This window comes from Choristoneura fumiferana, chromosome 3, assembly GCF_025370935.1.
Source record: "Choristoneura fumiferana chromosome 3, NRCan_CFum_1, whole genome shotgun sequence".
Classification (NCBI taxonomy): Eukaryota; Metazoa; Arthropoda; class Insecta; order Lepidoptera; family Tortricidae; genus Choristoneura; species Choristoneura fumiferana.
This window is the reverse complement of record NC_133474.1, coordinates 9,977,073-10,049,161: the sequence shown is the minus strand read 5'-3', so window position 1 is coordinate 10,049,161 and position 72,089 is coordinate 9,977,073. Positions and strand designations below refer to the sequence as shown.

At 37.3% G+C, this 72,089-nt stretch overlaps 4 protein-coding genes across 4 annotated transcripts; 2 read left to right on the top strand and 2 right to left on the bottom strand.

Moving 5' to 3' along the window:
- Positions 1–13,407: 13,407 nt before the first annotated feature.
- ath (ATP-dependent RNA helicase DHX33) lies at positions 13,408–24,128 on the bottom strand. The gene is made up of 11 exons (XM_074085509.1): positions 23,911–24,128; positions 23,599–23,821; positions 23,337–23,521; positions 23,181–23,256; positions 22,912–23,099; positions 20,498–20,671; positions 18,703–18,827; positions 18,188–18,312; positions 17,398–17,562; positions 17,131–17,259; positions 13,408–16,723 (listed from the first exon to the last, which is right to left on the bottom strand). The coding sequence occupies exons 1-11, from the start codon at positions 24,087–24,089 to the stop codon at positions 16,448–16,450; spliced, it is 1,845 nt and encodes a 614-aa protein (XP_073941610.1). The 5' UTR covers positions 24,090–24,128; the 3' UTR covers positions 13,408–16,447.
- A 2,507-nt stretch (positions 24,129–26,635) lies between these two features.
- l(2)37Bb (FAD-dependent oxidoreductase domain containing lethal (2) 37Bb) lies at positions 26,636–31,524 on the top strand. Its single transcript, XM_074085534.1, has 6 exons — positions 26,636–27,338; positions 27,417–27,720; positions 27,797–28,133; positions 29,896–30,130; positions 30,458–30,572; positions 31,378–31,524. Exons 1-6 carry the CDS (start codon positions 27,069–27,071, stop codon positions 31,515–31,517), a joined length of 1,401 nt encoding a protein of 466 aa, XP_073941635.1. The 5' UTR covers positions 26,636–27,068; the 3' UTR covers positions 31,518–31,524.
- A 7-nt stretch (positions 31,525–31,531) lies between these two features.
- On the bottom strand, positions 31,532–37,338 carry LOC141426547 (calcium load-activated calcium channel). The gene is made up of 5 exons (XM_074085544.1): positions 37,164–37,338; positions 36,761–36,838; positions 35,800–35,974; positions 32,907–33,047; positions 31,532–31,758 (listed from the first exon to the last, which is right to left on the bottom strand). The coding sequence occupies exons 1-5, from the start codon at positions 37,222–37,224 to the stop codon at positions 31,665–31,667; spliced, it is 549 nt and encodes a 182-aa protein (XP_073941645.1). The 5' UTR covers positions 37,225–37,338; the 3' UTR covers positions 31,532–31,664.
- Positions 37,339–38,614: 1,276 nt separating this feature from the next.
- On the top strand, positions 38,615–65,307 carry PNUTS (Phosphatase 1 nuclear targeting subunit). Its single transcript, XM_074085519.1, has 5 exons — positions 38,615–39,098; positions 48,632–48,729; positions 49,523–49,797; positions 49,926–51,029; positions 63,778–65,307. Exons 1-5 carry the CDS (start codon positions 39,096–39,098, stop codon positions 65,271–65,273), a joined length of 2,976 nt encoding a protein of 991 aa, XP_073941620.1. The 5' UTR covers positions 38,615–39,095; the 3' UTR covers positions 65,274–65,307.
- Positions 65,308–72,089: the final 6,782 nt, after the last annotated feature.

The window sequence follows — 72,089 nt, the reverse complement described above, 5'->3', positions numbered from 1 at the left end:
AAGATTAAGATTAAGATTTTGTGTATCTAAAGTTCCACGCCTTCTGATAGATTGGTTACGAATGTTTAATGAGATGCATTATTTCGGTCACGTGGTACAGTGTAACATAGTTTTACAGCGACTACGTGTGTGGAGTTCATTCGAGCAGAACAACATTGAACTGAATTAATTTAAGTAGCTGGTCCACTGAATATTACATGATACAAGCTACAAGCAAGTTACAGTTACTATTTAGTATAATAGTGTATAGGTAGTACCAATCCCACTAATATTATAAACGCGAAAGTTTGTATGGATGGATGTTTGTTTGGATGTATGTTCGTTACTCTTACACGCAAAAACTACTGGATGGGTTTTTTTCCCTGTGATATTTTAACGAGCCTCAGATATATACACCACACTACAGACAGATATTACACTCTCCCTTGCACTGAAACTTTACAATAATATAGCTCATACATCAGAATAACACATAGGCTATATTTGGTCTCAGAACTATTGACCCGTGCAGCAGACAGATATTTTTGTGACACTGTGCTGTCGGTGGCGTACCCAAAGATACCGGAATGTGCCAGTAGGTGGTTGACATCCAGCAAGAATAGAGTGGCAGAAAGCACTGACGCCTGAGGAACACCGGCGCTACTGTCCATTAGGTCGGATGAATAACCATTAATAACAATCTTAATTGACCTACTCCGCAGGAAGTCAGCTATCCAAGTGCACAAGCCAGTAGGAATCCCGTAAGAAGGATGTTTGACTACATATCCATAAACTAAGCCATTTTGCTTGTGCATTTGAGTGTACCTACGCTTGCTTGCTCTGTTGTTTCCATGCTTGCTCGCATTCTTGCTTTGCTTGCATGCTTGATTGCATACCTATTTGCTTGCACTGTTTTTGCATACTTACATGCTTGCTTGCATGTTCGCTTGCATGCTTAAGTTAAAGCTTGCAGGTTTGCTTGCTCACTTGATTGCTTGCTTTCTTGAAAAGCTTATGGTTTACGCGAGCGAAGCAGCGGGTAAAAGCTTTCTTTATATATATAACACTAGCGTGACGGACTGACAGACAATGCACAGCCTAAAGCACTAAATCTATCGAATAAATCGGACAGCTAAGTTATTACTTATTAGTGACCCTGGCCACGAAGCTAGCGGTTGCGGGTTCGATCCCCGTGACGGGCAAATATTTTAGTAGGATAAAAAAAAGAATTTCTGTAGGTACTTGAGTCTTGGATGTTGGTATGTTTTGAAGTATAATTTAAACTTTAAATTTAACTATAAATATATGTATGTCTATCCGAAGTCTAGCACCTATAGTAGGTACAAGCTTTGCATAGTTTGGGGCTAGGTCAATTGATGTAATTTGTCGCAGTCGTGAGATATTATTATTATAATTAATCTAGAAACCTGAAATTCGGAACATAGGTATTATATTCTTAAGAAAAAGTAGGAAAGTATTAAGGAAGGATTTCCCAATTATTCCTAGGGAATGAAACATTCGGGACATTTTAAGTTTGTATGAGAAAAACTCATTTCTATATAGTACAGTCACCAGCATTAATATCTGCCACAGCAGAGCGTGCAAAAATATCTGACACGGCCTTCCGGCGCTAGAAATAGAGTCTTATCTGATATTTATGCACGCTTGTTGTGTCAGATATTGGTGCTGGTGACTGTACAATACAAATCTCATAATCATAACATGTATTGGAATTTGAACTTAGAACTGCTTGTAAAATATGTCATACTTATTTTTTTTTTTGGTGTCATACTTATTTAAGAGTAGCGGCCAAAGAGTATAAGTACCTATGTAGGTAGCAGCTTTCGTACAACGAGGTTGCATACTTTATTAAAAGATCGGGAAAATTTACATTTTGGAAATATTTCGTTGTCATGTAATTTTTTAGGTAATATCCTTTGTAATATCGATATATTTTTAATACCATAAATTTAATTTAAGATTGTAATCAACACATTTGATCCTATGTCTCGCGTTTTTCGTGTTGAAGTGAAAGTGACAGATCAAAGTGAAGTTCAAATATTTGGAATTTAGTGAGTAGACCCAACCCAATGCGATTTTGTTCACTGATTTCTCATAGCAAAACCTGCCTGTTTGAGGTGCTGAGGTGAAAATAATATTGCAATCACAGAACATTTATAAAGGTGACGGTCAAGAACTGAGTAATGTAATAATTATTGTGGAGAGGCAGCGGGCTCCCCCAGGCTGCGGTTAATGGGACTTTGAAATGGATGGCATCATCGATAACGTTCCCCGACTCTGCTTTTTGTGTTTTTCTCGCTAATTGCCAAACTTTCTTCAACACATTACTTGCTGTTGATGCATCATTAATCTTTCGTTAATTAATACCGTTCCCGTTCATTGCATCCAATAAATAACCATTGGAAAGTTCAACTGGCTTCTTCTAGTCAAAGTAACCATAATCACTGACTGTAATACCCTGAATTCGAGAGGCGCCCTTTTATTGACGATATCGATACTGTTGCCAACAACTATATAGGCGACTAGAAAAGTATAAAAGCTTTTAGAGAGCAAATGGGGTATGGATATTCGGCGAGGAAAGGGTCCACGTTCTCCGGGGACGAAGTCGACTCGTCGCGATCTACAAGGACCTCGTTACTATATCGCATCACCATTAAATGCTCGGTTACTTAGAGGAAGTCGTATAGATTTATTTGCAAATCGCTGTTTGGATCTATCGCAGCATTCGCAGCTGATTCTTACCCTTATTTTGACCAGACTAAGTTATCAAGAAACTTGGCTAAGAACGACAAATGACCAGGAAATTATCGTCAAAATCAAACCTAATTAAGTAGGCAATAAAGATATAAAAGACAAAGAGCGACTGTCCATATTCAGGGTAAGGTACCGTAGCCGGTACTAAAAACCGGCCAAGAGCGTGTCGGAAACGCCCGAATAGGGTTCCGTAGCCATTACGAAGAAATTAAGTAATATTTTTCTAAGGATTTCGTATTTCGTACGGAATATTCCAAGTTTAGGTATATTTTATACCTTAGGCTGCTATTTACTGTTAAACTAATAATAATTCTCAAGAAAACTTAACCGTTATAGTTTTCCTTGTAAGTTTGATAATATTTACTACCATCCTGAATTTTTTAAAATTTTTCCACCCACCGGTTTAGATTTTAGAGGGGGGGAGGGCTCGATTTTAATGAAATTGAATATTTTGAAAACAAATCACTGAATCGAAAAATCGTTTTAACAACCCCTAATGGTTTTAAAAGACTTATCCAACAATAGCCCACACTACAAGATTGGATGAGAAAAAAATTCACCCCCACTTTACGTCTATGGGTGGTACACTAAAAAATTTTTTTTTTTAATTTTTTATTGTACCATTTTGTCGGCATAGTTTACATATATATTCGTGCAAAATTACAGTTTTCTAGCATTGATAGTCCTTGAGCAAAGCCGCGGACGGACGGACAGACAGACAGACGGACAGACGGACAGACAGACAGACATGGCGAGACTATAAGGGTTCCGTTTTTGCCATTTTGGCTACGGAACCCTAAAAAGAAAGCTAGGGAAAGGGGGACACTCACCTATTACAAAAACAAATCGGTAGTGATCAGGGCACAAGTAAAAAAATCCGACATGGAAAAGTTCACCATCAAAAGAGCATATCTCCATAACACATAGGTACGTATTTTTGCTGCAAAGCGAAGTTTTTCGACACTAACTCAAAAACTGTGTAAGTTTCCGATTATGTTGAAAACAACTTTGATGGAAAGTATTTATTAAATCCTTACTTATTTCAGTTATTTAGCTCTACATAGCTAGAGTTCTTGTTATTAATGTTTATCCAATTTCTGTCGTTTTGACGTGACGTGTCGTGAGTTTTTTCCGACTTGACAATCTTATACCTAGTAAAAAAACACGTTACGACGACAGCACGTACCTACATACTATGTTTTAGCTCGGACCAACCGTTGTTTCCGATGACAGCGGTTTTAAATTGCTTTTAATTAAAATTCGGCCGCAATAAATCACCTTCTTCTGGACGAGCTGCGGGCCGCGATGTGTGAATACTACTTTATGTGCATTATGGTGTACCTACCTGCACGATTTACGACTTCATGTTCAACTATCGGAATTGAGCGAGAGAATTCACGTTGGCGTGATTTTGAGCTGGTGTTGATTTTACTGCATTCTATTAATCTGCCTCCCGGCGGTTAGTGAAAATTGTAATTACTAGGTATATATTGGTACGTATAGGCAAGTGCAAGTATGTATTTTTATATCTTTCTGCTTTGGAATACCTAGGGTGAAAAAAAACTTTTTGCAATCGAATTTTTAAGTGCTAGATTATTAATCAGTAAAGGATAAAACCAGTCAAGTGCGTGCCGGTCAACGCGCAGTGCGAGGTGCGGTAGGTTAATATAGATTAAAAAAAGTTAGACTATTACAATTTTCAGACTATTGTAACGCTTTTATAGCAGTCATAGTTTTCCTCTTAAATTTATTGAAGTACTCGTATGTTACGTTATGTCGTGAGTTTCTTTACGTAGCAAAAAGCTACCATTTTGTACCTGGGAGAGAGATGTCACTAGCCTAATATTTCGCAAACGAATCGAATTGAAAAGAAAAACTGGCTAAGAGCATGTCGTCGGAGACGTCCAAGATAGGGTTCCGTAGCCATTACGAAAAAATTAAGTAATATTTCCAAGGATTTCATATTGTGTACGGAATCTTCTAAGTTTAGGTATATGTTATACCTTAGGCTGCTATTTACTTTTAAACTACTAATAATTCTCAAGCAATCTTAACCGTTATAATTTTCCTTGTAAATTTGATATACTTACTACTATCCTGAATTTTTTCAAATTTTTCCACCCAACAGATTAGATTTTAGGAGAGGGCGGGGACGCTCGATTTTAATGAAAATTTGCACTTTAAAGTTGAATATTTCGCAAACAGATCGCTGAATCGAAAAATCGGCTTTGCAACCCCCCAATAGTTTTAAAAGACCTATCCAACGATACCATACTATATGGTTAGACGAGAAAAAAACCACCCTCACTTTACGTCTATGGGAGGTACCCTAATAAAAGGCCAAAGCTGAGGTTATATCTGTACATTACTCGTATCGGAGTTAGCGCGGGAGTTTGTGTGTGTGTGTGTGTGTAAGTGAGTAATGTATGAAGAGGTGATGTTGTGTGGAGTTTGAACAAATGAAAATTTTGAAGCTGTAGGCAAGTAATAAGACATAACTAGAAGTAAAAAGAGTTTACGAGTATCTCCATGCGTGACGACCGCGCCAGCTCGTCCCGGCCCTGTACTTAGCTGGGTCGTAGTAATATGGGTAGTATAGTCACCAGCATTAATATCTGCCACAGCGGAGCGTGCAAAAATATCAGACACGTCCTTCCGGCCCTAGAAATAGAGTCGTATCAGATATTTATGTACGCGTGTTGTGTCAGATATTGGTGCAGTGGTGACTGTATCTACCTACTTTGCCGACAATAATGGTAAAAAATAATAGATTTAAAAAACCGTCTAAACCTATTGTGTGGGACATCATAGGATAGGTCTTCCAAAAACATAAGTTAAGTAAGACGATTTTTCGATTTATTTTTCGATTGGTTTGCAAAATTAGAAGCAAATATAAACCATGGATGGCTTTTATGTAGGTACCTAGCTATAAATCCGGCCAAGCAAAGGTCCTATCCTAAAGCTGTAACCTTATGGTGGTTAAGGACATAATTGTCCCCATGTGGTATACGGTGATGTATGTGTACTATAATATACTCAGCGGCACAAACTTTGGCCCACTTTTCATACAAAATTGCCTGTTACCGCATACATTTGAGGGCCAGATTTTTTGCTGCTCATTAAGTAGGTATATTTTGTCGTAGAATTTAATGGGCCAATTATAAAAATAATTTTACGCAACTCAAAACAATTATTTCATTGATAATCATGGATATCAATAAAGCTCATCGACTTAATAAACCACTGGGCTTTCCACTGGGCACTTATAATTATAATAAAGCATAAATAAGCAGCTGACAGCGTGACGTCGATTTACCATAATAATATCAAACCGGTTCATTATGTATATCGCATAAATGATAATGAACGATTTGGAGGTATTTGCATAATTATCGAATTAACGTTGTCGCGGGCTTCCAGTTGAAAACGCTTCAGCGAGGCGGTGACGGGACGGAATAGACCCACATTCTGGGGAGCTACTACGAAATTTGAAAATTCGTATCGTAACGTCCCTCTCACTCTCGTATTAAATAATATATAGCTAAGCATAAGCGGGACGGCAAGATATGAAGTTCGAATTTTGCACTTCGTAATATAGGGCCAGAATCTCCCTCTGATACGAGTACGTTTATTTAAGAGTTAAATTGAGGAAAAGCTTACCCTAAAACCTGCTTTGAAGATTTTCGTTGTCAGTTTCCGTTGCCTATTTTCGTGAATAATTTAGCATTTCTAAATTGGCAGTATATCCTCTTATTACAATGCATACCATGCTTTGTTATAATATGATCCCCTTCTTGTAGACAGACCAACATTTCGTTATTTATGGCTTTGGGAATGTTGATACGCCCTTATAGATAGAGTCATTCACGATGACGCGTGCCGTGGTTCTTCCGTTATTTTACAATGCCATTACTCATTAATGTCTAATTTTGACAAAATCGCGCGTCTTCGTGGATCGCACTAGGTATGTACAGTCACCAGCATTAATATCTACCACAGCGGAGCGTGCAAAAATATCCGACACGTCCTTCCGGCCCTAGAAATAGAGTCGTATCAGATATTTATGCACGCTTGGTGTGTCAGATATTGGTGCTGGTGACTGTACCATCAGCCAAATATATGGTCTACCAACCTAAAGTTGATAATCGTTTGCATATCATAAAACAATAATGCCAATAGACATGTCTGTCAACTTGAAAGTTCGACTTTAGCGACATATTCATTTGATAGGAACTTGTTTAAAAATTGATAGACCACTTATTTGACTGATGGTACTATGGCCAGCAAAAGTACCTACTAGTTGTACCTACCTACTTGTAACGATTTTGCACTATTTTATTAGACAACAGTTATATCGCGTCGTAATTTTAAAAAGTATTTAATTCCCACCGAGTTTCCTAAATTTTTACATGACGTCGGTGATGACAAGCCACAGGTGTGGCAAAGTTTCCGTAGTCATACCTAACTCACGCTTCTCTCGTTCTCGAGCTGCCACGAAAATGCTTACTCCACGCCACTGATAGCCAGTTCCATAAGTTACTTTAGCCGACTTTAGGTTCGATTTCAGAATACGACTCTTAAGCGCGCATTCGATTGGACTTTATATGTATAATGCTGATAGTGATAAGATGATACATTATCTGTAAAAACAGCATTCCTTTTCATGCTTAGTTCAGCCATAACAAATAGTTATAAATGTGTTACAAATCAAAGGCTAGGTTATGCTCATGTCCACGCTTAGGCTTACACCCCCAGCCGAGACAACATATTATCACGAGTTTTGGCACACGTAACAATCCGCAGCCTCGTGCCTTCTGAAGGAGGTCAATGAAAAGAATTCGATAGTGCCTTGAACTTAAATTAGGGTAGCTTCGAATAACGGATGTCACCCTTACCTTGGTACCTTTGTACGGTCAAGGACTTTATTTAATTCATGAGCCACCATGGAACCATTTCACAGTAAACGTCATAGTGACATCGCATTAATTAACAAGGCAAGTCGTAATGACTTTTCCTTTGAAAAGGAACCATAGTAGCACATGAATTAAAGTCCTTGAGTGTACTCTTATTTATTGATGAACTGAAACAATTACACACGCGACCTTATGATAGCTAGGTACGTTTACTTATAGAAGAAATGGTGTTCATGCAGTACCTAGCTCCACTTCTACACTGTAAGAACACACAGAACTGGTGAAGGAACTGCATGAACACGCATTGCTTGCATACACGTACTTAGCTATGCTATCATAAGGTCGTTGGTGAGCAAAGTAATTGTTTCAGTTCATTGAACCTCCGCAAAGTAGTATCCGCCTCCCGTAGTAATAGCCTCCGCATAGTTGAGCTACGAGTCTACGTCTTTGGGTAATTACAACACTTGATTTCAATACCTACCTAAATACTTGGAACTGTAAAGAAATAAGTAAGAACACCTTATAAGTAGATACTTAGTTCATCATCATCATCATCAATCATCTCAGCCGTAGGACGTCCACTGTTGGACATAGGCCTCCCCCACAGACCTCCAGTTGCTTCGGTTGGCAGCGGCCTGCATCCCCCGTGAACCCGCGGCTTTACCCAGGTCATCCGTCCATCTTGTTGGTGGACGTCCTACGCTGCGCTTGCCGATCCGCGGCCTCCACTCGAGAACTTTTCGGCCCCAACGGCCATCCACTCTCCGCGCTATATGGCCCGCCCATTGGCACTTCAACGAGCTTATTCGCTTAGCTATGTCGGTGACCCTTGTTCTTCTACTTATCTCCTCATTTTGATTCGATCCCGTAGAGAAACCCCAAGCATAGCTCTCTCCATAGCTCGAAAACTATTCGATCTGGTAGTTACAATTGAAATTCCGGGATTTTACAAAATTCCCGTGGGAAATCCCAAAATTTGTATTGACACCAATTGACCTAGTCCCAAACTAAGCAAAGCTTGTACTATGGACACTAGGCAACGGATAATTATACTTATATAGATAAATACATACTTAAATGCATATTAACATCCAAGACCCGAGAACAAACATTCGTATTATTCATACAAATATCTGCCCCGGCCGGGATTCGAACCCGGAACCTTAAGCTTCGTAGTCAGGTTCTCTAACCACTTGGCCATCCGGTCGTCATATCGTAATCTTCATTCAGGTGTTGTGTTAAGAACCAACTATCCCGTGGGAATATTGGAATAAAAGTATGCCTATGTGTTATTTCAGACATCCAGCTCTCTACATACCAAATTTCATGACTCTAAGCCCAGCGGTTATTTCTTAGATTTTATCCCTATCCCGTGAGAATATCGGGATAAAAAGTAGCATATGTGTTATTCCAGATGTCCAGCTATCTACGTACCAATTATCATCTAAATCCGTCCAGCCATTTTAGCGTGAAGGAGTAACAAACATACATACACACACACACACACACACACAGTAGGATAAGTTGGATTAGTAGGATAGTCAGTTACCTGCTTATATGTATATCTAGTGAATCCTACCTAATGTTTTTTCATCGTATCAAGATACCTAAAGGTAAACCAAAAATATATGACTATTGTCAAGAGGGCGCTATTGTTCTTATTTATATGACAACTAGCTTTTGCCCGCGACTTCGTCCGCGTGTACTTTAGTTATCAGGGCATATGTTTTAATTAACCCCCGTTATAATTGTGACATTTGTATCTGTGTGCATAGCTGCCGTAAACGATAGGTAACAGTTTACTTCAGTACTTCGCTATAAACAACATTTTTTACCAGTTTTGAAGCTAGTTTATGAAAAGTTTATACCTATGCAAAGCACGAGAGTAAATTAATTATCTTAAGTGCTTCCGGCGAGAACCGAATCTTACTCTAGAACCCGAAGTATAAAATCGAAATTGCACTGTACATAATATTTTGCAAATTAGGTAAAAGATAAATAAGAACGGATAATCACACAAAAATAACGCTTATATTAATATAACTGATTTTATTATGCAACACCCGATGAGTAATTTAAGCTAGGTACCTACTGCATAATTATATTTTGCAAATTTATTTCACACATCATTTTAAAAATCAATTTAATTTGCACATTTTATGTGTAAATTTTGTATGAAAAATGGTGAGGGGGACCTATTGAAGTCGCCAACTCCATACGGATCATTTTAAATTGTGACCAGCCATATTTTTAGTCTAGAAATAAGGAAGTCTCATAGAATAATAAGTCGAAAGCTACTTCTTCTTTCTTTCTCTTTGCCTTCGCAGATCATTTTTAGAGTTCCGTAGACAAAATGGCAAAAACGGAACCCTTATAGTTTCGCCATGTCTGTCTGTCTGTCTGTACGTCCGCGGCTTTGCTCAGGGACTATCAATGCTAGAAAGCTGTAATTCTGCACGGATATATATATGTAAACTATGCCGACAAAATGGTACAATAAAAAAATTCAAAAACATTTTTTTAGAGTAGGTACCTACCTCCCATATTCGATCATTGATTTGTTTGCAAAATATTCAAACTTTAAGTTCAAATTTTCATTAAAATCGAACGTCCCCCCCTTAAAATATAAACCGGTGGAAGAACAAATTTGAAAAATTCAAGATGGTAGTAAGTAGGTACATCAAACTCGAAAGGAAAACTATAACGGTTAAGTTTTCTTGAGAATTAATAGTAGTTTAAGAATAAATAGCAGCCTAAGCCTAAGGTAGAAAATATACCTAAACTTGGAATATTCCGTACAAAATACGAAATCCTTAGAAAAATATTCCATACAATCTTTACCATTTTACCCCTTTAGGGGGGAATTTTATCCATTTCATCTACACAGATAATTTTAATTGTAATCAAGAACTTATACACCTATTTTCATACTTCTTAGTCCAGAAATGAAAAAAAATCCATAGCAACTTTACCCCCCATTTTACCCCTTTAGGGAGGAAATTTATCCATTTCACTTACACAGATAATTTTTAATTGTAATCGAGAACTTATACACCTATTTTCATACCTCTAAGGCCAGAAATAAGAAAATTTCCATACAAACTTTACCCGCCATTTTACCCTTTTAGGGGGAATTTTATCCATTTCACTTACACAGATAATTTTTATTTGTAATCGAGAACTTATTCACCTATTTTCATACTTCAAGTCCAGAAATGAGAAAAATCCATATAAACTTCCCACTCCCACTCCCTATTTCAACCCCTTAGGGGATGAATTTCTACAAATCCTTTCTTAGTGTTCACTTACATCATAAAAAGAACCCCTGTACCACATTTCAAGTTTCTAGGCCCAGCGGTTTGGGCTGTGCGTTGATCTATAAGTCAGTCAGTCAGTCAGCCAGTCAGTTTCTTCTTTTATATATCTAGATAGTTCAGTATAGTCGGAACAATGCTTTCTTTTTTCTTTGGCGACCTAAAACCTGGGGAGGAACGATCTTCTTTCGTAATTCGCGTAATCGATGACTCCGATATACTTACGTAGAAAGTTTATTAATAACTATAATAACTGCTTATTTTTACCAGACTACAATGACATCTTGACTTGTCTACAACGTTTACCTGTTAGCTCCGATGTTAATTTGAAAAGGTTTTGTAGCGAAATAGTTTCATTCCCCAAGCGTTTTTTTTTTTCAGTAGTTTATTATAAACATTATTTACAATGATCCGTTGTTGACTACGAATCATTTTGGGCATTTTTTGTTATTGTTCAAATAAACCGCCACAGTGACACTGACAATCATAAAAATTATTGCCAGTGTAAGAAATTAGTTCCAATGAAATTCCGCAACATGGCGAATAGTCATATATTTCTGGTCGGCCTTTAAATACGAACTTTTCCGACAAAATACATTATTCATTACTTCTGTACAAAAACAGTGATAATAAAAAATCACAAAAGGTTTACGAACACTGTTTCTTATGCATATCTACAAATCTGTAACTGGAGTGCCGAAAACGCCGATGGGCGTCTAATTTAGGTTTCCCTGGATGCCGCTGACGCCGATGGGCGTCTGATCTGCAGAAGCGTCGGCTCGGCATCGCAGCAAAGTACGTAATCTGCACGGCTACTACGAAACTCGAAACTCGGAGTTCGTATCGTACCGTCCCTCTCGCTCTCGAATTAAATAGTATAAGTGTTAGAGGGACCGCACGACACGAACTTCGAGTTTCGTAGTAGCCCTGCTGGTGCGCAGCAATTAATGGGTTAAAGAGCTTTACAGACTGCAATGCAGGATAATGAATAGATTTCTTTTTCCCTGAATGGCAACACTGGCATAGATAATAGATCGCTCGTTTTTGGCTCGAAATTCGAACTTGTGATTTTATTTGCTTGATATCAAAGAGGAAGGAGAGACAACAAAATGTAGGTACACACCTAATATCATATTTTCTCAAGTTTTTCGCGATTCCCAAGGTCAAAGAAGCGAATGAGGGCTATCGTTTTTTGTCTCACTAGATGGCGCACTGTTGCGTGAGGTTTTTAAGTATGGCTTTCAAAGTCTGTTATTACGGACGTGAAAACAAAGTTTAGATTAAAATCATATTTAATACAACTTAAAACCGTACCATAAAAATATCGAGCATGCCACAGTGTTGCATAGTCCCCGTTTTGTTCGGAAAAAAGGGAGGACAAAGGTTTCCGAAAGACAAAACTGTCTCAAAACACAGACATTCATTGCCCCGCAACGCATATTTGCCATAATTAATTTCAGATATTGCTAAATATTCACAAAATTATTCTAATTATAAATAAACCCGCGTAGCTCACCCAAAAACTATGAGATTTGACATTTCGGAGACCTCACGCTACACTAGCACCTCTAGTGGCGAATTCATACGCGATAGCCCCCATTGCTTTAAAATTCCGGAAATAATGCGTTGTTTGGGAGAAACGTGTCAAAATGGTGTTGTAGAGCGCTATCCTGCTGTCTCGTTTTTTTTTCCCGTTCTGGCGGTTCACTTTTATATTATAGAATATTATAGATATCGTAATCAGTGATATCGTAGAACATTGTTTTGTTCTATCATCAATAGTTTCCACAGCGCATGCGATGAAACATGTTTTATTGCAACTTTTTTACACTTTGAGGCACATTATTGAAGTTTTAGTACGGAACCCTTATTTTTTTCTGGTAATAAATATCATAGCCTATGGCACTTTGGAATAATGTAGCATTCTAATAGTGAAAGAGTTGTTATAATCGGTCCAGTAGTTTTTGAGTTAATTCGTAACATCCAAAAATCCAAATATTTCTTCTGTATAATATTAGTATAGATGTATTTGTCACCATAAAGACACTTTAGAGTTCAAAAGAGATGTTTTTTATTTTATTAATACAATCTTTTTTTGTTGACTGTACTTTTTGTTGGTTGTACTTGTATTGTAACTCAAACTACATTTGCATAGCAAATTTCAAGTCGATGCCATTAACCGTTGAAGAGTTCCGTCCTGTGGAGACGATCCTGGCCGGACTACCAGGATGTCACTACCAGATTATTGTATTGTCATCCAAACTAAACGTGTATACAAAATTTCAGCTCAATCGGTTGAAGATATCTACTTCAAAATTGAGTTCAAAGATTACCGCACAAATTATATACATACATTGCAACTTAAATAAAAGCTTTTAAAAATGGAAGCTTATTGGCGATGGCGATTTAAAATAACAAGACCGAAATATTTCAACACATTCTTTTTACTTTTAACTGTCAACATTTGCTTGTGGTTTAAGCTGTGTGCCGGCACTAGAAGACTTTCCTTTCATTTATAACTATACGTACACAAGTCTGCGTCACTCTTGTGAAAAGAGTGCAAAAACAGGTCAATTACTTTTCCGGCGTAATTATTTTTCCGGCGATTATAAGTTTGCTTTAAATGCAGCAAAGATAACAGAAAGTATTATACAATATCAACAATATTTTTACTAACATAGTCTAAATGACATTTAAAATTAATACTTAACTTAAAACTTATCTTTTAAGCATAATAAAACTTATTAAACATAAATACATCAGAAATAGGTATACTTAGGGCCGCCTGCACGCTCCAAGGTTGAAGTCATTTAACACTGAGTTAACAGTTGACTCTAGTCCGCGCAAATCCGCCTTAATGAGGGACAAACAATATAAATACACAATATTAACAACAATTTTATTATTCCGTCAAAATATAATATGTAGGGGAAGGTGGGCATGAAAGAGACATGTTTTGAAAGAACCACATATTTTTACCTAACCTTTTGAAATTACCGTCATTTCAATTTTATTTTCGTGTGACAACATTGAGAAACTGTGCCCACAAAGATTTGACAATTCGCCGAAGCGTAATAGCGGAGCGGACGCTATTGATAAAAATCGGTCAAGTGCGAGTGCGAGCGACTCGCGCATGAAGGGTTCCGCACCTCCGTACAATGTTTTAAAAACAAATAGTTTAGTAATATTTTTTTGTAAAAAATTCTAATACAAGCTTTTTTGCTGGCGGTACTTTTTGCCCCTGGTTACCAAAGTAGGTAGTTGTCAAGACGAATCAAATGAGACCAAAATCGATGTCGTTTTATTACAGAGTTCCTATGACCAACATCTAACTTCATCATCAGATCAGCTCTACGTCATAATAATATTGCATTGTCAACGGATTTATACATGCATGCAAAATTTCAGCTCAGTCGTTTGAAGATATCTACTTCAAATTTAAGTTGAAATGTTAATTCTACCCGAACAAACATAACTAGTTACATTACATTACAAGTTAATAAAAACATATCACCAAAATGTAAGCACTAGGTGCAAGTATTTTGAATAAAGAACAATTTCAAATTTTCATCCTCTTTGGCTGTTGCCCTGTCGGAGGCTGAATAGCGCTTTAGACTCTTGCCATGCGCTGCGGCAGAAAAAAAATGGCTGTCTGTCAGCGCGGTTTATTAGCGGGAAATTCAGCGAACTTCGTATGTTGTGTAATTAAATAATAAGAAGATCAATCAAAGTTGGCTTCATTGAGGTTTCATCATCATCCCAGCCTATATACGTCCCACTGCTGGGCACAGGCCTCCTCTCAGAACAAGAGGGCTTGGGCCATAGTCCCCACGCGTGCCCAGTGCGGATTGGGAACTTCGCACGCACCATTGAATTGCTTCGCAGGTTTGTGCAGGTTTCCTCACGATGTTTTCCTTCACCGCAAAGCTCGTGGTAGATTTCAAATATAATTTCGCACATGAATTTCGAAAAACACAGAGGTGCGAGCCGGGGTTTGAACCCACGACCCTCTGCTTGAGAGGTCAAACCACTAGGCCACCCCTACCGCAATTTATCTTAAATATTCATTACTTAATAAATTTTAAATTTGACGCAAATAGAGTTATATAAAAATACATTACCAATATCATCTTACAATTAAACTAGTTTGCTAATGTCGTTCGGAGCTTGAAACAGAAGATCGGTATTCTTTTCCTTTCTCACATGTATATTCAGGAAAATGAAGAAAACGCATTAGTCCTGAGCGATATTAATATTCTAATTGTACTGTACAATACAATATCGACTCATTTTCTTAGTATTATGTGCGTGGCGTAGGTGTATAGTTATTCTGTCATGATCATAGCACGTGTCAAGAATTAGCGCTACGCCGTTGAACGTTAGTAGCACGTCTCAGCAGCTGGCATCATTGCGTTACAGGTCACACCGAATAATAAATGCGATGGTTAGATTACGTACAAGTTAACCTAAGTACCGTCAGCCAAATATGTGGTCTACCACACTGAAGTTGATAATCGTTTGCATGTCATAAAACAATAATGCCAATAGACGCGTCTGTCAACTCGAAAGTTCGACTTTAGCGACCTATTCATTTGATATGAACTTGATTAAAAATTGATAGACCACTTATTTGACTGATGGTACAGTCACCAGCATTAATATCTGCCACAGCGTAGCGTGCAAAAATATCTGACACGTCCTTTCGGCCCTAGAAATAGAGTCTTATCAGATATTTATGCACGCTTGTTGTGTCAGATATTGGTGCTGGTGACTGTACCATCAGCCAAATATATGGTCTACCAACCTAAAGTTGATAATCGTTTGCATATCATAAAACAATAATGCCAATAGACATGTCTGTCAACTTGAAAGTTCGACTTTAGCGACATATTCATTTGATAGGAACTTGTTTAAAAATTGATAGACCACTTATTTGACTGATGGTACTATGGCCAGCAAAAGTACCTACTAGTTGTACCTACCTACTTGTAACGATTTTGCACTATTTTATTAGACAACAGTAAAGATGGAGAAAATTATTGCAGCCCATACTGTTGAATATTGAGTATGGTAAGAAGTCGCTTTACTCGATGTTGCGAAGTAGCTGGTATTATTCAGTGTGAGCTATTAACATTATTTTCGTAACATCTAATCTTGCCTGGCTATCACCTAGTAATGGGCTAGCCACTGTGGCCGAGGTATGGCAACATCGGGTAGGCTAGCTAATCTTATTCTGCCGTGGTTGATCTTGTAATGAACCGGTGTCACCGATTAGCGCGGCACCGACGAGCACAGTCAAGCGCGAGTTGGTGCAGCCACTACGGCTACAACAGAGACAGTGACTAGTTATGCACGCATCGCGCGTGGATCCACAGTTAGCTAACCTTGTCTAGCTGAGGTATGACAGCAGCGGACCGGCTAGCTAATCTTATTCTGTCATCTGGTAGATCTTTTAGCGAGCCGGTGTCACCGATTGGCGCGACACCTGCGAGCGTAGTCGGGCACGAGTTGGTGCAGCCACTGTGGCTGTATTGCGGAGACGGTGACTAGGTAGGCTCGGCGCGTGTGAAGCAGCTCCGAGTATAGCACGGCGGGCGGCGGCGGGCGAGTGGAGTGCAGGGCCCCGCCGGGGTGCAGGGACGCCGCGGCGCCCGCCGCCGTCACGTAGCGGCCCGCGCCCTGCCCCGCGCCCCGCACCCACGCGCAGTTCGTGAACAAACCGCTCACCAGGCACTTTAGCAGCTGGAATTGAATATAACCTTGAGGCAGACATACTCACTACTTAAACAGACACTCTAGACCAGAGATGTACAGACCGTGGGCCGCTGTAGATGTACCATCAGCTAAATAACTGGTCTATCAATTTTTAAACAAGTTCCTATCAAATGAATATGTCGCTAAAGTCGAACTTTCAAGTTGACAGACACGTCTATTGACTCTAATAAGTCTGTGCATCCCTGTTCTACACCCTTGACGACTGGATAGCCGTGTGGTTACTATGCGATTCAACTGCTGTAAGGATGGGATTTGCTCAAATTTCACTCGATAAACATGTAAAATTTTCCAATTGCCAACTGTGTAATTGTTCTATTTCCTGAAATAAATATACCATATTTTCATATCGTTATCTTGAAGTTCATTATTTTTACCTGGTCAGTATTGGTACCGCAGCTAGTCACTTGCATATTTAATCGCTGACAGATGGACATCAGTTGTTGCCTGACTTCACTGGCATATGTTAAATTCTTATGGTTTAAATAGTTTTCTTTGCACCATTGCTGAAATAAAATTTCAATAAAACAATTTCAGTCACTTTCAAATAATCATTTCACTAAAGTACTTTGTCTTCATCATTATTCGTCTTTCTGAATGATTCAAAATGTTAGCCCATTTCTCACATTAAAAAGGATACTTACTTTCTTCAAAACTGCCTTGCTAAATGCTTTAAAAACGTTGAGAAGCGTTATATGGTCTCCCAGAGGCGAAATAAACTTCTGTTTAATTCTCAACGCCTCTTCCCGCTTATGCATTGGTGTATGGAAAATATTTTCACTTGATAGCATTGCCACTAAACTTAAAGCCTGGAAGAAAAAAACCTTTTTCACTTCTCATGCTCTAAAATTAGGTCAACATAGCCTTACGAGGCGGGAGTAAAGTGAGTACTTTAGTCCCTAGGGACTAAAAGTAATTTTTTTTTTTTTTTTACTTCGAGTGACTTAGATAAACTCAAACAGCCAGTACTTGCTTATTTTTTGCCATAAAATAAGATTGTGTGTGGACCATTTTCATAACGAAAATGTTACGTTCTTAGTCTACGTGGTCTTAGATCTATGCTCTTTCCGCATAGAAGGTGGCGCCATTCTATTTATTCCAGCTTGTGTATGGACCATTTCGCCGATGCAGTTTTGTTATATCTGTGTCTGGTTGAAAAAAATACTTACCGCGAAAACTTTGAAATTGTGGTAGAGCGTAAATCATAAACGATTAATTACTATTTTTTTCTCGCAATCGAAGTGAAAAATTGAGTTTTCACCTCGAGACTAAAACTCAATATAAACCCTCGGATAAATTGACACCCTTGCTAGAGCTCGGGAGGCTAACCACCTCGGGTATATATTGGCTTATTTTAGTCCATCGATAAAAATATACTATATAACTACATGTTTACTTTAGTTAAAATTTCGTCAGCTTTAAGATGGCACAAACCTCGTCAAGACAGTTGAACTCAGGGGCACTCAAAAGCACTTTTGAATATTTAGGATCAATTGGGAATGAAGCCATTTTCTTTCCAAGTGCAGTCAACTTTATATTTGTTTCACTATCAATAGCACCTGAAATTCAAAATGTGTTGAAAAGTAAGATGTTATGGATTCAATAAGGATTAAGGATTGTAGAGCCAATTATATATATTTTAGGAAAAGGATTACTTATGTATTCACACAACCAAATTTGGGTCCCACTGAAAAACAGTGTTGTGGCTTGCCGCAACATTATGCTGAGTGGGCCCCAATTTATACTATTCGATGTTCTTTTTTTAATTATTATTTCTTCTTAACTTGTTTTTTCTGTGTATCGAATATGTGTAAATAAATGTCTCCCTTCTCTCTCTCTCTCTCTCTCTCTCTCTCTCTCTCTCTCTCTCTCTCTCTCTCTCTCTCTCTTAACTTAACAATTTTATTAGCAGAACTTCTGCTGAACGAAATCTAGGACCTAAGACGTACCTAGTTCCTTCAACAAAGTCAAAGAGGCGTTGATAGAGTCACTCGGAGGCGAATCAATCAGCGGGAAATTGCTAGGCTCCATCCCTGCTGCAATCAACAACAGTATTGTTGGAGCAAGTGGACATCTGCAATAAGAAATACTACTGTTTAATCATGTAAATTCTATGATACTCCACGACACTAACGGCCCCACCTCGACTACGTGCGACCGAACGGAGCGTTTCTCTGTACATTGCGTGCGCTACCAAGAAACCCTTGTACAGTCACCAGCACCAATATCTGACACAACAAAGCGTTCATAAATATCTGATACGACTCTATTTCTAGGGCCGATCGGACGTGTGAGATATTTTTGATCGCTCCGCTATGGAAGATATTAATGCAGGTGACGGTACAATGGGCGTCTCGGCCGCCCAAGTACAGAGAAGCCGCTCGCCGCGCCACCGTCAACGCGTAATCGTGGTAGGGCCGTAACGAATAAATAAGCCTCTTTTTTTTTTATTCGACTGGATGGCAAACGAGCATGTGGGTCTCCTGATGATAAGAGATCACCACCGCCCATAAACATCTGCAACACCAGGGGTATTGAAGACGCGTTGCCAACCTAGAGGTCTAAGATGGGATACCTCACGTGCCAGTAATTTCACCGGCTGTCTTACTCTCCACGCCGAAACACAACAGTGCAAGCACTGCTGCTTCACGGCAGGATAAGCGAGCAAGATGGTGGTAGCAATCCGGGCGGACCTTGCACAAGGTCCTACCACCTGCAAAATCATGATGATCGAAAGAACATTCACGAGCGACTTATCGAACAAATCGGTGTAAAGAATTGCGCATTAATTACTTTTCATCTCTCCCGTTCGGAAAGTTAATCATGGGTGGAGCTGGGTGGAAAACTGCGTTTTCATCTCTAGGGTGGAAAGTATTTTTTTTTTTTAATTTTTCGATTAGCCACTGAGTCGAAGATAATTGAGTTACGTCAATGACACTTTTTTCACGTTTTCGGCATGGCCATCTAGATGTACGTCTTGACCAAAAAACACTGGAGGTTGAACGCCGAACATCCGTTTGAAACAAGAAATTTGATTTTTATTACGTCACGGACATATTCCATCTCTTTCTTTAGTTAGGTTAATAAAGAGATGGAAGTCATTCGTGAAATGTGAAAGAAAGAGATGGAATATATAAATAAGAAATAAAGGTCAAACTTCTTCATTCGGCGTTCAAACTCCAGTTTTGTATAAGCTCCTTGGTCGTGACGTGACCAACTCGTTTTTTTTATAGTCGGCCGTGGCAAGTGGCTAGGTCGAAAAGGTACCGTTGGAGGTTGGATATACAGGTATTCATTTTATCATTTTATTATTATGCTCATTTTTTTGTAGTATTTTACTTTCCTTACAGTCGAAATGAAAAGTAGTGTCTACCTCGGATGAAATTACCCATTTCCCCTCGAACTATTGGCCCTCTTGCTTGGGTGAAATGGGTCACTTTCCACCCTTGGTTATCAAACTACTATTGCTCATCTGCTACTTTATCATATCTACGTCAATGAAACAAATGTGTATTCATTCAGCTCCTCCGCCCTCACACTGTAAAATCACACACAAATCACGTTTCGAACTCAACCAGAGCTCATCTTCAGAGCAACACAACCGCTCACCGTGCTACCAGATGTTTTATTTTATTAAACATCTATGGAGGTGGATGAACTGGATGAACACACATTTCTTATATAGCTATTTACAAGCTCACGGGTGAGCAAAGTAATTGTTTCAGTTTATCGGTTTGGTTTTACCTGACGATTTCAGGTGTGGCATGAGAGGGACGGGCGCGGAAGTCGCTGGCGGTGAACAGGCGGTAGGCGGCGCCGGCGGCGGTGCGGCCCGCGCGCCCGGCGCGCTGCCACGCCGCCGCCTGCGCGCACGCGCCCACGCGCAGACGCTCCGCGCCCGTCGCCGTACACCACGTTCTGGAACAACCAATCATTTTATGTCAACCTAGGGTTGCCAACCACAATAGTAAAACTCGTTCAAGTACTCGCACTTACGTACATGAAGGGTTCTATACCTCCGTACAATGTTTTAAAAACAGTTCAGTAATAAGTTTTTATAAAGAGTTCTAATTCAAGCTTTTTTTCCTGACTACTTTTTACCCCTGGTTACCAAAGTACTTGTCAAGACGAATCAAACGAGTCCAAACTCGATGCGATCGTGTCGTTTTATTACAGAGTTCCTATGGCCATCCTCTAGCTTCATTTTCATACAACAGCACTAAAATCGCAAACTTATAGGTAGGTAGGTAAACATTGAAACAACATAGGGTCACTCGCGTTGCCTCTCGCACCTGCCGGCTATCACCTTGGCCGCCTAGCAACGCCTAACACAACGCCTAGCAACCAAAAAACGCTGACAAAAACACGTTTCTGTATGACGACCTTTAATTTTTAACTTTTATTAGTAGAGTTGTTATAGCGGGCGCAGTAATACATATAATGTGAAAATTTTAAGTGTCTAGCTAGTAGGATACTTATATAAGGATAAAATCTCGAAATAATAACCGCTGGGCTTAGAGTCATGAAATTTGGTACGTATATAGCTGGACATCTGAAATAACACATATGCTACTTTTTATCCCGATATTTCCACGGGATAGGGATAAAATCTTGAAATAACAACCGCTGGGTTTAGTCATGAAATTTGGCATGGTTGTTATAATATAACGTCAATTTAAACCACGATGTTATTTTAGGGAATTTCCACTAGAATTTAATAAATTTCCGGAATTTCAATTCAACTGCTGTATCTAATGATTTACGCGTGCGAAGCCGCGGTAAACACTAGTAAGTAACTAAAAGTCAAATTGTTGTCTTTAGTCCCAATCTACGAACAAATAATAAGTCAGGAATTGTAACTGCGTTATAAAAATGGAAACTGTGTCCTAAGTGTGTCCTGCGCTGAGGTGCACATGCGCGTCATTTCATTTTGACTGACATTTATTTTGCAAGTTTAGTGAGCTCACGTCAAATTTTCGCATTTTTGATCGTGAACAGCTCTAAATTATCATGCCAACGTGTGTTATAAAGTGGTGCAGGAACAATGCAAAATTAAAATGTCCAGGGATCACTTTCCACTAGTAAGTAGTCGTAAAATTAGATTTATATTCAAAAATGTTCAAATACATTATCAGTTGGAGATGGTCAGTATTATGAAAAATCAAGTCTGTGGTGTATGGCTTTCATAATGTAAATGATTTCCTCACCCCTCTTCATATTTTTTTCTTTCCTGTATCGCCCAAACAATAGGTACAATCAGTCTTTATATTTTTCACGATTTTTTGTGTGAATAATATAAGATACAATAGTTTAATGTCAACTGCTCATCACCTTTTATGAAAGATAGCTTTTTCCGATGCAGAGACGTTCATTATTCAAGAGTCCTGGTGCCTCACCACCAGTTCCATTTCACCATATGCATAACGAGGAGCATAATTCTTAGCAACTGTGTTAAAATAATTGAAATTAAACCCGTGAAATACTTCTTATTGAGTAGTATCTAACTTCAGTGGTCAACTGTGGTCTTCACTTGTCTTTATCATTAGTTCCATTTCACCAAATGATGATGCACGACGATCAAATGCACGAGTTACTACTAAATATATCCAAATTACCATAGGTGTCTCTACAATATTTGAAGAGTTCCCTCGATTTTCTTAGGATCCAATCATCAGATCCTGATTTTGAGCCTATGGGACTTAATTTCTTATAGGTATTCATAGACAAACGAAAAAACTTTTTTTTTTCAAATCGGTTCATAAATGACCGAGTTCTGAGGTGACAGCCAAAAAAATACAACCAAATTGATAACCTCATCCTTTTCCTTTAAGTCGCTTAAAAAACAGGCTGTCATTATATATATGACATGTCATTGAAACGTTAGATGTAAGAAGTGATCCGTCTGAACGCCAGTTGTCCATGTAGTTTGTGAATCTGACATTGCATCACGCGAGCCAACCAATCCCTGCTTTGTTTCTGAATTTTAACCATTCAATAAACACATCTATGTGTAACCTTGAAATTGATTCGTATTTGAATCATAAGTCGTTTTGTTTTTAGGTATGGCCACTTTTTGTGTGGTTTCTGTTCTGAGTTACGCTTCCTGACTTATTATTTATTCGTAGGTCCCAATAGACAAGTTTGTCTTGGTTCATTACCTTTCTTTCACAACACCTGTGTCGATGACGCATTTTATTTGAGGTATAGTGACAGATGCCTCGGCTATATTGGTGGCAAGCACAACCTTCCGCATTCCAGGTGGGGTCGGTTTCCATACTTGTAGCTGCTTAGCTGCTGGGAGGCCCGCATACAGTGGACAAACAATTAAAGGTGGCCCTGGTGCTTCCTAAAAAAATAGAAAATTACGTGCACATTTCACACTTCTAAAGATTATTGATTTAATCTGTTTACACAGTTGAATACATACTTTAGCGATTTGTTTTATGTTGTACATCACAGCTTCTATTTCTTCTTGCCCCGTTAAGAACACCAGGAAATCATTGCTATAAAATAATTTCAATCTGTTAAACTTCTTTCTGTAAATATTGAATACTATTTTGTAATAATATAAATATTAGCTCACTTTGCAGGCATAGTTCTATGGAGTTCAAACAATGTACAGACTGCAGCATATTGGTAATCTTCCTGTTTTATTTTCGAGTGGTAGATGGTAACAGGATAAGCTCTACCTTCCAAATATATTACTGGACAGTTGTCAAAATAGTTTCTAAAGGTGTCCACATCCATTGTCGCTGACATCACAATTACCTAAGAAAACACAACTAACATTTAAAACTTGATAACAAGTATTATTTTCATGGAATTTTATAAATAAAAAAAACTACCTTTAAAGGATTCAGGTTCTTATCAATTCTTTCTTTTTGTGCCAATTTAACTATGCCAAAAAGAATGTCAGTGCTGACTGTGCGTTCATGGGCCTCATCTAATATCACTACTGAATATTTTTTGAGCAATGGGTCAACTATTGCCTCCCTGAGCAACATTCCGTCTGTTAAGTATTTTAACTTAGTTCTAGGACTGGTAACATCTTCAAACCTTACTGAGTATCTACAAAATAAAAAAATATAATAAGAAATTTGTAATTTAAATGATGTTAGTGAGTTGTGTGTGATACCACTACTTTTCATTTTAATTACCCAACTATATTTCCTATTTCAGTATTCATTTCAGCAGCAACCCTGATTGCTATTGTGATAGCTGCAACCCTTCTGGGCTGGGTGACTGCTATACAGCCCTTTCCTTCCAACCGCTGCTCGTGTATCAACTGAGGTATTTGCGTTGTTTTCCCGCAGCCAGTTTCCCCAATTAAAATCATGGTGCTGTTTTTCCTGATTTCTTGTAATAGCCTGGAAATAAAAATTAATTCGGTATACCTTTACTTGCCAGACTTTCATTTGCCCCAATTTCATGTGCTGCATATTCAACTGCCATAAAATGTTGTTTCGGGTGACATTTATTTGTCATTTTTTTTGATGTCCGAAACTTACTACGCGTAACAGGTTTCGCATGATTTATTTACGCCGAATCTTAAGTTTGCCGAAATTTAGTTCAGCATAATTCTTTATAAGCCGAATGATTGTTTACCCCAATATTATATAAGCATAATATTAACGTGGCCAAATTTTATTATGCATAATATTGTTTAGCATAAGTATATGTAATTTAGCCGAATTTTGATAGCCCGAAGTCCTGTCCAAATCTGTCCGAAAATAAATTAAGTACTATTTCGTGATTAGTGTAAGTACCTAATAGTAAATATAAAAACCGTAAATGGTAAAACAATTGACTTGAAAAATAGGTTATTAGGTTAGGTTAGAATTGTATTTGTAACGGAACGAACAGCACCAGTAAAAGAGGCATGGTCATAAAAAGGGGGGACGGAAGCAAAGCCCCCGCATTAACAAACAAACACATAATCTACCACCCCCCCCCCTTTTAACCTGGATAGGTTCGTAATTTTAGTTTAGTTACCTTTATGTCCCTCAGATTAAAAATAGAAGCCCCACTGAAGGGCTTCGAGAACTTTGTCACAGTCATATCCCCGCATTATAAAAATACTACCACCCACTAGTTACTAGTTTCCAGAGTAGATTGGATTTGGTTAGTAAGCTTAGGTAATAAAAAACAGAGCAACGTTGAGGAAAACCTTAGTTTCTGTTGTAATATTAAAGGATAATTATTTTATTATATAGGCAAAATTACATTATGCGAAAGTAACTTTCTGCGTAACTAATTTATGCGTAAGGTATTTTCTGCCTAAACAATATTAGGAATTTTGAAAATTATGCGTAAAGCCCATTCGGCTTACATTGATTATGTGAAAACAGTTTTGTAACAAATGCTATCATGCGTAAACAGATTATGCAAATTAGAATTATGACATAAAAAATATGCGTATACAAGGGGAACCTGTTGTTTCTTATAATTTCATTTGCCATACTCATTATTTACCATATTAATCAAATAACAGAATCTTTGTTTCCCGTAATAAGATTTCCTTTCCTAATTTCCTTTAGATTTAATTGCAATATTTTCATTTTTCATAATCATTGTAATCCATAATTAGGTATCACCAGCCATAATGAAATTAAATCAAATCAATGAAATGTCATTTGCCATCCATGTAAATGTTGATTATCAACACTATATAAGTATACTGATTAATCCCATGTCAAACAAGCCTTTGAATAAGGTAAATTTTGCCCACATTGGTTAGGTTAGAATTGCGACAAGGCGCGAAGCGCCTCAACTATGCGGAATAGGAGCTCCGCAACTGCGACTGCGGAGCTCCGTCGACATTAATTACAGTCATTCAGACACCTATCAGACTTAGGTTAGGTTTAATATAAGTCCATAATTAAGGTATAACATTATTTGATGCTCAGAGAAAGAAGATAATAGATTTTTTTTTTTTTTTTTTATTCGACTGGTTGGCAAACGAGCAAGTGGGTCTCCTGATGGTAAGAGATCACCACTGCCCATAGACACTCGCAACACCAGTAATAGAAAAAAACAATTTTAAACATGGATTTAGAAAGAAACAATATTTAGTACCTATGGCGTTTGAATATTCTATTAAATAGTATTATTGGACTTAAGAATATGGGAAACAATACATATGGCATTTGTATCATTATGGCATCTAATGTTTGGGAAAACATGAGTATATCAAATAACTTTTCTAGAAACAACTTACAGAAATTAATATTATACATATAAAATTCGCAACTATGAATTTCCATGGCAATACAATAAATAACCATATTATTTTTTATCATTGGTAAGTACAATGTTACAAACATTACTCTACAAAACTACACAAATATCAAGTGTGTTATTTACATATACTTATAAAACATACAAAATCACACGCACATTTTACTTCTTTCTTTGATTTTACGTTAGTATCTCTTAGTAGTCTGTGTGACAGACGAGACAGCAGGGCTACTACGAAACACGAAACTCGAAGTTCGTGTCGTGCGGTGCGGTCCCTCTGACACTTACACTATTTAATACGAGAGCGAGAGGGAGGAACCGCACGACACGAACTTCGAGTTTCGTAGTAGCCCTGCAGTGGCGTATTTCTAACGGAAAATGCGAGATTCTAACCTAAAATCAACCTAAAATGGCATAAAAATATTATTTAAGTTAGCTAATAGATTTATTATTTAGTAGTATTTAGCTCTTAGGTATATGATTGTATTTTCTATAAGTTTATATTCTTAAAAATGGCATCAACTCAAAACGTAGTCGGGTAAAAAAAAATACCCAAAGTTGACCCAAGTCCCAAAGGCTTTGCTGAAAGGTGTTGTTTTTGGCAGTTTCTGACCGTTCTGACCACACAGAGAACTAACTAACGTTATTTCCGACAATGTGTGCGTGAGGCGGGAGACCGCGAGACTATACAGACCAACTGGCCGACTTATCTCTGAATCACATCGTTCAGTCAGACTTGGATCAGACCAAACCATGCTGCACTTTATGCTAATGTCATAAAAACTTTTTCAATTTACGTCATCCATACCTTGTCCATAATACCATACAAATACCATACCATCATACTCTCGTCTGTGTCGCTTCCACAAAAAAAAGTAATGTCAGTGTGTGTCCGAAGGAAGCGTCAGTGTTGTGTTGTGTCACTGTCAGCTGGTTTTTGACTTTGACTGACTCCGTGACTCGCTCGCGAATCGCAATCGCGAAATTCGCCGAACTTGGTATGGGATGGGATCTTACTTTTCTAAACAGCTGATTTCTGGTATATGCGATCCCATTTTCTTCTGCAGATCGATTAACAATGTTAAATGGTTTTAAAATGTTTCGGCGCAGCTTTAGTCAGTATAGGTGCTTACGTTCACAGTCAAAAAACCCTTTCAAAAGAACATGGGGTATTTTAGCTGAGGAATTTCCGATTATGCTAGGATTGAACAAGAAACCACAACATTATCCAGAGCATGCAGATGTTGTTATCATCGGCGGCGGCTTTATTGGTTCATCGGTGGCATATTGGTTAAAAACCAAAGCAAGTCATGGTTTATCAGTTGTTGTGATAGAGAAAGACCTCACAGTAAGTAGCGACTTACGCTTCTCCCAAGTCTTGAGTACTGAAACCCAATAATGCAAACAATTTTTTTGTTGCTTACAGTATGCAGCTGTACAGAAAAATATAACACTTGGATCATTAACACAGCATTTTTCACTACCAGAAAATATATATCTGTCTCAACATAGTGCTGAATTTTTGAGAAACTCCAAGGAGTATTTAGGTCCCAATGTGGATTTGAAATACACTCCAAGTGGCCACTTGTTACTGGCTTGTGAAGAACATGCAGAAAAACTGGAGCAGAATGTCGGCATTCAAAGAGAATTTGGTATCAGAAATGAATTGTTGTCTCCAAAAGAAATTAAAAGCAAATTTCCTTGGATCAATACAGAAGACATTAAACTTGGTAAGCATTGTGTTTATTGTTAAAATGAAGTGTTATTTCATTTTCATATTGCTATAAAATTCTTGTTTTATTTTAGGTTGTGTAGGCTATGAGTCAGAAGGGTCTTTTGACTCTTGGGCACTTCTCAGGGGTCTTGTCCAAAAATCAATTGACATGGGAACAACATACATTCAAGCTGATGTAACAGGTTTTGAGTTGGAACAGCAGCGTGATGTTTTAATGGAAGGCGTAAAACCTGGATCCTTCCAGAGGATTAATAAAGTATTGTACAGAACTCCTGACAATGAGGAGTATGCTATTAAATTTGCTGCTTGTATCCTAGCAGCAGGACATGAGTCTAGTCAAGTTGCACAGCTTGCCAAGATAGGTAATGGAGAAGGTTTATTAACAATACCCTTACCTATTGAGAAGAGGTAAAGAATACTTACAATAATATAACATCAATTATGAAAATATACATACATAATAATCAATACAGTGTCATGGCATAAGGGGTGTGTTTAATATATATTGTAATATTTGGACCATTTTTTATCATAATTTTTTAAATTCAAATATACTTAATTAAGATGGTGGTTAAATTTCTTCTACCCTCGGGCTAACACCCACTATGCCACTGTATCAACAGTTAAAAGACAGAATTTCTGATGGAAAAAAACCAGCCAAGAGCATGTCGAACATGCCCAAAATAGGGTTCCGTGGCCATTATGAAAAAATTAACTTATATTTTCTTCCAACCAAGTTTAGGTATATTTTATACCTTAGGCTGCTATTACTCTTAAACTATTAATAATTCCCAAGCAAACTTAGCTGTTATAGTTTTCCTTGTAAGTTTGATATACTTACTACCATCCTGAAATTTGCACTTTAAAGTAGAATATTTTGCAAACATATCTCTGAATCGAAAAATTTAGCAAACCCCTAATGATTTTAAAAGACCTATTCAATGATACCCCACACTATAAGGGTTGGATGAGAAAAAAAAACACCCCCACTTTTAAGTAAGAAATTATATGTAAGAATTATAATTATAAATTAATAGAGTAGAATTATAGTTCATCATCCCAGCCTATATACGTCCCACTGCAGGGCACAGGCCTCCCCTCAGAATGAGAGGGCTTGGGCCATAGTTCCCACGCGGGCCCAGTGCGGATTGGGAACTTCACACACACCATTGAATTGCTTCTCAGATTTGTGCAGGTTTCCTCACGATGTTTTCCTTCACCGCAAAACTCGTGGTAAATTTCAAATGTAATTCCGCACATGAATTTCGAAAAACTCAGAGGTGCGAGCCGGGGTTTGAACCCACGACCCTCTGCTTGAGAGGCGATATGTCAAACCACTAGGCCACCACGGCCATTTTGACTCCGGAACCCTAAAAAGCTTGTGTGCAATACAGATTTACATTCCTTCTTTCACACCCTTAGAAGTCACAGAAAGTTTTTCCTTTGCATCATGGATATTATCAGGAGAGGCTGAAGAAATTCTAGCTTGGTGTTGACAACTGAAGTGGAGCTTTTCCGCTTTTGTGTTATGTTATATATTTGTTTTAATTAATGTATATAATTTTCATTTTTTTTTGGTAGTGCTGTTTTTCTTCTTACTGCATGTAATTTTAACTAAGTAATATAAATATAAATGAAATAAATATCACGGGACAATTCACACCAATTGACCTAGTCCCAAAGTAAGCTTAGCAAAGCTTGTGTTATGGGTACTAAGCAACGGATAAATATCATTATATAGATAGATACAAACTTAAATACATATTAAACACCCAAGACCCGAGAACAAATATTCGTATTTTTCATACAAATATCTGCCCCGACACGGGAATCGAACCCGGGACCTCAAGCTTCGTAGTCAGGTTCTCTAACCACTAGGCCATCTGGTCGTCTAAAATATATATAAAAAATATAATATATAACCTATCATATGGTTTTTTTCTCTAATTTAGCTGGAAGCGATCCCTTATTTGAGTTAATTTCGCGTTTATACATCTTTCTGTATAAATATACTTGGGAGCAAAGAAATCGAGCCACTCTTGCAATTTTTATGTTTTTTAGGTTGTAGGTGTACATACATAAACATAATAATATATTAAATGGTTATTTGGTCACTAAAAAAGATAGCTTTCAAGCAGAAAGCAACCCTTAATCCGTTTTCTTTTTATAGAGAATGCAATGTATACTCAATCGAAAACTCAGCTAAAAGTACAGGACTGAATACGCCTTTGATGATGGATACCAGTGGTGTTTGGCTAAAAAAAGGAGGACTTGGTAGCGATTTGTTGTGTGGTGCTATTCCAGTACTGTCTCCCAGTGCTACAGGATTGACTGCAGAAGATCATGTTGAACAAATCATAAAACCTTCGTTAGTTAATAGGATTCCACAGTTTCAAAAGGCAAAGGTAATAAAATAGGTAACATAACACATCATGATTAAATAAGGATAGGAGGTGTCCAGAAATTACGCGAGGTACTTTTGGTAGCGTTCGAGCTAAAGCTCACCTGATATGATCGGGAGTTGGCAAAAAACATTTTAAAATAGAACAAAGCTGGGTTATACTAACTTAAAACATTTTTCTGAGCTCGTAATAATCTCACGCATAAAAAAGGAAGTGGGGAAGCGAGTCAAGTCATATCACATAATGAGATCTCACTGTACTACTACAGTACTACTACTGTACTACAGAATTAGAATTAGATACCCATTACTATATTTTTATTCTAATTAGGTGACAAGTATTGCAAGTGAGACAAATGACTACTGCCATTATGATGACTCTGGTATTCTGGGACCTCATTCATATCACAACAATTTGTATATTGCTGCAGGATTTGGAAAGCAAGGTAAGTCAATCACCATACTTGGAACCAAGTAGGATTTTAAGATTTTGATATGATATGTCATTTTGATCATAGGCACCAGTAGGATTATTTTCAGGGGTGCATGGCATCTTGTGTCTGCACCTAGGGGGGTTATATTGTTATACTTTTTAACCCCCAACGCAAAAAGAGAGGTGTTATAAGTTTGACCGCTATGTGTGGCTGTGTGTGGCACCGTAGTTCTTAAACGGATTTGAATGCGGTTTTTTTTATTTGAAAGCAGGTTTTCTAGCAATGGTTCTTAGACATGTTTTATCAAAATCGGTTTAGCCGTTTTGAGATATTGAACTTAAGTGACAAAGTCGGGGTTTTTCCAACTTTTTGTTGGTTAGGTTATTGTTTTATTGAGTCTGCTTTTTTGCGTATTTTCTTTCATACCAATGGGTGAAAAAGACCCCCTTCACTCCCCTCATGGTGCCCATGATACTCTTGACTTATTATTAGGGTGAAGACCAAAAAGTTGCACACCGTTAAAGCTGCGTTAGGTATGATTAATTGTCGTGTCACAGTGGAAAACGTTAATGGAAATTAAAACTAAGTGCTAACGCAGCTTTAACGGTGTGCAACTTCTTGGTCTTCACCCATTATTGATCTACCCATATATTACTCCATGCTACATTAAGATTTAATTTTATAAATGTGCAACATAATAATGTTAAAGTACTTTAAGTTTAAGAGAATATTATAATATGCTTCAGAAAATGCCATGAATAACAGTGAATAGAGAACTAAGTACAAAAAAAATATAATTTCCACTTTTTTGTTTTAGGATGTCAGCATGCATCGGGTATTGGAAGAGCTATTGCAGAACTAATCATTGATGGCCAATATGTATCTGTTGACTTCACACGTCTGGGATTTGATAGATTTCTTACTGACAGTCCACTAATAGAATTCAATGTTTACTAAAAATAAATCCTGTTTTTTTTAAATACAATTTAATAACATAAAAATTGATTTCAATTGAATTAATTATCAAACACTTCATAACAAAGGTAAAGTAAATGTCTCACAGTGTCACTATAACAAAAACAAAAAGGTTCAGCTTTCTTCTATCTACTTGAGAGCAGGTGGTGCAGCAAATAGTGCTCCTCCCTGCTTCGATGCCACTCGAGATGGGGCAAATCCTAATAGTTTTTGGATATTTTGTCTGGAACAAATACAATTTATTAAACTACATACAGTATAATAATAATTAAATTAAATAAATAATATTTTATTTCAGACTCAAGTAGGTAGTAATAATTTCTTAGTAACAGTAGGTAATCTTAGTAAGCCAAGGTTAGTAACAATTAGAGATGAGCCGAACATGGGTTTCACCGAATTCGAATATTCGGCTTAATTGATTCCTATACGTAAACAATACAAGTCTGAACTTCTTGTCGCAAAGCGCGCGGATGGAAGCCTAACCCTCCCGCCCGCTACACCCGCTGTACCCGATGTTGTTCTTGGGACGATCAACTTTTTCTTGTTTGTTATTCTGTCCCTTTGTCCAAGAGACATCAGTGACAGAGTTTCTTTAAAAAAAACTGCTTTGATATATGCGACTAATATGCTTAGGAGATAAAAATAATGAGCTTGTAACTTTGGAGTCTTAAAAAGTTGATCGACCCTTGCATCATCTAGTAAGTAAATAGTAAAACTTCAACACGTGTTTGTTTTGGTTATTATTTATTTCAAGTCTCTTTTAATTAGTTTCTTTTAACATACGGCCTTACTATACCTCCTAAATATAAATCATTTAACACCAGCTCAGACATGGCTTAATTCTACTAATCCTACTAATATTATAAATGCGAAAGTGTGTGAGTGAGTGAGTATGTTTATTACTCCTTCACGCTAAAACGGCTGGACGGATTTGGATGACAATTGGTATGTAGATAAACATAGGCTACTTTTTATCCCGATATTCCCACGGGATAGGGATCAAAACTCGAAATAACAACCGCTGAGCTTAGAGTAATGAAATTTGGGATGGTTGTTTTTAATGCAACGTCAATGAAAACCACGATAACTTTCAGGAATTCCGACGGGAATTTTGTAAAATCCCAGAAATCAATTAAACCGCTGTATCTAATGATTTACACGAGCGAAGTGATCAATATTTATAAACTTAATAACTTGCATGATTGCTTTGCTTACATTATTGCTTGCACCTTTGGGAGTATGCTTGCTTGATCTTTTTTTTGCATGCTTGCTTGCATTCTGGCTTGCAAAATACAAGACTCACAACTCAAAAAATTATGCTTGTCTTGGCTTCATCCTAAAGTTATATTTGGTAGTAACAGTATACTTTACCTTATACTCATAGTACACAGTATGTACAGGAAGATGAATGAACAGTCTGAGAAATCATCACCAGGAAGATTTCGGTGGCTTAAACCTTGAATCCAGGAAATTGGGTAAAAAGGCAGTTTTGCAACTACCCTCCCATCAAATCTGGAACAAGCAACATTTTTGACACAGGGAACTAGCTATGGCTGTGCGTGTTATTATTATTATAGATTTTTTTCCACACTAGTGGTCCCCAAGGGTAAATATACTTAACATAGAAAAAGTACTGGGCACAAAAGGAAATCCTTAAAGGAAACTTTAACATGAACATGAAAAAAACAATCATGAAGTCCTGCATCCTCCCAAGCTTGACCTATGGGTGCCAAACATGGATATACACTGAAAACATAAAGAAAAAATCTTGTCCTGTTAGCATGCAATGGAAAAAAGCACCTTAAGACAGAAGAATACAGAAAACTAGAAATATAGACATTCACAAGAAAACAAAGATAACAGATGCTCTTCAATATAGCTTGAAACAGAAATGGAGATGGGCAGGGCATATAGCAAAGTATAAAGAGAAAAAATGGACTCTCCAAACAACAAAATGGCCTGGCCCAGTAGGAAAAAGAATGAAGCAATGAAAAAGATGGATTGATGACCTCATAAAAATAGCAGGAAAAGAATGGATGAATATTGCTATGGATAAGGAAAAATGGAAAAGAAGGAGGAGGCTGTGCATGTTATGGGAATAAAATTTATTTATTACTAGCTGTTGCCCGCGACTCCGTATGGCGTAGAAGTATGAAAAACAGTTTAGGTCCTATTCTCACACCTACCGAATATACACATAAAAATTCATAAAAATCAGTCAAGCCGTTTCGGAGAAGTTTTGTTACAAACACTGACACAAGAATTTTATACATTAGATTTAACTAGGACTCTTCATTATCAGCTCCTTCTTTATAAAGCAGATTTTATTAACCCTTTACTGCTGAGTTTTAAATACCAGTGTTAGGCCATTCTGGCCATACACAATTCCTGAACGATTAGCAGCGCCTCTACGGCTCGAATTGGAACTAGGACGGAATGTCAGATGTCATCAACTACTTACTACGATTGTATTTCCACATGGTTATAACGTTAATAAATAAACATATTCGAGTAATGGATATTCTTTATATCTACAAAATATTACATACATAACAACCAGACAGATGCAAAACCTATTCAATTCACTGCTACTGCACTACATATATTTGTCTAAGGTTGCCAGGTGTCCAGGTTTCCCCAGATTTGTTATAGTCTGAAGGTAACTGGGAGCTTTCAGGTGAGATTTTTAATAAAGTGTCTAGTTCAATAGCCTGGTGGTGATAAGTGAAATGTTTTACTAGCTGGAGAAATCTAATCAAAGTTGATGGTTTTGTAGGTTTTCATCCAGCCATAATAATTTTGGTGATGCCAACTCCAGGTCTGATGACAAAGACCATTGAATTATCTATATCCATCTATACTAATATTATAAAGACGAAAACTTTGGATTTTAGGATATTTGTTACGAATAAACTCAAAAACTACTGGACCGATTTTAAAAATTCTTTCACTATTAGAATGCTAAAGTATTCCAAAGTGCCATAGGCTATTTTTTTTCTGGCTCGCGTGGTATGCAAACTACTGGACCGATTTTAAAAATTCTTTCAATATTAGAATGCTAAAGTATTCCAAAGTGCCATAGGCTATTTTTTTTTTCTGGCTCGCGCGGTATGCAAACTACTGGACCGATTTAAAAAAATCTTTCACTATTAGAATGCTAAAGTATTCCAAAGTGCCATAGGCTATTTTTTTTCTGGCTCGCGCAGTTTGCGCATACCGCCACAGACGCGGAAAGGTAAGGAAATGAAATCAATAGAAAATACGGGATCTTGGAATACGGAATTCAACAGGAGAGGATTACTTACATGGGATTAAAGCGAAAGAAATAAAGATATTTTACACAGGTACACAAGATAAATTAAATTTAGTGGGATGAGGAATACATAAGTACAAAAAAACTTCGCGATACTATATATACTTTTTTACATTTTAAAAGTTGTCAAAAATGATGACTAAAATCAGACCATTATATCCATACCTTTGTATTAATCCTTATCCAAATAAATAATTTTATATTCAAGACGGTTTCATTCAATACCTGTAAATTACTTTTTGAATTATTTAAATCAGACATTCCATTCAAAAGATATTACGAAAGTAAAAATATCAATCTAACCAAAAAATGCATTAACGTTGACGTTGACGCGCCCCGGCTTCGTGCGTGTCGGGTGTAGTTTTTGGGAAATTGAGCTGAAAAATGTGTGTGAAGTGCCCTTGATTAGAGACCTTTTTAGAGTTCTGTGCCCAAAGGGTAATAAAAACGGGACCCAATTACTAAGACTCCACTGTCCGTCTGTCTGTCTGTCACTAGGCAGTATCTCATGAATTGTGATAGCTAGACAGTTGAAACTTTCACAGATGACGTATTTCTATTGCCGCTACAACAACAAATACTAAAAACAGAACAAAATAAATGTTTAAGGGGGGCTCCCATACAACAAACGTGATTTTTTTTGCTCAATATTAATAACGGCAACCGGTACCTATTTATTTGTATAAATGTACTTTAAAATAAATAATTAAATTAAAATAAAATAAATATTTAGGGGGGGCTCCCATACAGCAAACATGGTTTTTTTGCCGTTTTATACTAATGTCTAATGTTGTATAGGTACAGAACCTTCGTAGGAGAGTCCGACTCGCACTTTGCCGTTTTTTTTTTCACTTTGCCCGTGCAAAGCCAAGGCAGGTCGCTAGTTCTTCATAAAGAAACAAGAAAAACTTCTTACATGGTAGAAAACGAAAAGGCAAAAGTTATACTTACATACTATTGAACATGCTTAGCAATGCTGTAAAAGCAAAGCCTATGGCAAACATAGATTTCATCTTCACCAAAGACAAGTCCCTATTATTATTCTTCAATCGTTCCTCTTCACGCTCAATTTTCTTCTTATGTTGTTTGTCTAGTGAGTCACCATGAGCTTCTTTTCGTTTTTCCACTAAGAAAAAGTAATATTTATTAGTCCTTAAAATTATGATTCTATGCAATTGTCAAGTCATTCATTATAATTATTATTACAGAAAAAAAATGTTTCATATTGATATGAATAAATGATTGAATCAAGGGCATCACCAGCTTATGGCCCAAGGGGGGCAATTTGATATGCAGAAGGAGAAAAGTATGAATTGTAGGTATTTATTGGAATTGGTGAATTTATTCAAGTTTCGGTTTTGACATATGGGAATGATCGAATGATCAATCAAACAAGTCAAGTCAAAGACTTAGGACTTTGGTTTGGTTGCTTTACATTTGGCAACTTTTTTAGAATCTTTAGGTGGGGGCAGCTGCCCCTCCCTGCTGCCCCCTGGCGATACCCTTGGATTGAATAGTTATAAAAAAATATATAACAAAACTGGTGAATAGGTGCTTCCGAAGTCACTATTAAACTAACTGACTTGGTTTTACACAAGATCTCACAACTTTTTGTAAGTAGTTAAGGAATGTTAAACATTGCAATTGTTTTTGACGGGATATTTATAACTATTATATTATCATGAAACAAAAGAACCTATTAAGTTTGAACACTATTTTATATATTTGAAGTACAATCACCACCACCAATATCTGACACAACAAAGTGCGTAAGTATAAATATTTCATATAACTCTATTTCTGGGGCTGGTAGGATGTGTCAGATATTTTTGCTTGCTCTGCTGTGGCAGATATTTAAAAGCAGATGACTGTACTGTGCTATGTTACTTCTTTACTATACTGTCTTACTTACGTTTCTTACTCTGACGTTCTACTTCAACTTTCAACTTCTGGTATTTTTCTGTTCTATAAACAAGTATCCATGTGAGACCTTAAAGAAAAATAAATTAGGTAAATAATTAGTGTTTATAGAAATTTAAATTTCAAAGTCGAACTCTTTTGCTGACTGCACTTGTCATGAAATCCTACTACATATTCGTACCAAATTTCAAGTCAATCCCATCACTGGAAGTGAAGGAAATTCAACTTGCAAGATTTGTCGACAACTTAAACAAACATGTTGCAATTACTTACACTTTGTATACTTAATATAGAAGCTTAGAAAAACAGCAAAAATATAACTTAGTGCACCTATAACACGACGATTTTCAATGTTTGTCGATTGGTTAGGTTAGTACTTTTACCCAACTACTCACCTTCACCCAAAAACGCCGTACAAATTGAAATGAAAACTATTAACAAAGAATCGCTCCACATTTTTACGAAGAAACTAATATAAATAGATATTTCAATTTCTAAAACCAGTGAATAGTAAATTATTGATAGGTTGACTTGACATGCAATGCATGCACAGAAACTGACAGAAAAAAATAGATAGTGAGTGACAGAGAGAGATCACAGACATGTGACATATGAATGACAGTTAAGTTAGACTTACTTGACTTCGATCGACATATATGTGCATTATCTTATCTCCGTCGCTCACGCTGGAAATTAAATCGAGCATCTCTTTCACTCACGCATAATTTCTATGATTATACAGGAGACAGGACCAAGTATAAGAATTCCTAGGATTATACTGTGCTGTTTGACAGAGACCTTGAGTCCAAACTATGTAAGGTACACAGTGCACAGATTATGTGTATGCACGTATCCGTCGGTGTTGAATAGGCGGCATCAGTTACCTTAAGCTGTGCCTTAAGCAATAAGATAACATTTATTAGTTATTTTAGATACTATTGCTACCCTACTCTAGCACCAATCTTAAGAGGAGGTTGGTATTGCTATTTTATCGCTTAAATCTGGACACTTGTAAATTTTCCCCCGTAAGCTGTACATCGAACTTACATTTTTTTTTAAAGTCTTAAATAGTTAAATAATATGCAGCAAATACAAATAAAGATACAAGAAGTCGATATTTACGCAGTTATGTTATTTGCATATTAAAAAACCTATTTCCAATTCGGACTTTAGTTGTAGAATGAATATTTAGGAAACTTGAATGAATGATTATTATACAGCACAGATACTCCAACAAAATAAGAACAGCTAAGGGTCAAGTCACATAGGAGATGCGTTCTGCGTCCGCGGTCCGGGTGGAATAATTTAGGACTCGCGGATTGTGGTATTCGTGGTATCATGAAATGGCGGCAAATTAACACGATATTGGCACCAAATTTTATAGATAAAAATATATCAGTCACAAATATGTAATAATGGCCAAACACACGTTCATTGTACATTTTTATTATCATTATTATTGTTTAAATTGAAGTTTAATTTATTTGGATAATTACCATGGTGTTTCATCATAGTAGGTAAATAATGAAATCCGACTATTACTTTACATGGGTGTCTTTCACACAAAAATGCTTTAAAAACTCTAACATCACATCACAATGTCTCAACTGGCGATGGTCCCAAAATCCAACGCGTTGTCCAAGTTTAAGTTTCGTGCACTTTGATATAAGAATGTCGACTTACATATATAAATCATTCAAATCAAATAATTACATACAAGTCATCAATCAATCACATAAATTAAGTCATGTTTTTCATTCTGTGTGCAATTGGCTTTAGCTTAGCGGCTTCTTACTTTCTGTCAGTTCGTTCGTTCATCCGGTGGGGAGGGGGCTTCGTTAACGTCATTCGATCGATTCGTTCTCGTTCGTCAGCCGTGCACCCGGACGGACCGAACGTCGTCACTGGCTTACTCGACCTAAAAAATCTTTTTTGCCAACCTACTGATTCAGAATATTATTTTACGTGCATTTAATATATTTTGTTCAGAAAATAATAAGAATACTGTATACTTTCATAGTTACATAGTTAAGAGGAAGTATTTGTACATTGATATTGGATAGGATTACGTAATAGTATAAACTTTCACGCTTGTGAAATCTGTCCAGAGACATTTAGTTATTGCTATAGTGATTATTTAAAGTTAGGCTTATGGAACTATATGGACTTGCAAATTGTGGTTATATTCTGTGCATAAGAGTAAAACGATCCTACAATCTTACGAAATGGGCCGCCATGTTGCCTATGCTGAACAAGGCGTGGCACATTTGTGATGCTGTTTTGCTGTTTTAAGTAACTGAAGTACCTATATAATTAACTGAGTCATCATGGTAAGTTATATCTAATTTTACTTAATATACATAAATAATAGCAACAAAGAAATAACGTACTGCGCAACAATTCGTTAGCCGTCCGCCATCTTGATTGGGCTCATTGGGCTTGTACACGTCGAGGTAATTCTGTTATGTATGGACTTTGGACTTAAATTTCACGACTGCCCTGAGCCCCTTTTTGATTTGCAGTGTCTTATGCTTTTTAATATATGTATATCAAAAAGGGAGTTTCTTTGTCCGCATCGAAAGGTAGGTACCTACCTAACAGAAACCACGCCTTCCTTTATTACGTTACTCGTTATCTCTAATAGTTAATATCTCTTCTCTGAAGTTCTCTGATCTTCTCTGAACAATTTACTTTCACGTGAAATGTAACACCATCTTTTTGCAAGCTTGATGTCCCGTATTTTTTTTTTTACGTTTGGGATGCATCAAAAAAAACCTGTAGTTTTTATTTTATTTTTGTAAAGAATACGATATATATTTAGATACCTTTTTCATTGATTTTGAATTTGGATAAGTATTTAATTTTTTATATTTTTTTTACGAAATACGGTGGATGATGTCAAAGTGAGACAGCCAGGTTCCATTGCCTAGAAAAATTCAGGTCGTACATAACATAATCTGTGGCATTACAATTTGACAATAATTCAAGCACGGCTTAAGGTGCTAAATGAACCATGACAAATAGTGTTTATTTCTCCTTTTAGCTTCGATTATTCCTATGTTTATTTAATGGTGTGATAGTAAAGATATTTTTTTATTCAAATCTGATGTTTAAATTCTTTTGTATTTACTTGTAACGTAGTAATTTCATAATTTCATCCCAGCCTATATGCGTCCCACTGCTGGGCCTCCTCTCAGAACAAGAGGGCTTGGGCCATAGTTCCCACGCGGGCCTAGTGCGTATTGGGAACTTCGCACGCACCATTAAATCGCTTCGCAGGTTTGTGCAGGTTTCCTCACGATGTTTTCCTTCACCGCAAAGCTCGTGGTAAATTTCAAATGTAATTCCGCACATGAATTTCGAAAAACTCTGAGACTCGAGGTGCGAGCCGGGGTTCGAATTCGAACCCACGACCCTCTGCTTGAGAGGCGATAGGTCGAACCACTAGGCCACCACGGCTTCTAATTCTATTCGGCTTTTTAATTTAATAATTTAATTTGTAAAAATACATTGGAAATACTCGTATACATTTCGGACTTTACGATAAATGACAACTGTTTAAGGCCGGGTGCGCATCATGAGATTATAGTTCTATCTTTGTCACTCATTATAAGCAGGACAGCAACAGGTCAAACTGTCAATTTGCTTTAGAGTGTAGACCTGCTTTATAACTGCCTTTGTGACGGGACACTGCAGGGGTCAAATGAGGGCCATTACTTAAATTTTGTTTATTTAATTCAGTTTATCACATTTTTGTAATCTGATTTTTGAAAACGCTTTACAAAGCCTATTTCTCCAAACGGTTTTCGATTTATTATACACTAGCTTAAGCCCGCGACTTCGTCTGCGCGGATCTAGGTTATCGCGCGGTGGCGCCCTGTACCGGAATAAAAGGTATCCTATGTTGATCCTTGGGGTTCAAAATATCTATATACCAAATTTCATCAAAATCGGTTCAGTGGTTTCGACGTGAAAGCGTAACAGACAGACAGACAGACAGACAGACAGAGTTACTTTAGCATTTATAATATTAGTAGGGATTGTCAAAAATTGGGACATCACAATTGCGCCGGCCCGGCCGCATAGTACAGTCAAGTGCAAAGATATATCGACACGGCCAAAGTTTTAAAAATATGTATACCTACACGACTTTTTTATGCATTTAACATTAAGGCCGCGTATAGGTACATATTTTTGCAGTTTTGGCCGTGTCGATATCTTTGCCCTCGACTGTACCTATTCGCTAACCATAATTAGATTGATGTATGTACCTATACATATATTTGACGCAATGATTGTATAGATTTACTAGCTTGTGCCCGCGGCTTCGCCCGCGTGGATTTCGGTTATCGCGCGCTGTTCCCTCGGTAACTGTTCATATTTCCGGGATAAAAAGTAGCCTATGTCACTCTCTGACCCATTAAACTATCTCTATGCCAAAAATCACGTCGATCCGTCGCTCCGTTTCGACGTGAAAGACAGACAAACATACAAAAACCCATTCGCATTTATAATATTAGTATCTCTTACTTAACCGCCCATTATTAAAAAAAATATGAAGTTTAAATTTTTTTACAATTTCAATCGGTATGTTGGTACTTATGTCATTCATTACATTATATCTTCTTCAATATCTTTCAACTGATATTGATTATTTTAATGCCATATCATTTGTTTTAACATGATTCAAATGATAGATGCCAAACTGACGGAGGTAGGGGTCAGGGGTCAGGGGTTCGCTGTCGTCTAGAAACTTTATCAGGGGTACCTGGAGCCATAAGTTTGAGAAACCCTGCCCTATAGCAATTGCGGCCTATTGAATTAACATTGTAAGGGCGTTCATTAAAAAAAGTAATTTAATATAACAGTGCCTAGCCTACGCAGTAACTTAACAATTTGTTAGCAAATTTTAGTTCACATATCCGAACAATCAGCAGTTTTAATGCGATTTCATTTTTTCAAGCATTATATCTATCGGTAAAAATGAAAAAATAGTTACCGCCTCACAAAGTTACATTATCATCATGTGTCATTTGAATCATCTTAGAAAAAGTAGAATATAAATAAGGGACAATGTATTCAGTTAATAAAACAAATAACGCAATATAGTGAAATTTTCATGCGAGTTCTCGCATAGTATGGGGCTTTATAATGGTCGCTGTTTTGCAATGTACCATAGTAAAAGAGAACAAGTTGGTTCACTACGAACAAAAGTACACGCGCGGCTGGCTCCGGTACGCACGCACCCGCCACACGCACACACTGATAATTTAAGGAGGGTAGACCCCGTACGCACTATGCGGCTAACCGCTCGGTTTTAGCGTGCCGTCTCTTTCTCAAGCGATATATTGAAGAGAGACGGCACGCTAAAATCGCGCGGTTAGCCGCATAGTGCGTACGGGGTCTTAGGGTCGGAATATGCATACTTGTTCTCTTTTACTTTACTATGGCAATACTGAGTCAACCCACTGTCATTTTGCGATACAATGTCAACTGTAAAATTATTTTCATTGGGTTGACATTGTATTGCAGACTTGATCAGGGTTGACTCATTTGCATAACAGCGTCCTTTAGGAGAACATTTGTAAGCTATGCAGATTCCCTATTGTGAAATAAAATTAACTGGGGCCAGTTATCATTTATAGGGGATTAGTGCAGATTTACGCACACACAGTAGATTTATTTATGCACACATAGTAACTTAATTTCGTGTATGGTTTATGTAAATCCAATTTATGGAAAGGGTAAACAAAGACGCCATTAACCCGACCACAGACATTTGATGATATGAAAACCTAGAGCCTATTGCAAAGTAATTAATCTGTGCAGTAAATCGATTAATTTATTAATTAAAAAGATCGAAGTATTTTTGTCTTTTTTATTATTTACAATACTTGATTTAATTCCAAAGACTGTTTATTCAATTATAAAAGCAGTAACTATTTTTTTTTAAGGTGAAGAGTAATAATGGATTTTAAAAATGTAAAATTTTCTACCATCTCTACGCTAGTCTATGCTACTACAGATTATACACGAGTTTCATTCAAGAAATAACGTCAGATTTCGACGAAGATTTTTCAAATGAAAATTAAATATTGAAATTACGTGAATTTTGCTGAAAAAAGTGATTAGACGTCTAGTTAAATGACTCGAATTATAGATAAATGTGTTATTGATTCGATCCATGTGAGTGTTTATACAAGAATTTTGATGAATTCGATTTGTTTACACTTTCTATAAATTGGATTGGCATAACGTATAATGACTAATGACAGCAGGATTTTGACATTTACTTATTCATTTCATTCATTCTCCTTTCTTGCAATGAGTTCTTTTTGTAGCTGTGTGCGTAAACATTTACTTCACTCTCGTGGCACTTTGCAATCAAAGGAAAAAGACATATTTATTGCATTAGGTCTGCTTTGAAGTAACTAAAATTATAGATAAATATGAATTTTTTATAATTCATTTTTTTTTATTGACTATTCTGTTACTAACATTCTCACGTCAATGTATCTTGCAAAGAACAACTTTATTACTTTGCTGACTAACCATCCCTTTTTCTCCTGTTTTGATATAGTTTTTTTTTATTTCCGTATCTCTTCACAGGAATAGCAACCGATTTCCTTTGTAAAAATGTTTTTCTTCGTCGTTCCTGTTTTTTTTTTACATACTAAATCGACCTGACGCTGGCTCAATCTATAGACATAGCCAAATAAATAAATAAAAACTACGTGTAAGTATCGCCGCCAGCGCGCAACGATGTCGCTGCGAGTGCTAGCTGTTTATAGCGCCAAAAACGCCATATTGTAGACTCTCGTACAATAATAATAGGGCGTCTTCGGCGCTACACGTTGCTAACTCGCTGTGCGCTCGCAGCGACATCGTTGCGCGCTCGCAGATATATCGTTACGCGCTCGCTCGAAGATTGATTACTCAAGGAAGATTTTTTTGGTCTAGTCTAGTGTCTATTTTGGACATCAGGTAACGTAGTGCCACCAGAGTTAAGTTTACGCACGCAAGAACTGTTCTTGTTCTTGAAAGAACATGTCATGTAATGATAGCGGAATTTTGGCATTTACTCATTCAGTGAGCCTAATAATCATTCACTTCAACTCTCGTGGCACTCACTACCTATATAATGGGGGAATATAATAAAAAGGTAACGGAGTTTTTTGAAAAATGTGGTGTTTTGGGAACATGGTATTTTACGCACCTACGATAGGACCCTTTTGACCATATCATACCGTGTTAGTGATTAAGATGCCGTTTAGATGATTGATGAAACAACTACAAGACATCCAATATATTATTACAAGTATTGCAATATCGGTTTACTAATAAAATAAAGGTCACCATTTCGGATTGTGCTTGTCTTACCACTTTCCACAACTCTCGGAGAAAAGACTGACAAAAAACTTATGGGGTGCGATGCGGATCAAGTACGACTTGTAATTGTCGACCCGCAATTAACAACACTACGACGTGATGATCTGATTCAAACCCTCGTGTAATTGCCATATGTGTGTACGTACGGTAACAAAATTAGTATGAAATTGTAGTAACCTAAAGATATTAGGGTCAGTTTCGTAATGTGTGTAGCTTGCTTGCATCCTGCGCGCTAGCTGCGTAGAAAGGAACGAAACTCTCTCTCTCTACCTGTACAAAAAAAAATTACGTCCTTACTGTCGTAGTCCATATTGAAACTTTCGAATTCGTTCTGTGTTCTTTGCATTTCCACTAATTTACCTTGCTTTATCATAATTGTAATGTTATTTGTATCGTCTCTATTGTGTATGTACATGTACTGACATCTCGGAAATTGGACGATTTGGATGAAATTTGCTGTTTTTATGGGGACCAAAATCAATCTAGCGTTGCAGATACAAATTTTAATATGTGGGGCAATCTTAATGAGTGTCTGATCGATCTCAAGACGCAGCCTTCACATGGTCGGAATACTATTTGTTCTTAGGGACGCTTTCACATGCTACGGTAGGCCTTCTTTTCACGGTCTAAGACGGCCTTTGTTTGTACTACTCTACGTCATACTCATACATTTATAGTCTGGCTAATGAAAGATGAACCTGCAAAAACGCGTCAAATAAAAAAAAATGCAGATGGTATCACCACTGAATAAGTAATAGTACAAGTACAGAAGCTTCTCTGTCTATCGCATGCCTATTGGAAAATAACTAATAATTTAAAACTATATGTTGAACATAAAAAGGTTAATACGAATATTTTCGAGAAAAACGTGTCGAGTGAATCTTAAGAACTACAATTGTATTGCCCAGTTCTGAAAGGGATATTAGTATCAAAATATTTTGCCATGCCTACTAAACTACAACTTCGGTCACCGCAACTAAACATTTTTTTTTCTGTTTGAACAAGGCTTCCCCTTTCTGCTGTTTTTCTTTGAGTTTGCTTATCATGGTAGAAATAATCTGTCGCACACCACTTTTGATTATTTTACCTATGTTTCAGAAGTAAATTTCCAAAAAACTATATTTTAATTAATAAACGAAGGTACTAAACTCAACAAGTCACCGACGGCAGCGCAGCCTTGACAAGAAAACTTAATCCTCCTTAAATTATCAGTGTGTGCGTGCGGCGGGTGCGTGCGTACCGGCGCCAGCCGGCGCGCACACATTTAAGCCGCGCGTGTACTTTTGTTCGTAGTGAACCTACTTGTTCTCTTTTACTATGATACTGTGATGCTCTTTGCTCGGAGTTTATTCAGTGGCGGATTAGCCACGTAGCAAGAGTAGCAAATGCTACGGGCCCCTCGCGTCTAGGGGCCCGCGGACCAATGATTTCTGATCGTAAAAAAGGTCAATTTAGATGGAAGCATTTTTTTTTTAAATCACTAAGTACTGCCACCACAAAACCAACACGAAATCGCCGCAAAAGAAAGAGATGGTATCTATTTTACTTTACTATAAACTTGAAGAAAATCAAGGGGCCCATGATAAAATTTGCTACAGGCCCCGCATTGGCTTAATCCGACTGAGTTTATTGCATGTGGTAGACTAGTTTTTACACGTGAGGGACTGTGGGTAGCATTCTTATTATGATTATCCATATACTTACTTACTAATATTATAAATGCGAAAGTGTTTGTGTGTTTGTCCGTCTTTCCCGCCGTAACGGAGCGACGGATTGACGTGATTTTTGGCATAGAGATAGTTTATGGGCCCGAGAGTGACATAAGCTACTTTTTATCCCGGAAAAATGCACAGTTCCCGAGGGAACAGCGCGCGATAACCGAATACCACGCGGACGGAGCCGCGGGCAAAAGCTAGTATGTTTATATTACTAGCTTAGATACAATGTTCTTTTTTTTCTCAAAATATTTTGTGTTCTTCAGAAAAAATTAAATATGCTTACATCCTGGCTTAGGATCCATCAAAAAAAGATTACGCTAGTTTTTGATTTTTTTACCACACCATTTTCTGTCGCAAATCAACACTTACACTGTTGATATAACAAAGTGTGAACTTTTATGTTTGTTTGATTGTAAGTAAGAATAATCACAGGAACTACTTTTTTCGGTTTCTTTCACTTATAGAAAGTAGCACTTCTAAAATAACATAGGCTACTGTTAATGTAAAAATAATAATATATAACAGTAATGTGAAATTGGGGAACACAGTGGAAGTTGTGGGTAACACTAGTATTTTGTGTTAAAACACTAGATCTCCCCCAAATTTTGGTCGTAATTTAGGATAGTCTCTTAGCATTTGGGTACATAACACAATAACTGTAGAATGAAGCTATGTACCTATGTACATTTAGTTTCAAAACAAGCTTAACAATGGTTTAGTACCTACCTTATTGATATGCAAATAAATTGATGATGGATGGCTATCATTGCTTGAAATACCGGTATATTCAAATACCCGTAAGGTTACCCTGGGTAAGATCGGTATCGGCGGTACCTGTACATTTTTGTTAGTACGATACTTTACTGGTATTTAAATACCTTACCTAACCATAATTGGATTCACGAGTGAGAAAATTCCTGTGTTTTATTTTATTTAATCCTGAAATTGAAAGCTTTTTGGTGAGTAAAAAAAAAACTAAGCGATGAAAATACTCTATTTATTTTTGTTAAAAATGTCATTTTTAATAAAAGCTTTTTTCGCTGACTGTACTTGCACTGTCATTCAAACTACATTTCCGAACTAAATTATAAGTCGATGTTATTAACCATTGAGGAGTTCCGCCCTGCGGCGACTATCTTGACTGGACTACCAGGACGTCACTGCCAAATTATTGTTTTGTCACGTGATTTACATTAGTATACCAATTTACAAGTCAATTCAAGCACTACAAGTGGGTCAAATTTTGCTTCCAAGATTTGACCCAAATAAATAAATAAACGAACAGGCCAAGTTAAAAATAAAAGCTGTGTATAGTAAATTTGTGTATAGTACCGAACAGGCCAAGTTAAAAATAAAAGCTTGTAAAAATTGTGTATAGTACGTTTCTTCAAAGCAAGCCTTTATAGTACATTGTGTCTTAAGGGCAGTAAATGAGGAATTACGAGTCTATTAGAAGCCCGAAGTCGAAGACTGAGGGGCTTAAATGAGTCGATGTTCGTAATTCTAGTACCGCCCGTGCGACATACAATGTTTTTCATCACATTTGCGAGTAAAATTGTATATTTGTAAAAGAAAAACTAATATTTTATCAAAAATTGCCGATACCGCTGATTGCGCTCTTGGCAATCCGCAGCATGTGCATGGCGTGCGTGTGCAGCGCGCGCACGGAGCAGCAGCACGCCATGCAGTAACAAACTCATTTACCGACCTTGGGCTTCATGCCATGAAAATTTGTACGCGCAATGACCACAGGTTTCATGACAAGCACATTAAAAGGTCGAGGGTTTTATTTGGGGGGTTGCAACCAAGGTAGCCTGCATGTTACGACACTGTTTACGAGCAAGTGTGATGAAAAAGTATATTTTTAACCATTATCAAATTTATTTGCATATCGATAAGGTGATTGACTCTATTTGCACTAATTATAATGTGTAAATACCTGAGCGACCGGGCTAAAACTCGAAGATACGAGTTTCCCCAGAGGTGAGACCAATCTAGGTCCCCGAAAACCCCTACATATCAAATTTCATAGAACTCTTTAGTCGTTTCCGAGATCCCGAAAATAAATAAATAGAGGAATTCCTCGTTCAGAGATATACGATTAGTGAATTGTTTATTTGCATTTTTTTTAAATATATTTTCTGGTTATAAAGATATAATAGTCGACTGTTTTTTTTTTACGATCACGTACTCTAGTCTTGATTGACTTCAATGATTTCATTGCACTCAATTGAATAATTGCGTGATTTTTTTAAGAGTACTATTATATAAATAACCTCAACCATGCAAAATCGTGTTCAAAATCTATTTTCCTTTTATTATTTACAACCTCTCGTAACTAAAACTCCTATTCGAGTTGCGCTGCGATAGTTATAAAAAGGCCTAATCAGAATACGAAATGAAACTACATTGTATCATACATAACAACGTCCATAAAGCATTTTTTATTGGTCATCTTCGTTTACTTTTCAAAATTATTGCTGTATTAACTTCTTCACCGCCAGTCAACTAGTCGTGACGGCCAATGGAATGCCTCACGCGCCACGGTCATCTATTCATGACCAACATTCAACTCAAAATAAAATTAATCCTTCTGGAATGGAATTAAAAATCAAGTTGATTTGTCGCTAGTTTTTCTGTGGCTGCACAGAGCACGTCACTTCGTTTGTTTTGTGGCGGTAAAGAGGTTAAAAGTATCAAAATTATGTATTTAAAATTTCATTTCATTCTATTTAAACAGTGTTTTTTGTTTGCAGCCACGTATCGACCCGATCCAGTTACTGAATTGCCTAAGTGTTCTTCTGTCTCCTAATGGTGGCATTAAAAGCAGAGACGAAGTCCAAAGACTTGCCAAGTAAGTTCTAATAAGTTTTAATCCTTGCCAGAGTTAGTGCCTAAGTGGAATTTAATAGTTACACGATTAGTTCTATATTTTACTAACTGTAAAACTGTTTTATACTTAGGATTAACTGTAGGGAATCACTATTCAAAATATCAGGGGTGCTACATAACCTGATCTGTGCACACATATTTATCTATATAATAAATAATATTTATTATGCATCACTCACTACCTAATAAATGTTTGGATATACAGGGTGAAATCTAGGACCCACTATATTACCCAGCATTAACTGAGCACGAAACACTAATTTTGTATTACGTCCTAGATTTCACCCTGTATTATTAAAGCTCAAGCTAATAACTAGCGTGATGCTTATAGTTGATTTATTGATGACGGCAAACTTTTTGAGTAAGACCTTGATTGTGCAGAAGCAAATTTCATTACTCTGATACTGAAGTACGAAGTGGTTGAAGTAACCACCACGTCGTCACTAAATATTCGAGAAATGGTTGTCAGGAACTAGTTAATGAACCAATTTTTTTAGTTCATTGATATGGACTTTCGCAATGTAACGTCTGATTCAATAAAATTATTAACTAGTTATTTGAAATATTTTTATCCCTTATTAAGGTTTAAGTAGTGCCTGTGTCAGTGCAATTCTGTCTCCTAACTTATTACATGAATTGCAACGGGACAAATAATTTGAATCGTTTATTTAAATATGATAAACGGATAACTGTGTAACTGATAACTCAATAAACGTAACTTTTGTGTATACTAATTTATTTATTTTTTCTTTCAGTTTAATGACAAAATTTTCGAAAAAGTTGGTGTCAAAGTGCATTTATATTCAGATATTAAAATGCACAGAAACTGAGTTATTAGGCCTGTTTATGGGATCTGGGGGCTGGCGACTTGTGCATATGTGGTTGACAGAAAGCATTGTCGCCAAAAATTGGCCACTAGTACGAGAACTTTTGGAACTATTGCTGTTATGTCCTGTAGACATAGAACATTTGAAAACAAATAACTGTCCGAAGCTGGTCAAAGAATTATCAAAGGATGGTAATCAATTTGGTAAGTAATTTAATCATAGTACATACATAATATTCGCCACTTTTGACTCAATTTATATTTACTATTATTTGTGCTTGTTTTTTAAGTGTTGTCATGGAGTGTTTTAAGATTTTATTTCTTTGTTTTAGCTATAAGAGCGCTGGCTTCAAAACTAGTAGAGCAGTGGCTTAAAACTGTTAAAGGTGAACATGTCGTGCCTGTACAATCGACGGATATACCTCAAATTATTATTGACGCTCAAAAAGAAATAACTTCTGAATCTTCTGTAAAACACGAAGTTCCAGATTTTGAAAATGTAGATCAAAGTTTTAATGAGCACGATACCAAATCAGATCTTATACAGCCAGAAATATCTTCTGATCATTTAATACAAAAGGAAGACTGTAATGGAATTGAAGACGAACCTAAAGAAGAGTTAGACAAGGAACCAGACACATTGCCTGTGCTAAAAATAACATTGAAAGATGGAAAGCAAATACTTTCACAAGTTGATGAGACCGATAATAAAGTTTCAGATAAATCTAAAGATAAACATAAAAGCAAATCTAAAGAAAAGTCTCATGATAATAGTAGTTCTAAATCAAGTTCATCCAAACATTCCAGTAAATCTCTTTCATCAAATGATAAACACAAGAGTAGTAAATCCGACAGTTCTCATCGCCATAGCAGTAAAGAGAGCTCTAGAGATAAAAGTAAACATTCTTCACATAGTTCAAAATCTAAGAGTGATAGTAGCAGGAGGTCTTCTAGCGACAAATCTAGCTCTTCTAGTAATAAATCAAAAGAAGATCGTAGTAATAAATCGTCATCGGACAAGAGTAGGAGTAAGGATAAGATAAAAGATGAAAAGAAGAAAGAGACTTCTGAAACATCTGCTGAAAAATCAGGCCCGCCATCAATTCATAAACTAGGAAAAATACCTAAATTGAGTGATGTTAAAAAGGAAAAACCATCAATATCAATTGAAGTTAGAAAGCCTGATGAACCTAAACCTAAGACTGTTAAAACTTTTAATTCTAAATTCAGGAAGCATGGCTTGGAAGAAGAAGTCAAACCTCCACCTTCGCGTGCTTCATTATTGAATAAAAAACCACTTCCAACTTTACCACCTACAGTATCTATACCGAAAAGGCCATCTCCTGTACACAATGAACCTCCACCTGAGAAAAAGCCGAAAGTGGAGCCTGTTGAAAAGCCTGGAGCTATAAAATTGATACCGCCTAAACCTAAACGTAAGTATCGTTACTCTAGTCAATTTGGTGATATATTACTAATATATTTTATTTTTTCAGGTTGTCAATCGTGCCAAAGCAAAATATCTTCAAGTGTTTACAATTATTTAAGTAACTATATCAACAGTGGTAAGTCGATAATGTATAACTTAAAGGGCTCCAAAGTGATACAATTGTCTGTAAAGTATTTATTTCAAATAAACGGTGAACTAATACTATTCTTTCGTTGAATATTGACCTGAATTTGTTCAAAGACAAGCGTGAGGCGCATACGTTTACCCAGCAAGCCATCATTGGCTCCGTGCAAGACTCGCTGCAGTGCTGTTGGGAACGACTGGTGCTCCAGATGCGATCTACTGCTGTCCGACAAAGGTCCAAAGCGATGGAATAAAACTACTCCTAATTTTATGAACATCGCGAAAAGTTCTACGATAGAAAATATGTTTATACAATTTAAAACAATACTGTATACTACTTACATTTTTCTTCTGTTGCAATTAAGTTGTACAAAACCAAGGAAATCTTAATCGGCATGCAGCTACTTAGATGACAGAGACATTCTCGCATTTGATGATAGAAGAATCCGTCATTACGCGGTCTATGAACTATTTATATATTTCTTTTGAAATATTACTGACCTCTATGTATGTACCATCGACAAAGTACGAGTATAGGCCGCGTTATGATGCCTACCGTTGTTGCACATAATTGTATACCTATTATGTGCACAGGAAGCTACTCTCCATGGTTAGACTCGTGTAAAATTAAATGAGACCCTTTTTTTTTCGAAACAATACATTTTTGGTAAACATCACAAATAACCACGTAGCACCATACTGATAATCCAATAATAACATCGCTAGTTAGCGTCATTATTACCACAATGTTAAATAGGCGTTAATGCGATATTTGACAACTCCTGAATTTGCCATATCCTATCCAAATCACAGTTAATGTCACAGCCAAAGAAAACAATAATCCACTTCAAAGTTTAATTTTACCGTGGTTTTTTTTTCAACAAGTCTGTCCTTGCTTTTCTCCATGCAACAGGTATGGATGGCGCTTCTGGCGTGTGACGTCACACGCCGGTACTTTTTCTGTAATTGAATTTCATACCTGTATCTCCTGTTATGTATACAGAATGTTTGGCAGATGGATGGACGTATGTATATAGGGGATAGATGGGGCTATGATGCTACGTGGTCGAGAATAAAAAGATCACTTTGGGCCCAAAGATTTTTTATTTTTAAAATACTCCGTTTTTATGATTTTGAATCTTTGTGCCCAAGTGATTTTTTTATCCTCGACCATGGCATGCATAAGGCCCCATTCCCCTATATATACGTGTCCATTCATCTGCCAATAACCCTGTATATGTAAATGCAGCTTAAAATGTTTTTCCGGTCATAACGCGTAATCTTAATTTATTGCTAATAAAGAGAGGAGCTGAAGGGAGAAAAGTTATTAACTTTTGTTAAAAAAAAAACCGGCTATGCCACTGGTCATTGCTGCACTCTGATTGACCAGGTCAAGCAAGACTACAATTAAATTGTGATCGCAAGTACAAGTATATGATGGACATTGATAGTAAGTCGTTGCGTGGCATAGTGATTTGTCACATTAAGGAAAAATAAGTAATCACATTATATTAAACTACATTAAAAAACTATTAACGCAGGGTAACAAATCCGTACCTATGGCTTCAGAATTTCGTTAACTCTATGCTAGTAAATAACCAACCTTTCACGCGAATATCTTTTTATTTGCCGACTATTTATTTCAGCTATCTAGTTATTAAAATAAATGACGGTTAGTTAGGCAACCCTAAAGCCCATCACACACAGAGTACGGGTGCGGGTCGTGCGCGGGCCCGCGACGGGCGTATTTACATGGCGGTATATGGACGCCTTCACACCGACGCCGCGACGGCGGGCGCGGGACGGGTCGTGCGCGGGCCCGCGCTGCCCGCGCTCGTCACCCGTCGTCACAAACAGCGCGGGCCGAGCGCAGTGTTACCAACTCTCAGAAATATTTATCCCTAAAGCTTAAGGTAAACGCCCCTAAATTTATATATAATTCATTAGAAATCTCCTCAAAAAACGGTAGCATTAAAAAATTATAAATTAACTTCTCAAATCAGGAAGGAAGAAATAATTACTTCCGTTATTTTTTTGTCGCAAAATCACTCATTGTTAGCAAATAGATTTAACTCGCTAGATCGGGTTACCCCAGGCCTAATATTTTACTCTTATTTTATTATTCAAGAAATAATGTGAAATATAAGAAAAACGAAACAAATATAACAAAGCAAAAATCCCCAAAAATACCCCTAAAACTAGAACGCCCCTAAAAAATCCCGTTTTATTCATATCTTTACCCGCGAATCCGTTCGCGTAGAATTCGTTTATCGCTATCCCGCGGGAACTATACAATTTTCCGGGATAAAATCCTATGCCCTTCTCCGGGATTCAATCCATCTGTATACCGAATTTCATCTAAGTCGGTTCAACGGTTTAGACGTGATGAAGTAACGAACAAACAGACTTACAAACTTTCGCATTTATAATATTAGTGGGATTGTAACAATTAAGGTATATATTGTAACTTTAATTAAGTAAAAAAAAATTGTTGAATTTGGTGCGCAAGCGCGTTTGTCGTTTTCCACATATATCTCTTGGCAGTTGGCAGTGTATGGTTCTGTGTCGAGTTGACAAAAAATGTATCCATTATTGGTTCTAGAACTGTTTTAATTTGTACTAAAAGTCGCCAGATAAACCATTTTTTGTCGTCAAAACTTGTTTTCTTGGTCGCTAAGATTTAAGCAAAAGTCATCACTTCTAGGGACAAAATCAATAAATTGGCAACATTGATAGCCGCTGCGGGCCCGACCCGCTCTCTGTGAATACAACGAACCGCGCGGCTCACGCGTCGGACACGACCCGACCCGCGCACGCTCTCTGTGTGTGTTACGCTTAAGATTGATAGATACGTGATTGTCACATTTTTTATTTGCTTTTTCTCTTATATTTTAAAGGTAAGAGAATAATTGACTGCGCTTTTATGGAACCTACTTACTCTCTTGCTTGCAACTTAGTTGGAGAAGAGTATTGCAAACTAACCCTAAGTCCAGAGGATTTGCAAAAAGAATATATAAAACCATTGTCATTGGCGACATTGCACAGGATTGCTTATAAAAATGTTGAATAATGCATGCATAATCTTTAGCTTTACTTACTAACTTCTCGTCCTTCTGTTTCATAAATCATTTAATTAATAATAATGTTATCAGTTGTATGAAAAACTGCTGACTGGCTATATATTATTTGCTTAAAACCACAATTCCGTAATAGTCAAAACGTAATAATAAATCTGTTAAAATTACGGTAGGTGTCAAATTGTTACCTATTAAATTTCAAAGCGATATCAAGGCGCTTAAAATATACTCAGCAACACAAGATTCGGCCCAATCTGCATTCAAAATTGCCTATTACTGCATACATTTGAGGGCCAGATTTTTTGTCGCTCAGTAGGTATATAAGATAGAGCGAAATGAACTCTTAACCAGGATCTGAGATTTTGTTACCTACACACATGTATTTAAAAGTCGATTTATGCAGCAGGTTATGAGTCTAATTATGTAGATCATAATAATATAAGGTAATAAAATGACGTCATGCTTCCTGGAAACCCCACTACTTATCTGTTTTGTGATTTTTTAAGTCAAAGCTGATGTACCAATTTAGTACCTACTTGAAAAAAAAATGTACCTCAATATAATCGAGGGTACAATTAATTGAATTTGGGATTGCAGTAGAGTATCTCTCCAGCAAGCGCAAAATTAAATTTAAGAAATTCCACAGGATACTTACTTTTACAGTAGACAAGAGGCCAAAAAAAAATTTTACTGCGGTTATTACTGTTAAATAAGTAGGTTATGGCTAGTTTAATTACTTAATTGTTGCCAGGACGCGAGGAATTCCATCACAGCCGACTTCTGGTACTTAAAAACAACGTGCCGGATTATTAATACGAAACTTTGTACAATATAATGGGGTTATACACATCTAGGTCTTAACGTGGATTCTTGTGCCCGAAATCATACTTAAAAAAATAAGAGGCAATTATTATACCTAATGCATCCCATTTGCCTAACCACCTTTACATAGGTACAGACAGTCAACTAATTTGATTTCTGAGCCTTTATGGAACCTTGTCATAGTAAATAAGTGTATAACATGTTCATCGAATGACGTTAAAATGTCATTACGACAAGCTTCTGTTATACAAAATGGTAACAAAAATTTTTAGGGTACCCCCATAGACGTTAAGTGGGGGCGATTTTTTTTTTTTCTAACCCTATAGTGTAGGATATCGTTGGTAATCTTTGGGGGGGGGGGGGGTTATGAAGACTATTTCTCATTCAATCATTTGTTCGCGGAATATTCAACTTTAAAGAGCAAATTTTCATTAGAATCGAGCGTCCCCCCCCTTTAAATGCTAAACCGTTGGTTTGAAAACTGAAAAAAAAACATTGTGATAGTATATCAAACTTGGAAGGAAAGGAAGTTCGCTGGAGAATTATTAGTAGTTTAAGAGTAAATAGCAGCCTAAGGTATAAAAGATACCTAAACTTAGAAGATTCCGAACAAAATTCATAGAAAAGTATTACTTCATTTTATCCTAATGGCTACGAAACCCTATCTTGGGCGTGTCCGACACGCTCTTGGCCGGTTTTTAGGGTTCCGGAGCCAAAATGGCAAAAACGGAACCCTAGTTTCGCCATGTCTGTCCGTCCGTCCGCGGCTTTGCTCAGGGACTATCAATGCTAGAAAGCTGTAATTTTGCACGTATATATATGTAAACTATGCCGACATAATGGTACAATAAAAAAATTTAAAAAAAGTTGTTTAGGGTAAAGTGGGGGTCTTTGATCGTTGGATAGGTCTTTTAAAACCATTAGGGGTTTGCTAAGACAATTTTTCGATTCAGTGATTTGTTTGCGAAATATTCAACTTTAAAGTGTAAATTTTCATTAAAATCGAGCGTGTCCTCCCCCCCCCCCCCCCCCTAAACTTGGAAGATTCCGTATAAAATATGTAATGGCTACGGAACCCTATTTTGGGCGTGTCAGACACGCTCTTGGCCGGTTTTTTTTTCAAGTACCTAACTACCAGCAGTTTGCGGCAATGGAGTTGCTCGCGTCTTGGCAACAATTAAGTAATTTAAACTAGCCATAACCAACTTATTTAACAGTAATTACTGTGGTACAATTTTTTTGGCCACTTGTTTACTGAAAAAGTAAGTATCCATGTGGAATTTCTTAAATTTAATTTTGGTGTTGCTGGAGAGATGCTCTACAGCAACCCCAAATTCATTTATAGAGGTACATTTTTTTTTAAGTAGGTAGGTACTAATTCGGTACATATTACGTACATCAGCATTATGTCAATCACAAAACAGACATTGGGGTTTCCAGGGAGCATATGACGTAAAAAATTAGGCCCGGTTAAGGATTACTTAAACAAGTGAACACTACTTTTATTGATACCCTACCGCTCTCGATAGTTTGTTCTACATTAAGTTTTAGCAAGAAAGCTTATCAAGGGAACTTCTCGTTCATTTGCTCTCCAACATTCATGGTCATGGCACTGGTTCAAGGTGCTTCGAATCTCCTTCATTTGCTAATGGGAACATGCAGATGTCTACAATATACTTATCAGTCATACAGTAAGGTCCTAATTTTATTAACTAGGTGCTACTGAAAAGTTTTTTCGTAATAAAAGTATTTAGTTTTGCTATTATGTATCTGTACTTTACATACCTATATATATTAAAAACGAAAGTTTCTTATCTGTATAGTCAAAAAACCGATGCATAACATCAGAGAATATATCACAATTAAATATTTGTATGAAAATAAGCCATGGGAACAAATGCCTTGATGGGCGTAAAGTAAGTACTTCTATTTTATCAGTCGCCCTTATTGGCTTTTGGTGTGAAAGGGTAGCGGATCGAAATACGATGAATGGTATAAAATAGAAGAATTTTACGTCATCAGTAAGTAGGTAAATATTTCTTTATATCATTAGGCCTTATACACTAGTGGTAGGTATGCAGAGTTCAAAGAACTTTTAGAAAGTACGTCGTCTAGGTACCTACTGTTGACGTCGTCTAGGTACCTACTGTTGTTTTGTGTGGAACGAAAAAAGTGAAAATGCTTAATTAGTAAGTTAATTAACTTAATGTCGCTATGAATTAATTAAAGTGCAAGTGACTAGATTCGTTTTTAATTACTTATCTAAAAATGTTTTGTGCTATAAGTTTGCAATATAAAAAAAAACTACCTAAGCAAAGGTGAACAAAACAACAGTAGTTAAAGACCTTATTTACTATATAAAACTTATAACTGATCATAATTACGACAAAATAATTTTGTTCGCATTCTCGCCACCACTAGTTTTCACTAGTTTCACAATCTAAGAGCACGACGGTAAGTGCTACTTTTTTTAATATGGGCTGCGTCTGACTCCTCTGCCTGTTCCCAATTGCATGACATGACAACAGTGCGATTTTATTATTTGGCAATTATTAGTAAAATGATCTTTATGATGCTATGCTAATATACATAAGAATAATGATGCTCTGGCGAAAAGATACAAGAAATGTTTAGTTTATTTAATTGGCTCACATTTATTCTTATATCTGCACAATCAATCATTGGTCTAATAAAAAAACTTCATAGTGGGTAACTAAACTAAACCACGGAATAAAATTTCAACGAACGGCAAAGTACTTAGCCATAGTTTTTATACTTTCTCTTTTGTGATTCATGAACATGAGCTTGCGTTTTAACTGTTAAGTATATTCTAACCGGTTATTAAATTGATTAAAAATCCCTTGCATAGGTAGGTACTGTGCTTTGTACGCGCTCTCAATGCTGCACCTGTGCTTATTATTAAATTTAATGCAGGTGGATGGTATATTTGAGTAGTGTGTATACTTATTTGAAAATTAGCAAATCCGATTTTAACAGATACCTATTAGTAGATTAGGATCTCTCTTTTCAAAAGTCTCTCCTGAAATGCAATTATTTTGCCGATAATTTTTTTCTGTACAAAATAAACAAGGATTAAATTGGCTTTCAAGTGTTTACTATTTAGCTTACGAAGTTTTAATTTATCATTAGGTATCTCATTGGAAAAGGAAAAAATCACGAGAAAACCCGCGCTCATCCGTGTCGTGTAGCATTTGAATGTTGGTAATCCATTCCCGAGCCAAAAGGCGTATCAGTATTTTTTTTTTCTTTATTTGGGAGTTTAGTATACTTGAAAGGTTTAGGTAAATAGCTAGTAAACAAACTCCAGCTGCCAGATTTGGCACATTCAAGGATTTTAAACATTTTACTTAAGTATCTATCATTGTAATACGACCTAAACTAATGTACCTATGAGAATAAATTTCAATACAGAAATGTAAATGTTTAGATAGTTTAGTGGGGGAATTTCGATAAGACACCAAAGTTGACGTTGTTCTGTTTCATCATCATCCCAGCCTATATACGGCCCACTGCTGGGCACATGCCTCCTCTCCGAATGAGAGGGCTTGGGCCGTACTTTCCACGCGGGCCCATTGCGGATTGGGAACTTCACACACACCATTGAATTGCCAAGTGTTGGCAGGTTTCCTCACGATGTATAATTTTAATAACCACCTGGACAAAGGCTTAAAATAAAATCTTGAAATGAAATAAATTGGGTATCCCGAATAGATCTTTCAAAAACATGAAAGATGTGCTAAGGTCATTTTTCGATTTATGAATCTGTTCGGAAAATTTTAAGCTTTACAGTGCTATATTTCTTAAACGAGTCAAGTGTCTCTACAAGCTAAATCATAGGCTTGAAAATCATTTTGGGACTTTTTCTAAATTCGTAACTGAAGTATTCTTAACCCTTAATAAGGCCCCATTTATTGGAGTATACTACCACAGAATCAAAATCAGCTATCGAATACATACCTGACAAAGGATATTTTTAAAGAGTAGTATTTTCAATACTTCATTACAATGGATATTGTAACTTATACAAAACAATAAAGTTTAATTTCCAATTCAATGCATGTGGTTGCTAAATAGCCCCTACCTTTTTTAGGACTTAATGTAATTCTATTAATTGGACTTAATACGTCAATGTCACTCAAATCAGTTTAACAATTTTACAATGACTGTGAACTTAAATAATGCGTGAAAAAAAGCACGTAGTTTACCTGAGCTGCCTGTCGAAGTTAACGGAAATCGAGAAATCACGGTATATATATCTATTACGTAGGTAAAGAAAAATCTTAATCAATTATTTGCCTTGCATTTAAATTAAAATACATTATATAACATCGATGACTGGGTACGACCTACTCATAATACAAGTTAGGTAAGCTTCATAGTTAGGGTCAGTGGCACTAGGCTATTCGATGGTCACGTCCTAGTCCTACCTTAAGTACGTAACTAATAATTAAGTATCTTATATTCGTAACTAATTGCTCGCGTAGGTATTGTGTTTTAATTAGATTTGTAAAAATATCTCATGTTCTACGCGTAGATATTTCTTGCAAGTAGAACTTTTAGATTTTATTTTTTACCCACAATGCAACACAGACTGCGGACCTAAAATGAGTTAACTGAAAATTCGTTTTATTTGTGGGTGCTGTTTCCATAGTTCTACTTGTTCACCGACTTCAAAAAAGGATGTTATCGATTCGGTTGGATTTTTTATATTTTACCCGCTTTCAGTTTCCTGTTCCTGTTGCATAATTTGAAGAAATGAACCAATCCTTATTTTATGATTTTATAATTTTCTGATAACTAATTAGATAAGATTGCGTAATGTGCCTTGGAATACGATTTCAAATTTGATTTGTAGCTCATTTCATCAATAGGTACGTACGTACCTATATCCATACTGTACCACTACCATGAGTTTACAGTGACCGTACTCGATAGCGACGGCGTAAATTAATTGTAGAGGCGCTGTGCCCTTAGTGTAAGTTTTCGGATACAAAATACGTCTCGATCGCGTTCGCGTTAAAATCTCAATTTGTATGCAAACACGAACCGCGCCTCTAGCGGAACGTTTGCGATGTTCGTGTTTCCATACAAATTGAGAGTTTAACGCGAACGCGATCGAAACGTATTTTGTAACCGAAAACTTACACTAAAGGTACTGTACAATTCTCCATACAAATAAATTACGCCGTCGATATCGAGTACGGTCACTGTAAACTCATGGTAGTGGCACTGATAGCGACTGATTACCTAACGATCGTAGAACTACTCATTTCTCAAACGTGGCTGAACGGAGTGTGATGAGTGTTTATATAAATACTAGCTTTTGCCCGCGGCTTCGTCCGCGTGGAATTCGGTTATCGCGCGCTGTTCCCACGGAAACTGCATTTTTCCGGGATAAAAAGTAGCCTATGTCACTCAGGCCCATAAACTATCTCTATGCCAATAATGACGTCGATCCCTCGCTCCGTTTCGACGTGAAAAACGGAAAAAACATACATTTGTTTTATCCAACCTAATCTAAATCGGTTCAGAAGGTTTTCCTTCTAGGTAGAGAATAAGGTACCCTATTCGGGTAGTTCTACAAGCGTTTCAACCGCTGTTTCCTGTCGCTTTTAAGTTATAAGTACCTACTGATGAATTGAGTCAGGTAGAATGGAAAGATTTTATAAAACTACTAGCTTTTGCCCGCGGCTCCGCCCGCGTGGTATTCGGTTATCGCGCGCTGTTCCCTCGGGAACTGCATTTTTCCGGGATAAAAAGTAGCCTATGTCACTGTCGGGCCCATAAACTATCTCTATGCCAAAAATCACGTCGATAAGTCGCTCCGTTAGGGCGGGAAGACGGACAAACACACAAACATACAAACACACTTTCGCATTTATAATATTATAGTATAGTAGGTATGTATAATGGTGTGCGTGCATGCCGTACAATTACAATTCATTAAATTTTCTTGCTTACGGTCTCTCATTTCTTCAATATATGCGACAGGAAACAGCGATTGAAACGCTTGTAGACCTATAGGTACTTATTTATTCTTGTACCGAAGTGGTTAGGTATATAGTTTATTTTCATCAAAAGGAGCAAACAACAAGGCTACCCAACCCAACAAGGTACTCAATTTTCAGTCATTTATAGGTCATAAAATATCATGGTCAATCATCAATTACTTAGATGCCTGTGGTTCAATGTGCCCTAAAATTTACACTAGATATGTGGGAACAGCGGTGTATAATTTTTCTTGGACGACTACAACCAACACTGTCGCACAGAACGGCATTACAGTACCTACGTCGTTATGCAGAAAGAAAGTACCGACAGCAGACACACAATACTGTGCGGCTGTAATAAAAAATACTTACGCAAGTCAGCAAACTCGCCTAACTCCCGCTAATAGTTTCCTGCATGTTTATTTTAAATATAAAAAAACTATTTATATTAGAAATATATGTTGGTTTTGGAATTCTACAATAAGTAAGTAGCGTCGTAGTGAGTAGTGATATATTTATATAGGTGCTATAAGTGTAGGTGCCATATATAAATATATTGCAAAGTGAAAATGTAAATAATTATTTACTCCGTATAGAATGATATTTATTTTTCCTTTATTATGGTACAGGTAGCAGTAATTGCTAAACGATTCTAAAATTTCAAAAAACTACACATTACATAGAGGAACCGCCATTTCCGTGCCAATTCTATATAATAGTTACCTGATAATTTACCTATTTCAAAGTAATAAATCGTCACTACTTTGAAAAAATCACGTACTTATCTGAAATCAATATGTCAACAAAATTGAACCTTGACGTAATGTTCATAAAGTTCACTCAGAAAATTATTTATTTTGAGGTCCGAGTTTTTTTTAAAGTAGTGACGAAATCCTACCCATTTAGCGGGATAAGTAAAGTACCTACCTCTAAATATGGGAGAGGTATATGCGCGTGTTGTTCTTCGTAAAAGGCAATAATAAACGTCCATTAGTTTTTCGTCAAAATAATACTTTTGCTGCTGACCGTACCTCGTGCCTAAACTGCAAATTGGCTGGGACGGTTATTGGGTTAATGGTGTACCTACACCATTGGTCACGAATATATATAGCAGATTAGCAAATAAAAATGTGCTATAAATACTTGGGTATCTCGTAAGACAATGTAACGATAACAGCAACGTAGTTTGTTTTGCCTATTTATTTGATTCTGCCCTGACTAACACATGCTTATTGACTAAAGATGCGGGTTCGATTCCCGAAATTTGAATTAACGCGTGTTTGCAACAGTTACCATTATTGTATTTTATTTTTCGTTACCTATTCAATTCAATCTGTGCGATACCTACGATGTAGTGTTTTTTTTTGTACTGATTTGTGGTGTGCAATAAAGAAAATTTGTATTGTACTTAGGTATTGTAAATATTGTAGTAACATGGTGCTCGGTAACTTAACTATTTCCATTAGATTAACTTTTTAGTGTCGAAAAACTAATCTTATGGAAATAGAGCACAGAATAGATAATAGTAGGTACAGTCAAGGGCAAAGATATCGACACGGCCAAAGTTGCAAAAATGTATACACGACTTTATGCACTTAACATTAGGCCGTGTAGACCTACATATTTTTGCAACTTTGGCCGTGTCGATATCTTTGCCCTTGACTGTACAAGTATGGAAGCAGATTTTTTTCAAATAACATACTGTAAATCTGTGTGTTGGTGGGTTGTTTGATTGAATAAATGAATATGAATATCAAAACTTCCATTCGGATTACATTTTCGAGTAATTGTGAAAATTAAAGGGTAGTAATTTTGTCGTGTGGTGTTTTAAATACGAGTGTACCTTAAACATAAGGTACACTCGTATTTAAAATTCATCACATTTTTTCTTCACTTTCAAGACCCTGATCTTCTTTAGTCTTTTTGTCAATGAAAATAATACATTATAGGAATTGGTTCGGAGCTTTCGTCTGGAATTGAACAAGCAATAAGTAGATAAACGTGACAAATGTACTTACACAATTATGGTCGTTGTCAGGCCTATCGTTTTTCAAGTTAGATACTTACTCTGTTTCGATTCAGGTCGCGTTTTTAATATGTTTGGAATTTGACACGTCTTAGTGATAAAAAATCATTACGATTTTTCGGTTTTACAAACATCAAGCCAAGCTAGTACGCCCAGGTACTAGCCTAATTTAAACTAGAAGTAGATCATTTAAACTTGACCTAATTAATAACTTTCAGTGTCAACGGCGAAACAGATAAATTACGCCACTAGGTGTACCGTTGGTACAGTCGCCATCAGATATTTCGGAGCGGTCAAGGTTGTCAAAAATATCAGAACATGCACTCTATTATTAAGGTATTAAGAGTTCATAATTTTGACACTTTTGATCACCTTGGCCGCTCCGAAATATTTGATGGCGAACACTGGCGCTACACTAGGTACTACTGTCTCGACTGATTCTTAATTTATATTTAAGTCATTAATTTTTCCTTTAGGTACTCGTTTCAAAGATTTCAAAAGTAGATGGGCACATTGTATCACTACAAGTTATCATGATTATTCGACTGGAGCTAAAGTTATATATTATCGATTTATAGTTATGTATGTTTATGTTTATTTAATCAATAGGTAGCTATCTTATTTATTAATTACTTAGAAAAAAAAACACTAAATAAATGTTTTCTTTTGTTACAGCTATGTTGTTACTGGAGAGTGACATGTTCATGGATGCGCTAAATGCATCAGCTACCAATAAAAAGGAACCCAAAAAGAGGAAACGACGCACTAGCGGTTCAAAAGACGGAAACACTACAAATGATGGATCTCCACCTCATACACCAAACTCAATATCAAGTCCAACCAGTGAAAGCAAATCTGTCCCACCAAAGTTTTATCAGGACACTCTGGATACAGAAGAAGAAAAGGAAAAAACAAATGACAGGCTTTCCGATAGTAATGAGAATAAAGAAAATTCATCTGATAAAGAACTTGATGAATCCATCGACATGTCAGAACCGCCGCCGCACACTTTAACGATCAATGGTTTAAAAGGTGTGTTATGTTATCATAAGAGAAAGGGTCCTAAGAAAAGCATCAAATGGAAGCCTGATTCTGAACTGGAAGAGATTCAATATTTCGACCTTGACGAAACTGAAAGAGTTAATGTGACTAAGACATTCACTGATATGAAACATTTGGAAAGGATTCACGAAAGAGAAGCTTTCCAAAAGGGTAGAAATCTTAGTGGAGACGATTTGATGGAGGAAAGAACTAGTTGGAAACCTTTAATACCTATTGATACAGAAGGGCAAGTGCAAGTAGAATACGGAAAAAATAGTAAAGAAAAAGACATTCAGGCTATCCGACAAAAAGGGACATTACAACCCCTTTACTTCCATAAGTCAATGATACCTGATTCTGCATTAGAACCAGATACCGAAACTCATACGTATTCTGAACCAACCATTATACCTTTAGAAGATGTTACAGGCAATCAAGATAATACTAGTGATTTTAGAAATATGCCGTGGCCTGAGCCTAAAGGCAACACCCCTCCAGCATCAAGTAATAATATTAATATGCCAGCCATGTTTCCCACAAATATGCCACAATTTCCAAACGGCTTTCCGCCTGCACAATTTCCAAATGTGCCTGGATTCCAAGGTCCTCCTGGAATGGTGCCAGCTGATTGGCAAAACGGGGTGCCTCCTCACATAATGGCAAATGGTATTCCTGGTGGAATTCCCCCGGCAGGTCTTACGCCTGGAGCGATTCCGCCGGTAAATATGCCACCGGGCATGATGGTTCCCCCTGATAATATGATGATGGGGCCGGAGATGTTCGTAGGAGGCCCTAATGCTATGTTTCCACCTGGCATGGGTCCAGATGGATTTAGTATGCAGCCAAACATGTTTCCTCCTGACTTTAACATGTCTGGTCCACCTGGAAACGGGCCTGAAGGGTTCCCTGGCCCTGGGAACTTCCGTGGTCCTATGCGTGGCCGCGGTTCGGGTGGCCATTGGCGTGGGAAAGGCTCTGGCAGCTGGGACGGGCCACAAAGAGGTAGAGGTGGCAATGGCAATGCGCGAGGCGGCAGAAAAGCTGTTTGTATATATTTTCAAAGAAAAGGATTGTGCAGACAAGGTGACAACTGTTCGTTTTTACATCCTGGTGTAAATTGCCCATATTGAGTATTGTTGAAAGGATTATAATTATAGTATTTCTATTTTTTATACTAGTGAGAATAACGAGTAGAACCCGTTTACAAGGAGATAAATTTATGTTTTCTAAGTTTAAATAATCGGTAAAGACTGCTAAAGTAGGTGTATTGTAAATTTGTACATAAACTAATGTTTATAAATAAAATAGCAAAGTTTAATTAAAATAATGGTTTTATTAAATCTCTCTGCTACATTTACACGCTTGCCGAGGCTTGCCAAGCGTCTACCAACTCCAAGCCTATACAAACGCTTGAATGCCATTTACACGCTTGCAAGCGCGTCAGTGTATTCCGGACAGGCAAGCATGGCAGACGTGGATCTCGAGGTTTGCTTCGGCTCTTGTGTGAGCTTGGCATATTGTTATTTAAAGGAAAAGGATAAAATTTCTTCGTTAGTCTTAGCACTCATGATAATCACTAAAATTTGTTTAATATGTACGTCCCTACGGCGTGATCTCCTGAGCGACATTAAAGGGCAACACACACAGAAAGCGTGCGCGGGTCGGGTCGTGTCCGCCGCGTGAGCCGCGCGGTTCGTTGTATTCACACAGAGAGCGGGTCGGACCCGCGACGGTCCCGCAGCGGCTATCAATGTTGCCAGTTTAGTGACTTAGTCCCTAGAAGTGACGACTTTTGCTTAAATCTTACACCGCAAAAATGGTTTATCTGGCGACTTTTGGAGTACAAATTAAAACAGTTCTAGAACCAATAATAGATACGACATTTTTGTCAACTCGACACAGAATTATACAGTGCCGCGAGATATGTGGAAAACGACAAACGCGCTTGCGCACCAAGGTCAAACTTTATTTACTTAATTAAATCCAATTTATGTAATGATGGGCGATGGATGAAATTTTTAAAAGTGGCTGATTTTTTTTTATCGACTGGAATAAGCTTTATACTAGTCAATGGAAAGAAATATCTGATTTTTCTGTAGTACCAATTAATTAAAAAAATAAAATACTTAGATTTTATTCTCGCCAAAATAATCTAGTTACTGGCATGAATACGGATTTTAGGGTTCCGTAGCCACAATGGCAAAAACGGAACCCATATAGTTTAGCCATGTCTGTCTGTCTGTCTGTCCGTCCGCGGCTTTGCTCAGGGACTATCAATGCTAGAAAGCTGTAATTTTGCAAGGATATATATGAAAACTGTCCCGACAAAATGGTACAATGAAAAATTTAAACAAAAAAATGTTTTGGGTACCTCCCATAAACGTAAAGTAGGGGTTGTTTTCTCTCATCCAACCCTATAGTGTGGGCTCTTTTAAATTAAAACCATTAGGGGGTTACTAAGACGATTTTCGATTCAGTGATTTGTTTGCGAAATATTCAACTTTAAAATACAAATTTTCATTAAAATCGAGTTTTAGGGGTTTTTAACTTAAGCTTTAGGGATAAATATTTTTGAGAGTTGGTAACTCTGCGCTCAGCCCGCGCGCTGTTTGTGACGACGGGCGCGGGCCCGCGCACGACCCGTCCCGCGCCCGACCCGCGCCCGCGTTCTGTGTGAAGGCGTCCATATACCGCCATGGAAATACGCCCGTCGCGGGCCCGCGTACGACCCGCGCCCGCTCTCTGTGTGTTGCCCTTAAACACGTCGCACTGTGTTGAAAAACCGACCGACACCGGCCCGGATCGGTGGCAAGCGCAGGCTGGCAAGTTCACGCAAGCCTATCCAAACGGGCCGTTTACACGCTTGTGCTGGTGAGAGCATAAACCTAATATTACTAGCGTATGTTTATGGGTGAGAGCTTGCCGAAGCTTGACAAGCGTGTAAATGTAGCATTATATTGAGCTGATTTTGAATACAGGCCCTATACTACGAAGTGCAAAACTCGAACTTCGTATGTTGCCGTCCCGCTGACGCTTATGTCGAGTTTCGTAGTAGCCCCTCAGAGATGACTTAAAAACAGCAGGGCTACTACGAAACTCTTAAGTTTGTGTCGTGCGGTCCCTCTCGCTCTCGTATTAAATAGTATAAGTGTCAGAGGGACCGCACGACACGAACTACGAACTTCGAGTTTCGTATCGTAGTGGCCCTGCTGCAGTTACTTACAAGCATGGACGTATGTACTACCTAAACGGGACCGGGCACTTGCAGTTCAAAAGCAGGACGAAAATTATGAAAAATCCTACGCCAACTTACGAACAGTAATTAATATAACTCGGCTACCGATAATTATATGTATGTATGTAAAACTCTTTTTTAATTGTCAAACTTTGAGATACTTGTACAAAGGCGGACTTATCCCTTTAAGGGATCTCTACCAGTCAGCCTTTGAGTAGATGAGAGGAGTAACCGTTAGGGTCCGACCAAAGCAAGTTCAAGAGTCAAAAATAGTGGAGGCAACTATACAGTCTTTTAAACAATATAATACATAAATTACAATATAAATACATCAATAAACTACTTTATGTATAAATTTAAAATACAAACTGAAATATAGATGCACAGAAAAAACAGAAAAATAAGACCATCACTGGGAATCGAACCCAGGTCCTCGGTAATCCGTACCGCGTGCTATACCGCTACACCACTGATGGTCAACGGTACCGACACGAATTTCCCTATGCACCTCATATCTCAGCTTGTATTTCTTACTTAGTCACTTAAGCAGCGACGCTAGCGACATCTATGCCGTAGCCCTCATCGAGAAACTTTTTCGGCATTCCATTGGAACTAACCGCTCACCCGGACAAGAGATATCGTTACTAAGCAATCAAATTAAGATTGGTTTTTTGGAATCTTTTTGTATTTTAAAAACCAATCTTACTTTATGTATATATATGGTTATATATATATAACCATAATACATATTATACATGCGAAAATAAAACAAAGGAAATGTGCTCAAATGTTTAAGGAGAAGGTGTAAGCCACATCCTTCTCATCTCAAGCCCTCCCTGAAAGATCCCACGGTGGGAGATTGCCTGATGGAGGTCGGTAACCGATTACACAGCCTGGCAGCTTGCACTGTAAAAGATTTAGAGTAGGTATGTTTTGGAAGAGGTAGGACAGGCTAAAAGCTGATTGGTAGGTACTCGATCATTACCGATACTGACTGCCAGCAGCCAAGTAGCTGAAACGCTCGGAAAGGTATATAGGTGCAGAAGGATTAAAAAGAGTGTTGAAAAGTAATGACAGAACCTGGACGTTCCTGCGATCTCTTTTAAGCAAGCAACCACTTCAGCTGTATCTACCCTGAAATTAGACACGTGATCGTACTTGCGGAGTCCAAAAATGTATCGAATACATACATTCTGAAGGCGGTCAAGCATGTCAAAGCAGCCCCTCACCCAGATCCAGATAGCCAATAACACCATAGCGACGGAGCGAGGAGTAACCGTTTCCACAACGAAGGGAAACAGCCCGAAGAAAAAGAAAAAATAATAATATGGGATAGCGTAGGAGCAATAATTTCGGCCCTGAGCATGGGCATGTCCAAGCTCAAGTCGTCTTCACCAACAGCCTTCGTCCGAATCAATTTAAGAATACTAAGAACATCTCGTGGGGCTATGCTACTAAGATCAAAAGAGGGGACGTCAGGGTGTTGAATACTGGCAAGAAAAGATAGGGTGTGTTGCTTAGATACAGGATTCAATTGAACTGGTGAAGTGCTAAAGTGTTTATTGAGGCCATTGAGGTCAGTCAATGTAAAAGAATTGAGTTGAGATTTGCCCAACCTAGGGTTTTTTATATTATAATATCTTCTAAATTGATTACTCGGCAACTAATATTGTATCAGCTACTTTATTTAATAATAGTACTACAGTAAGGAAGGACACCCAATACACAAATCATGGTCAACAGTATTCGTTTGATTTTAAATAATGGTATTTTATCGGCTGGCAAGACGACAGAACGAGACAAATGGCATCGGTTGTAACTATCCCCCTCATCGTGGATTTTCCTCCATGTTAAGCGCTATGGAAAAAAACACTTTCTTTCCTTGTAATATGGTTCATTTTCGTAACTACGAATTTTCTGAGTACTCGGTCCCGTTTGGGTAGTACGTCCATGCTTAAGAGGAAGGAATTCGCAGATTACCCCATAAGCCCGTTCCACACTTAGCCCGCGGATCGCGCGCAATGGCTGCGAAGGGGCGCGAACGCTAAGTGTAGAGCCGTTTCGCATATTCTTCGCGGTTTCGCGCTTTGTTCCCCAATTTTGGTCGGTTTTTTGTCCCGCGTCAAAGGGAGCGCGAAGCGCGAACGCGACGCGAACGTGCATATGACTCCACACTCGCAGTCCGCGACCGAGTGTTTGGACCTGCACCGTCGTTGTGAAATTGGTGAAAAATCGATTACGATGGATACTTGTCATCCACCACCTTCGTTTTCTCCACCGTTTCTTAATTTGCGTTTTATTTTGAATATGTACATAGTTGTAGTACGCTAACGCGCATAAAGTTAGGGACGCAGCAACAGCTACTTCAACGTCCATTTCATTTAACGTTGCGAACATAACTGTGAAAATACCGCGAACCATTGCGAGTGTAGAGTCGTTGTTAAATTCGCGGCAAGTTCGCTCTGCGAAATCGCGCCGTGATCCGCGGACTAAGTGTAGAGCGCCCAATAGACATACATACCTACACCGTGTTTACTTCCTCTGAGGATAACCCAGATTAGGGGGTAATCTGCACAGAACAATAATAAATCTTTTTTATTATTTTATTATTCTGTGGTAATCTATGGCCTGACAGTTTAGTTTCATTCATCGACGTTGTAGCGCTGCCATTTGTATGATATTATTACAATCTGTGGACCGCCGCCATTTCTTTGCTGTCATGTCCTTACCCGTCATTGTGTTTTAAACATTGAGTTGAGTGCGGGTATTCTCTTGCGTTCTCCTCCAGTTTTGGTCGAGTTGTAGTTCCATAAGTAGCCATCCTCCTCTGTTTAACAATACAATACTCTACTTGCGGTAGTGTTTAGTGCGAGTGATATTTCACTGACTTCCAATATGGCAAAATTCAAGTGTTGTGTTGTTGATTGTAATTCAAGAAGTGCCACTCACAAACTATTTTGCATGCCCAAAAATGACTATTTACATAATCTTTGGATGTCGTTGCTAGTACCGCCTAGCCCTTATTTGCGGGCTTTAACCAAGAGTCAACTGTTGTTGAAACGCGTATGTGAAAGACATTTTGACCATACTCAGTTCGATCGAATAGGTGCGCGGATTCGATATTCGTATCCTTGCCTGTTCACGGAAAAGGAAATGATTCATGGTGTACCACTCTCATCTAAGTGTAAGTTTTTCTAACCTTTGCAATAATAGCTCCATGTTCAAAATTTTATTCAAATATAAATTTAATGGAAAGAGACCCTTTAATAAATAAATGATTAAAAACACTTGGTCGTTTTATTTCATAACTTATACGAGTATGAATAAAAATTAAATTAGTACAAAAGATCAGTAACTCCCATTTATCGTAGAGCGCATCACTAGCATTGATAATGATTATATCGACCTGTGGAAAGCCCTACGACTGTCAAACAAGTACCACAGACTGTAAAATTTAACAGCGCTACAACGTCAATAATAGGAAACAACAATAATTGACTGTCTTATCTGTAGCTAGCTACATATTAGTAATCTGTGGAAGGAACTCGAAAATTGGAGAGAGACCTCTATATGGTTGTCTCTCTCTCTCACGAAAGGGACGTCCATATAGCTAAGCTAATTTATATAAAAGTAGGTATATCAGAGGACCTACTCCGAAAATCGAAGTTCGTATCGTAGGTACCGTCCCTCACACTCGTATTACTTAAACTTATAGCTTTTAGATAAATACCTACTCAAAGTTAAATAGTAAGTGTCAGAGGGACGAACGACACCAACTTCGAATTTCGAATTCCGGAGTTGCCCGCAGGCCCTTTACTACGAAGTGCAAAATTCGAACTCCGTATCTAGCCGTCCCGCTGACGTTTATATTGTTTAAAACGAGAGTGAGAGGGACGGTACGATACGAACTTCGATTTTCGAATTTTGTAGTAGCCTCCCTGCAGGGCTACTACAAAACTCGAATTTCGTGTCATGCGATCCCTCTCGCTCTAGTATTAAATAGTGTAAGTGTCGGCGGGATCGCACGACACGAACTTCGAGTTTCAAGTTTCGTAGTAGCCCTGCAGAACTATTTTAAAGGTACTTAATCTATTTTTTTTTTTTTTTTTTTTTTTTTTTTGGAGATTGTGGCTTGGTAACGAGACCTTTAAGCCAAGTCTTTATTTTAGAAGTCTTGTTTATGATCACTTGAATTCACTTATTTCACTATATTTTTCCAATTGTATTTTTGATATATTTGTAGAGAGGAACGAAGCAATTTGTGTTTTTCAATAGGTCAGTGAGGCGGCGGGAGGATTCTTCAGCTTGATTTATTTCGCTGGCAAGTATCAGTCTGTCCAGTGCATAGCTATGACATTTGAATATAATATGGTCTAGGTCTCCAACGGCGTTATTGCACGCAGAACAAATATTAGTGTTAACAATACCGAGCCTGTACAAGTGGAATGGTGCATTGCAATGACCAAACCGAAGCCTGTTTATGATAGTTATAAAATCCCGGCTGGCAATCTTCAAATCATGGTACCACGGCTTGACGGGTAAATCAGTTTGAATATTTCCGTACCATTTTCCTTTCTCTTCTTGATCTTTCTTCCACATGTCTGTCCAGTATCTTCTTACATCTCTGCGAAACGTACTATAAAAGTCGGTCAGAGGGACGTGCACTATATTTTGTACATCCAACATATTTAATCCTTTGAAAGCAGTCTGG

Bases quoted from the DNA above. Each gene is read 5' to 3' on its own strand.
- ath (XM_074085509.1), bottom strand. From the start codon at position 24,089: ATGATTTTAATTGGGGAAACTGGCTGCGGGAAAACAACGCAAATACCT. The intron at 23,257-23,336 runs GTGAGCTAATAT...ATTATTTTATAG, and splicing joins CATAGAACTATGCCTGCAAA to CAATGATTTCCTGGTGTTCT. The intron at 17,260-17,397 runs GTAAGTATCCTT...ATTTTATTTCAG, and splicing joins GCAAGGCAGTTTTGAAGAAA to CAATGGTGCAAAGAAAACTA.
- LOC141426547 (XM_074085544.1), bottom strand. From the start codon at position 37,224: ATGTGGAGCGATTCTTTGTTAATAGTTTTCATTTCAATTTGTACGGCG. The intron at 35,975-36,760 runs GTAAGTAAGACA...ACTTTTTCTTAG, and splicing joins AGAACGTCAGAGTAAGAAAC to TGGAAAAACGAAAAGAAGCT. The intron at 31,759-32,906 runs GTAAAGTATACT...TATTTGTTCCAG, and splicing joins CTGTGTACTATGAGTATAAG to ACAAAATATCCAAAAACTAT.
- PNUTS (XM_074085519.1), top strand. The intron at 48,730-49,522 runs GTAAGTTCTAAT...TTTTTCTTTCAG, and splicing joins GAAGTCCAAAGACTTGCCAA to TTTAATGACAAAATTTTCGA. The intron at 51,030-63,777 runs GTAAGTATCGTT...CTTTTGTTACAG, and splicing joins GATACCGCCTAAACCTAAAC to CTATGTTGTTACTGGAGAGT.